This window comes from Mytilus galloprovincialis, chromosome 7 (assembly GCF_965363235.1).
Source record: "Mytilus galloprovincialis chromosome 7, xbMytGall1.hap1.1, whole genome shotgun sequence".
In the NCBI taxonomy this organism is placed as follows: domain Eukaryota; kingdom Metazoa; phylum Mollusca; class Bivalvia; order Mytilida; family Mytilidae; genus Mytilus; species Mytilus galloprovincialis.
Window position 1 is genome coordinate 60,315,907 of NC_134844.1, and position 72,089 is coordinate 60,387,995.

Consider the following 72,089-nt stretch of genomic DNA (forward strand, 5'->3'; position numbering starts at 1 on the left):
AAATTCAGAATAAAACAATACCAATCAAATGAATTTTATACTGCTAACAAAAATAATAGAGCAGTATCTTATGAAAGATTCTGGTCCACACTACATACAATTTTTTCATGATTTATTATCATTTATACTTTAAATTATTCTATAGTGAGCAGTGGTATTTTGAATTTTTACTTTATATATAGACATGCATGCATACTAATGGTAAGATTGAAGCGACTGTGTATAAGTAGTGAGAGAAAGTGTGAGTGTGAGCAGCTTGTTGTTTTTTTTTAGATAACAATATTCTTGTATTATGAATATAAATTTAAAAAAAACAAAATGGATAGTCTTGTATATAACTTTCAATATTTACCCCAAAAACCATAGTCAGGTGGTGATTGTAGGGGCATTGTAAAATCCTGACTTTTGAAAAACAAATAAAAGATAAAATAAAAACAGTATGTGTCTGTACCAGCCGTCGGTGGTTAACATACAATACAGTCCTTCTATATACCGTCGGTCAATACTATTTTTCTCTACCTACCGTCGGTGGTTAACATGCAATGTAGTGCTCCTATATACCGTCTATCAACACTATGTTTCTATACCTACCGTCGGTGGTTAACATGCAATACAGTGCACCTATATACCGTATATCAACAGTATTTTTCTTTACCTACCGTCGGTGGTTAACATGCAATGTAGTGCTCCTATATACCGTCTATCAACACTATGTTTCTATACCTACCGTCGGTGGTTAACATGCAATACAGTGCACCTATATACCGTATATCACCAGACACAAGTTGTTTCCTTTTTCCTTTTTCCTTTTTCGATATTCAAATTTTGAAAAATATTACAAGTCCAAACTGAATTTTTTTTTCCCTCAAAATTTTTTTTCACAAATTTTTTTTCCTCAAATTTTTTTTCCTTAAACATTTTTTTTTTCAAATTTTTTTTTCACAAAATTTTTTTCTCAAATTTTTTTTTTCCTCAAAAATTTTTTCCTCAAAAATATTTTCCTCAAATTTTTTTTCTTCATTTTTTTCGTTTCCTTATTCGTTTTCTATTTCCTTTTTCGATTTTCATTTCCTTATTCGTTTTCTATTTCCTTTTTCGATTTTCATTTCCTTATTCAGTTTCTATATCCTTTTTTGATTTTCGTTTCCTTATTCGGTTTCTTTTTCCTTATTCGGTTTCTATTTCCTTTATTCGATTTTCATTTCCTTATTCGGTTTCTATTTCCTTATTCGATTTTTATTTCCTTATTTGGTTTCTATTTCCTTTTTCGATTTTCATTTCCTTATTCGTTTTCTATTTCCTTTTTTGATTTTGATTTTCTTATTCGGTTTCTATTTCCTTTTTTGATTTTCATTTCCTTATTCGGTTTCTTTTTCCTTATTCTGTTTCTATTTCCTTATTCGATTTTCATTTCCTTATTCGGTTTCTATTTCCTTTTTCGATTTTCATTTCCTTATTCGTTTTCTATTTCCTTTTTCGATTTTCATTTCCTTATTCGGTTTTTATTTCCTTTTTCAATTTTCATTTCCTTATTTGGTTTCTTTTTCCTTATTCGGTTTCTATTTCCTTATTCGATTTTCATTTCTTTATTCAGTTTCTTTTTCCTTATTTGATTTTCATTTCCTTATTCCTTATTCAGTTTCTTTTTCCTTTTTCAATTTTCATTTCCTTATTCAGTTTCTATTTCCTTATTCGATTTTCATTTCCTTATTCAGTTTCCTTTTTCCTTTTTCGATATTACAAGTCCAAGCTTAATTTTTTTCCCTCAAAATTTTTTTTCACAAATTTTTTTTTCCTCCAAATTTTTTTTCCTTGTAAATTTTTTTTTCAAATTTTTTTCACAAAATTTTTTTCCTCAAAATTTTTTTTTCCTCAAATATTTTTTTCCTTTAAAAAAATTTTCTTCAAGTTTTTTTTTTCTCATTTTTTTTCGTTTCCTTAATTGTTTTCTATTTCCTTTTTCAATTTTCATTTCCTTATTCGTTTTCTTTTTCCTTTTTCGATTTTCATTTCCTTATTCGGTTTCTATTTCCTTTTTCGATTTTCATTTCCTTATTCGTTTTCTATTTCCTTTTTCGATTTTCATTACCTTATTCGGTTTCTATTTCCTTTTTTGATTTTCATTTCCTTATTCGGTTTCTTTTTCCTTTTTCGATTTTCATTTCCTTATTCGGTTTCTATTTCCTTTTTTGATTTTCATATTTCCTTTTTTGATTTTAATTTCCTTATTCGGTTTCTATTTCCTTATTCGATTTTCCTTCCCTTATTCGGTTTCTTTTTCCTTATTCGGTTTCTATTTCCTTATTCGATTTTCCTTCCCTTATTCGGTTTCTTTTTCCTTATTCGATTTTCATTTCCTTATTCGGTTTCTTTTTTTTTATTCAGTTTCTATTTCCTTATTCGATTTTCATTTCCTTATTCGGTTTCTTTTCCTTATTCGATTTTCATTTCCTTATTCGGTTTCTTTTCCTTATTCGATTTTCATTTCCTTATTCGGTTTCTTTTTCCTTATTCGATTTTCATTTCCTTATTCGGTTTCTTTTTCTTTATTCAGTTTCTATTTCCTTATTCGATTTTCATTTCCTTATTCGGTTTCTTTTCCTTATTCGATTTTCATTTCCTTATTCGGTTTCTTTTTCTTTATTCAGTTTCTATTTCCTTATTCGATTTTCATTTCCTTATTCGGTTTCTTTTCCTTATTCGATTTTCATTTCCTTATTCGGTTTCTTTTTCCTTTTTCGATTTTCATTTCCTTATTCGGTTTCTATTTCCTTTTTTGATTTTCATATTTCCTTTTTTACGGGTCAAAAACATTAGACCTTCCGCAACTTTGTTCCGTGGGGTATAATTATAAACAAATATATCTTTTTGATGATTAAGTTGGCTTATTGCTTATAGCATCTAAGAAACAAAATTTATTATGAAAATTAAACATTGAACAATGAACCAAGTAATGAGGTCAAGGTGGAATGATACCTGCCAGACAGACATAAACACCTAATAATCATTCCATACACCAAATATAGACCACCTATTCTCTTTAGTTTAAGAAAAAGACCAAAAACCAAAACTGAACAATGAGCAATGAACCATAAAAATGAGCTCAAAGTCAGATGACACATATCAGTTGGTCATAAACACTTTACCAAATATAGTTGACAATTTCCTTATTCGGTTTCTTTTTCCTTATTCTGTTTCTATTTCCTTATTCTGTTTCCTTTTTCCTTATTCGGTTTCTATTTCTTTATTCGAATTTCATTTCCTTATTCGATTTTCATTTCCTTATTCAGTTTCTTTTTCCTTATTCGGTTTCTATTTCCTTATTTGATTTTCATTTCCTTATTTGGTTTCTTTTTCCTTTTTCGATTTTCATTTCCTTATTCAGTTTCTTTTTCCTTATTCGGTTTCTATTTCCTTATTTGGATTTCTATTTCCTTATTCGGTTTGCGGGAGAAAATCGTTTCGTAGTGCCGGGACACTACAACTACCATGGCATGCAGTCGTTTTGTATACTCATTTTTTAATTATATTTGTACAAAACAATTAACAAGGGTTAGTACCGTGTAATTTTCAGTATGTTTTTATCAATTTAATATTGAGTTGATATCAATTACGACACAATTTGTCCACTACGAAACGGTTTTGTAAACTACTAAACTCATCAAAATGTCCACTAAGTAGCATGAGACTAACTCATCAAAATGTCCACTAAGTAGCATGAGACTAACTCATTAAAATGTCCACTAAGTAGCATGAGACTGAGTTGTTTCTTCGTATGTAAAGTACTGTCTAATACCGCAGTCCCACTAGGCCACGATCGCACTACGACCTGTGAAAAAAATGCAAATTTTGATGATCGTAGTACGATCGTGTAGATCGTAGTAAGGTCGTATCACGGTCGTGGTGAGGTCTTCAAGATCGTGATGAGCGTGGACAACTTTGAACATGTTCAAAACAATCGTGTTGCGGTCGTGGCGAAATCATGTCGTAGTAGACTGGTAGAAGCGTAGTGAGAGCGCGCTAAGGTCGCAGTAAGATCGCAAGGTCGCTGTACCATCGTAGCGAGAGCGTAGCGAAAGCGTGATTCTATTCGGAGAGAATGTGCTACGATCTCACAGCGACGTTATTACGACATCACTACGACCATCACGTTCTCACGGCGACTACACCACGTTTACACCACGCTGTTCAAGACCATAGTACGATTCTAGCACGCCCTTGTCGTACTCACCACGCTCTTCTTACGACCTGACTACGTGCATATTACGACCATCATTCTCGTTGTCATTTTCACATAAAATATATTAAATCTCTCCAGATTTTGTTTGTCTGTATGTGATTAGGACTTCTTGTCCATTTTCTCTAACGGCTCAACCATTCTTCTCGTTTCTATTTAGATTAGACCGTTGGTTTTATACTAGTAATTTTTGGGGCCCTTTATAGCTTGCTGTTCGTTGTGAGCCCAAGCTCCGTGTTGGACACCGTACCTTGGCCAATAAAGGTTTACTTTTATAAATTGTTACTTGGATGGAGAGTTGTCTCAAACGCACTCATACCACATATTCCTATATCTATTGACACATCTGTGTCATCTCTGGTATCGTTCACTAAAATATCGTCATTTGAGTTTTATGGACCAGCAATAGGTTGTAACTTGGGTTGGATTGGTCGGTCCGACATCTCTGCTGGATCAGGATTCGTTACTATTGGAGCTCTCTCTGCCTCTACATCAACCCCTACCACCACGTCCACGTGTTCTAGTAAATTTTGGCGGCATGACTGTATTGTTTCCGCGAAATCTACGTATTAATCAGAAATAGAAGGAATGGAACTGTATTGATATGGAACACGATGTTGACGTTATTGCTGAGAACGTAGTAAGATCGCGGTATGAGCGTAGTATAATCGTGGTAAGAACGTGCTATAATCGCAGTAGAAGCGTGGTAAGATCGTGTTGCAATCGGATAACTCGTGGTATGGGCGTAGTGAGAACGCGATGAGCGTAGAAAGATCTTGATAAGCGTAGTGAGGTCGCAGAATAAGCGCGGTGAGAACGTAGTATAATCGTAGCGGGATCGTTGTAGAAGTGTAATGAGGACGTAGTAGCATCGTGAAAGCAACGGAAATTTACATTTTCATGCCGCTCATACCGCGACCTCACCACGATCTGAATTTATTTTAGATCGCGGTGAGCGTGGTGGGATCGTGGTCTAGTGGGACTGGGGCTTAATCTTTATCGTTTAAAAATGGTTCTCCAATTCAGAAAAAAATGAGATCTTTCTAGTATACAATGAAAAACGATATGGAAAGTCTATATGAGACATTAAAATGATATAAGCTGTTTCGTAAGAACAAATGTCCCCTACGAAACAATACATGGTAGATTATGAAATACCAGCCGGTATTCCCGATTTCGGTAGTAATACATGCCCCGTTTTTTTACTTCTTTTACAGAAGCGACAAATAACAACTTCAGTAGCCAGGTCAATAATTTCCTATATATAGATCGGAATTCCTTCTAGATATTAAGACTCTGATTAATATGGTTAGGGACATTATTTCCGGAACTTTATATAAATAAAAAGAGAATAGGATATAGCAATTATCGTTATTAAGTGATGAAAACATCGGGTTACTCAATGAAATATGACTTATAGTGGAGGGGGCATTAAGTTTTGCTAGCCTTGTCCGTGTGTATGTCCGTACGTCAAGAAATTAGTTTTCGTTCTTTTATCTCGAGTTTGCCTCAACAAAATGTTATGAAACTTATACACAATCCGTATTACAACAAAATACATATCACATTTGATTTTGATGGCGTCATTTATACCATTTTAGGGTTATGCGCCTTAACAAATAAAAAAAAAAATACTGAATTTTTCGTTTCCGTTTTCTTACCTAAGTTTGCCCGACACCAAAATCAAGACATATACAAAATAAATTTGCAGCAAAGAAACAGCGTCTAAGACTTTATTGCTGTTCTTCATCTTGACAAAATACAGTGAGATCTTCAACACAGAGAAATCATTCTCGTCTCAATAAAAGTTGCAAGACAGCCCTAGCACCGGTTTGAGCAGAATTGTTTGCTAAAGTCAATATCGTCACAGTTCACAAATCTGTCATAGATTGCCCGACAATTTTACTTATACATTAATATAAAACGAGACACATTTAAAGTGAAATACAGGGTAAGTTACTAGAGGTTGTATATATATATATATAATCCCTCAAAAATGAAGTTTTATATGGTATGTATATATGATTAACCAAGTGTGTTCCGTCCTGCCTGTCGATTTGTCCATAGATCTGTAAAGTACTATTAGTTACATTATGTCACTGAGGTGGTCTTTTTACCGAGCACAGAAAAAAAAATCCATCATACATGTCATTTTTACCGCGCTGAAGTACGTCCATTATTCATTTTTCATTATTCAAAATTTAACAATGAATAATGGAATAGTTCACTATTCACTATTCAATGTAAATGAAATAGTTTAGGTTTCATTATTCAAGTTGGAGCGGTGAATAGTGAAATAAAAATTAAAAAAAAAAATAACTGACACTATAGCTAAGTTCCGTATTTCTAAATTCGTCATTTTGGTGTTATCAAACGAACATTCAAATTATTATAAGAAAAAAATAAAAACACTCTGTAAATCTTTTATTTATTTATTTATTTAGTTCAGGAGGATAAACTAATGGCTTTTCCTTAACTATTTTTAACAGAAATTAAAATTGAGAATGGAAATGGGGAATGTGCCAAAGAGACAACAACCCGACCATAGAAAAAAAAAAACAACAGCAGAAGGTCACCAACAGGTCTTCAATGTAGCGGGAAATTCCCGCACCCGGAGGCGTCCTTCAGCTGGCCCCTAAACAAATATATACTAGTTCAGTGATAATGAACGCCATTCTAATTCCATGTATGGACAACCTTAATACCAAAACATATATATCAAAATACTCTACGTTGTCTTTTTTTATTTCCCCTGGACCTCTGCTATTTTTCATCCTCTGATTAAAGATATAACAAGTTGATTGTGCAGCAATGACCATTAGAGGGGTTACGGTGGACCTAAATACCAAAACACGCGTGAAAAATTAAGAAATAGCCAATTTTGAATAATGAAATGGATATTTTGAATAATGGAATGGACTGCTGTGACCCTTCAGCCCGTTATTGCAGATAAACCTTATACCTCATTCGAAAACTTACTAAGAATGGAACAAAAGGTATATAGTCAATATGTTTCGCAACGCATATTAGAGGAGTACCGACGGACATTTAAGTATGTGCCTGTCCCAAGCCAGGAGCCTGTAATTCAGTGGTTGTCGTTTGTTTATGTGTTACATATTTGTTTTTCGTTCATTTTTTTACATAAATAAGGCCGTTAGTTTTCTCGTTTGAATTGTTTTACATTGTCTAATCGGGGCCTATTATAGCTGACTATGCGGTATGGGCTTTGCTTATTGTTGAAGGCCGTACAGTGACCTATAGTTGTTACTGTCTGTGTCTTTTTGGTCTTTTGTGGATAGTTGTCTCATTGGCAATCATACCGCATCTTCTTTTTTATATATTAATATCGAAATACGCGTGAACATTGAGAACTAGCTTATTTGGAATGATGGAACGGACTGCTGCAACCCGTCAGCTCCTAATTCAGGAAAAAAAATATACACCAAATTAAAGCTTATTGATAGAGGAATACATTGAGAATAAACGATGTGTGCCGCAATGACAATTAGCTGGATTACGGAGGCCTAAATACAAAAATACGCGTGAAAATTAAGAAATAGCAAATTTTTAATAATGAAATGGATATTTTGAATAATGAAATGGACTGCTGTGACCCTTCAGCCCGTAAGTACAAACAAACCTTAGCTTATACCTCACTCGAATGCTTATAAAAGAATGGAACAAAAGGTATATGGTCAATATGTTCCGCAACGCATATTAGAGGAGTACCGACGGACTTAATATCGAAATACGCGTGAACATTGAGAAATAGCTTAATTTCAATAATGGAATAGACTACTGCAAATCGTTTTATGACCCCTTCAAGCTGTCGTTAATTCTCGTTGACCTCGAATTTAAGCCCTTATATAAGTTAAATATTTGTCTTTATGTAGTATAGAATTTTATCAATAAAACGACATCAAAGATTCATCAAAGATATTATTTAATATATGATATATAAAACAAAAACAAATACCGATCACTCCAGTGACATTTGGAAATATAAATAGAAATATTTATGAAAAGCCAAAAAAGGAATGTACAGTGAAAACCTACCGCTTAGGACCGCTTAAATGATGTTGAGACCCCCCCCCCCCCTTCCGGTCTTTCAATGTCCTAAATTTGACGAAATAATAGACTCTGTAATATATAAAACTTATACCAAATGGATGTAGATACACACGTGATTAAAAAGGAACTTGGGTTCTGGGTATTGTATTTATGTTAAAGAGCAACTTTGAACCTCTGTGGTGGCCAGACGGGCCCGGATCTCAGAAAAATATCTAAGTGGGAAATAGCCTAGGTCAATACCTTTGAAACGAGCTAGGTCCGGTTCAGAACTTTGATGTAGGGATATGCCGAGTAGTACCGAATGTGTGGATAATACGGAAAATTACGTTAAGGGTCACCTTTGAACCGAGCTCTGTGGTGGCCAGACGGGCCCGGATCCCCAAGAAATATTTCAGTGGGAAATAGCTTATGTCAATACCTTTGAAAGGGATTGACACAAGCTATTTCCCACTTAAATATTTTTCTGGGATCCGGGACCGTCTGACCACCGTATTGAAATAGAAACCGAATACGGAAACAGAAACCAAATAAGGAAATGAATTTCGAATAAGGAAAAAGAAACCGAATAAGGAAACAGAAATGAAAAAAGGAAATGAAAATCAAATAAGGAAATAGAAACCGAAAAAGGAAATGAAAAAGGAAAAAGAAACCGAATAAGGAAATGAAAATCAAATAAGGAAAAAGAAACCGAATAAGGAAATGAAAATCGAATAAGGGAAAAGAAACCGAATAAGGAAAAAGAAACTGAATAAGGAAATGAAAATTGAATAAGGAAATAGAAACTGAATAAGGAAATGAAAATTGAAAAAGGAAAAAGAAACCGAATAAGGAAATGAAAATCGAATAAGGAAATGAAAATTGAAAAAGGAAAAAGAAACCGAATAAGGAAATGAAAATCGAATAAGGAAAAAGAAACCGAATAAGGAAATGAAAATCGAATAAGGGAATAGAAACCGAATAAGGAAAAAGAAACCGAATAAGGAAATGAAAATTGAAAAAGGAAATAGAAACCGAATAAGGAAATGAAATTCGAAAAAGGAAATAGAAAAGGAATAAGGAAATGAAAATCGAAAAAGGAACTAGAAACCGAAGAAGGAAATGAAAATCGAATAAGGAAATAGAAACCGAATAAGGAAAAAGAAACCGAATAAGGAAATGAAAATCAAGAAAGGAAATAGAAACCGAATAAGGAAATGAAAATCGAAAATCGAAAAATAAAATAGAAAACGAATAAGGAAACGAACAAAATAAGGAAAAAAAAATTTGAGGAAAATATTTTTGAGGAAAAAATTTTTGAGGAAAAAAAAAATTGAGGAAAAAAAAATTTTGACGAAAAATAATTTGTGAAAAAAAATTTTTTAAGGGAAAAAAAATTTAAGGAAAAAAAAATTTGTGAAAAAAAAATTTGAGGGGAAAAAAAAATTCAGTTTGGACTTGTAATATTTTTCAAAATTTGAATATCGAAAAAGGAAAAAGGAAACAACTTGTGTCTGGTCCGTATATCAACAGTATTTTTCTATACCTACCGTCGGTGGTTAACATACAATACAGTACTCCTATAGACCGTCTATCAACACCATTTTTCTATACCTACCGTCGGTGATTAACATGACATACAGTACTCCTATATACCGTATATCAACAGTACCTGTCTATACCTACCATTGGTGGTTTACAAGCAAAACAGTACTCCTATATACCGTATATCAATAGTATTTTTCTATACCTACCGTCGGTGGTTAACATACAATACAGTACTCCTATATATCGTATATCAACAGTATTTTTCTCTACCTACCGTCGGTGGTTAACATACAATACAGTACTCCTATATGCCGTCAATCAACATTATTTTTCTATACCTACCGGCTGTGGTTAACATACAATACAGTCCTCCTATATACCGTCTATCAATACTATTTTTCTCTACCTACCGTCGGTGGTTGACATATAATGCAGTGCACCTATATACCGTATATCAACAGTATTTGTCTATACCTACCGTCTGTGGTTAACTTACAATACAGTACTCCTTTAGACCGTATATCAACACTATTTTTCTATACCTACCGTCGGTGGTAAACATTACATATAATACTCCTATATACCGTATATCAATAGTACCTGTTTATACCTACCATCGGTGGTTATGGTGACTTGAATAACACCGGTATCACTCAGATTACAATTCTACCTTGACAGGTAAGTTTGTATTTAGCCTATAAAATACTTATTTAGCCTTGAGAATTGAAAGGTCAGTTTCCCATTCATACAATAGAGGTTGATAAATTTGGCTTCATGGCATTTACCTTGTCCAAAATTAAGATCACTTTATTGTTATTGTGATATTGTTAAAGTACAAAAGAACCCTATATTCTGACCAATACTTAAAACTTTGTGCATCTTGATTTAATTGTTAAAAATCTGTTAATATTGAATTTTAGGGGTTATTTTAGGCCTTTTAATTGCATATATCTTTACATGGTAGTTTTTTTTTCAGATATAAAAAAAACTATCTGCTTGACTGTTATAGAAATAGACTATGCTTGCAGGGTCTTGTTTTTTGTTTACACCAAATCTGACAGATTATTATTAAGTTGCAAAATATTTTAAATGAGAGCTGAAATTTTTTCCATCTTTAAATGTGCATTGAACAATGTTGAAGGTTAAAATAATCATGATGTGAACAAGAATGAAGAAAACATCTTGGTCCCAAAAAAAAATATCATCAACCAGGATATAATACTCCAAATTTTAATTTATTATACTAATATCAGTTGAAATCTCAAGCCACTATTTTGCATGTTTACAATGTAGGTCATGTCCCAACAGAAAATCAATGAATTTGACAGTACAATGTACTCTTAGCACAAACACATAAGGTCACTGTGAAATAGACATCTAGGGCAAGAAACAGTCAGTTATACCAAACCAGTTTGACTAGATGTCTAGTTTAAAACCAGTTTGACTAGATGTGACCTATATTTTGACAATGTAAATGACATGAGGACCTGCATGGGTTTTTTAATATCTGATTTTTTTTAATTTTTAGGGCATTTTTCTTTTAATAGCCTTAAAAATAACTCTCATTCTGTAAAGCAAATTCTCATGAAAATGATTTTACTATATAGTCTTTCTGTTACAAGATTATTTATCAAATATGCACATTGATCATTATATTATCGGTATTGCATTACAATTACCTAAGTTTCCTTTTTATTTTCCCCATTTATTCTTTATACTTTTGCACCGCATTATTCTCTATTCTTTATTTTGGTGTTCATTTTCTCTATTCTCTATTTTTTGTTGCTATTACATTTATTCTCTATTCTGTAAACCCCATTCTGACCCTTATAGGTAAACTTCTATTGTATGAATGGGATAAACTGACCTTTCAATTCTCAAGGCTAAATAAGTATTTTATAGGCTAAATACAAACTTACCTGTCGAGGTAGAATTGTAATCTGAGTGATACTGGTGTTATTCAAGTCACCATAACAAGCAATACAGTACTCCTATATACCGTATATCAACAGTATTTGTCTATTCCTACCGTCGGTGGTTAACATGCAATATAGTGCTCCTATATACCGTATATCAACATTATTTTTCTATACCTACCGTCGGTGGGTAACATGCAATACAGTGCTCCTATATACCGTCTAGCAACACTATGTGTCTATACCTACCGTCGGTGGTTAACATATAATATAGTACTCCTATATACCGTCTATCAACATTATTTTTCTATACCTACCGTCGGTGGTTAACATGCAATATAGTGCTCCTATATACCGTATATCAACAGTATTTTTCTATACCTACCGTCGGAGGTTAACATGCAATACAGTACTTCTATATACCGTATATCAACAGTAGTTGTCTATACCTACCGTCGGTGGTTAAAATAACACAGTACTCCTATATACCGTATATCAACAGTATTTGTCTATACCTACCGTCGATGGTTAACAAGCAATATAGTACTCCTATATACCGTATAACAACAGTATTTGTCTGTACCTACCGTCGGTGTTTAACATACAATACAGTCCTTCTATATACCGTATATCAACAGTATTTGTCTATACCTACCGTCGGTGGTTAACATACAATACAGTCCTTCTATATACCGTCTATCAATACTATTTTCTCTACCTACCGTCGGTGGTTAACATATAATACAGTGCACCTATATACTGTACCTATTTTTCTATACATACCGTCGGTGGTTAACATGACATATAGTACTCCTATATACCGTATATCAACAGTACCTGTCTATACCTACCATCGGTGGTTAACAAGCAATACAGTACTCCTATACACCGTATATCAACAGTATTTGTCTATACCTACCGTCGGTGGTTAACATATAATACAGTACTCCTATATACCGTATATCAACAGTAGTTTTCTATACCTACCGTCGGTGGTTAACATGCAATACAGTGCACCTATATACCGTATATCAACAGTATTTGTCTATACCTACCGTCGGTGGTTAACATGCAATATAGTCCTCCTATATACCGTCTATCAACATTATTTTTCTATACCTACCGTCGGTGGTTAACATGCAATGTAGTGCTCCTATATACCGTCTATCAACACTATGTTTCTATACCTACCGTCGGTGGTTAATATGCAATACAGTGCACCTATATACCGTCTATCAACATTATTTTTCTATACCTACCGTCGGTGGTTAACATGCAATGTAGTGCTCCTATATACCGTCTATCAACACTATGTTTCTATACCTACCGTCGGTGGTTAACATGCAATACAGTGCACCTATATACCGTATATCAACATTATTTTTCTATAACTACCGTCGGTGGTTAACATACAATGCAGTCCTTCTATATACCGTCTATCAATACTATTTTTCTCTACCTACCGTCGGTGGTTAACATATAATACAGTGCACCTATATACCGTCTATCAACACTATTTTTCTATACCTACCGTCGGTGGTTAACATGACATATAGTACTCCTAAATACCGTATATCAACAGTACCTGTCTATACCTACCATCGGTGGTTAACAAGCAATACAGTACTCCTATATACCGTATATCAACAGTAATTGTCTATACCTACCGTCGGTGGTTCACGTATAATAAAGTGCTCCTATAAACCGTCTATCAACAGTTTTCATCTATACCTACCGTCGATGGTTAATATAACGTATTATATGGTCCGTATTATATAGTGCTCATATATACCGTCTGTCAAAAGTATCTGAATTTACCTACCGTCGATGGTTAACATACAATATAGTGCTCCTATATACCGTCTATTAACAGCATTTCTTTATACCTACCGTCGGTGGTTAACATAGAATTTAGTGCTCCTATATACCGTCTATCAACAGTTTTTTGTCTATACCTACCGTCTGTGGTTAACCTACACTATAGTGCTCCTATTTACCGTCTATCAACCGTATTTGTCTATACCTACCGGCGGTTGTTATCAAAACAAACTATGTTCAATCGGCAGTCCAAAGTTTCGTATCTATATTTCACTCTGAATGACCGATGACATTAATTTGACCAGTAACATTCCCTATTGTATTCATTATTTAGTTTTCTCCCTGAACTTGTCTGAAATATTTGCGGCTGTACTGATGGCAAACAACAATCAATCAATTTCTTAAAGTACTTCTTAATCTAAATAATATATTATTTTTTAATCTAACCTGTAATATATGATCGGTGAATGTACGTATGACAATTACGCCAATTTTGAAAAAGCATATTTTTTTTCATTTGCGCACATTGACATTTTTTAATTTGCGCCAAATTGAATCGAAAGATTAGGTCTGATAAATTTAGATGATAAAATTAAACTTTTTTAACTAAACGCAGCAGTTCAATGAACACAAGCTACAATATAGATAAATGTGTATATAGACACATGTTGAGCTCATGGGTATCATCATTTAATCACAAGGTTGCAGTTCAACAGAAGTGTTGTATGACAATACTCAGTTAAAAAAGATTAGTGCATATGCAAATGTGCTTTTTATGTCAAACTGTTACAATCTTTTTTTATAAAGTGCTACTTCAAGTGTGATGTACACAGTTTTAAAACTTTTGCAATAAACTTATCCTGCTTTCAATCCCCCTCCTCCTCCCCGTCACGTGTGAGCAAGTGGCAGGTGGCAAAAGGCCAGAAGGAATATTTTTGTTATTATATAAATAAATTCTATACATCTTATATGCCTCATGACTTGTGTTTACCTGTTAATTTGTGCAAATGAAGAAAATAAATTTGGCGCAAAGAAATAAAAAAAAAATAGGCGCTAATTAAGTGCAGATTGGCGCAAATGGATAAAGCCGAAGCAAATATAATCTTTTCTAGTATCAGATCAAATTGGTGTTTTCTTTCTTTTTTTCGTTCAGTTTCATCTAGTCCATTTGTTCATTTGACTCTGTCTCCATCACGACTAAAATAAGGATGCATTTTAATTTATGATGTAAAGTCGTTCAGGTTTTTGTTTTATTATATAAAAAAAAAGAAGATATGGCATGATTGCCAATGAGACAACTCTCTAAAAGAGACAAAGTGACACCAGAATTAACTATAAAAAACCCTTTAACAGATCACGGTACACTCACGGTACAGATGTCTGTAAATTCAGAAATTAATGCGAGGTTTTTATTATTGCGACAATAATTAAGACTCGCATTTTGAAATATTGCGTTTGAATTAATCAGAATTTTTCTTAATCGTTGTAATCAAAATCTCATTTCAGGCTATAATGACACTCATCGCAACAAATTTACATTCAAAGACTATGAATTTGATCTATGTTTGACAACAGTTCGTTTAAGTTGCCAAAGATTCTATAATTAGTGTATTATTCTCCCAAGTTCATTTGAAAAGGTATAATTCCTCTATACAAATGGCAAAATCTTCCATAGAATATCCAGTAAGTTGGATAAACGTTTACCAAATCATCCCAATACAGTTTGATTTATATATTCACTTTGCTATTCCGTTCTTGCACAGTGATATAGTTCATTTTGCGTCATCCCATATTCTAACAAAGGGAGATTATCTCAGCATCACCGTTACATTAGTAATAGCTCTCGTACATAAAATAGTTAGCTCGAACTGTACTGAGGAACTGTATGATCCTGTGTGAATCTGATCTTTATATTAAAAGTGCATTAATGGTTCACATATAGGTCTTATTTAAACATTAAACAGTATCAAAACAATTAGTGCATTATAATATAACCAAATAGGCATGCAAAAAAGAATTAATAGGCAAAATATGCTTGTCTACCGTCTAATTCTAATTGCTAATATTTACTGTATTGTACATAGCTCAATTCCATTCCATTCAATTCAATTTTATTTATTTTTTTAATTTTCAGCAGAAAACAGTATTTCTAACAATTAAATTGAATTAATTTGATATGACGTTGACACACGGTAATCACTCTCATGTTTTTATTTACATTGCTGTCAATCATCCGGTAAAGATGAATATTCATTACTACCCTCGGTAGTTAACGTCCCTCGATGGTTAACTTTAAGTGCCTACCGATAAATTCGCTTGGAAACGGTTGAATATCGACGCTTCCTGAACAATATCTGATTGTTGTCGTGATTAAATTATTTGTTTTACAAATTTTAATTAAAGTTTGAATTTCCATCCACGATTCACAAGATCTTGATCAGACTTTTGACAAATTTTTATCGGGGTTGGTCCTGTCAAGGACGGCAGTAAAAATCGTGAATGTGTGACCCCAGCTTAACATGGCAAATTTATCACACTGCGATATTTTTTTTTTTCATTTGCCATCATGAAATTTCCAGGTATAAGTTGTACTGCTTTTCATGATAGATTATGGCTCTCACAACACAGATCATTCATTTAAGAAAGAAAAAGTCTGAGTTATCAATAAAACAGAAAAAAAAACATTTTTGGTTTGCTCACAAATACTAACAAAAGCCATTAATAATGTTAATGGCAATCAAATAAAATAACCCCAAAACGATCTGATAACAAAATAAACGAGGTATTCTAAAATGCCTAAATATTAGGAAAAAAGACAACATATACAAAGTCATGTATGTATTTACCTAAATTACTGAACTTGTGTCCTTATTCTAAGAGAGCCATATCTATTGCACGTAAAAGACACTCTTGTAGGATCGAAAAAGAGCAGGATAATGCCGCTACAAGGCAGCAATCGCACACACAATGTGGAAAGGGATTTATAAAAGTTGCAAAAACTTGTTTCACAATCCACTATCATTAAATATGTAGAAACTAATTTATGATCAACTTTCTCCTTTTTAGAATAAATACGTTCAAAAACTTATTTTCCCGTATGCTCTTTGAACTATATTCACAAATTAGTTGACACGAAACTCTTTTTGTACGAAAATCGGAAATATTGTTAATTGTATATCAACCAAAATATATTTTGGTCCCCTGCGAACAAAGTTTGCCTTTGCGTATGTTCAGATATAAGACAAGTATTAACTCTTGCTCTTGGAATATGGTATTTTAAATAGATTTGAACAAAAATACAGAAAGGAAGACAAACAAGACCAAGTAATTAATGATGTATTACGTCCGTCAAAATATACGATTTTTGTTTAATCTACAAGTTTATTAAAACATTTCAACGAGACATAACAATAAACGATTTTTTTAAAAGTTAAGGTACATTACGTTTAAGTACGTCAAAAACCTAAAATTCTCTAGTAAGCCCAAGTTACTTGCGTCAACGTATGCAAGTTTCGTCGAAAATTAAATTCCCCTTATATTAAATTTAAAACAGCAGTGCATTATCGAATTGGAGGGGTCCTTAAACAAAAGGATGAGAGTCAGATGTAAGGTGTCAGGAATACTATGCAGATTTACAAATCTGGCACTTGCTTACCTGTTAACATTCAAAATAGAACCCAATGTCACTGAAACTCTTCTTGATTGGCTAGACTTGGCAATTTGCATTTCATCCTCACCTTCATTAGAATTAGAATGGAGAATCATTATCGTTAATTTACGAAATGTTTCTTTTATCTTACTGACTGATAATTTCCTTTCTTAGCACAGTGTAGTGATATAAAATATTATCGCTAGAAACTAAGGGCAAACGTGTCCGTTTTCAATGAAATTAACAACGTCGTCATAGATAAAATAGCGATAAACATATTATCATTGGTAATCACAACTTGATTGCTTTTTTCGCCGTACCGGCTCAAGCGACATAATCAATCTCGTTCAGATGACTAACGATAATCTGTAAATATCACTACTACTTCTAATATCTGATTCAACATCAGAAAAAACATTCATATTCATCAAGCCACAATTTACAATCCCAATGCTGTCCTGAATGAGGCTCCCACAGGGTACCCCCCTCAGGTCGCAAGGTCGCTTTTAAATTCGTCGGGAGGTCGTTTTTAAGGGAAAAGTACAAGTCGCAGGTCATTTTTCCAACAAAGAGGTCGGAAGTCGTTTTTATATTTAAAGGATCCATTTAGGTCATTGTTCTGTCGATTCTTGCGACATATATGTTCCTGATTAAACCTTTTAGTTTTAAATTAGATATTTGGACATTTTGATGTGCCCTTTCGGTTGTACTAATGTATTGTTTGAGGCCATCCAAAGATGGTTGTCTGTAAGTGGGAAGTTTCTGCTCTATTAAAGTTCGTGTCGTCAGCTCTAGATTTATTTTTTGTGTGGCATTTAATGATCAATATGTGATGTCTTCGTGTCATTAACCCATATCCGTTCTTTTAATATTGAGACCATAGTTTCAACCAAACATTCAGTATTTCACTAATCCAACACAATATTAATCTTTTATAAAATCATCGGGGATGTAGAGCTGGATTTACAATACTGAGATACTTTGAAATTGAACACGATCTATAGATAGACTGATGGCAACAAGGAAATGTCTTTAGGACAGGGGTGTCCCGCTCGGCGCTTATTTTCATTTTCGATGGAACTCTCCGATTTTTACACAGTTGTTAGTCCATATCATGATAAATTAAGAGTACAGTACAAAATTTTCACGAAGATTCTAATTGTAACTTTTTAGGAAGTCATCTTAAACGCAAAGGTAAACCAAAGTGTAACTTAAGAACAAACGGATGGAGGAACAGACCGAAAAACTATATTTACCGCAACAATGTTGTCAGGCCATAAAACATGAAACTGATCATCAACCTTACTTGGATACATTTGTCTCTTTGGAGCACACACAGAGACGCTTGTAGCTATTGCATTATGCGCTAGTGATGAACAACGACCATAGTGTATTTGAAGCAGTAACCTAGACAAACTCAATTCTTTTTTTTAAGAAACAAAAATGGTCCATAAATGACCTTTTTCTTTTTTAGCCATTTCTTTTTTTTCTTTTTCCTTTTTAACCATGGCGTTGTCAGTTTATTTTTGATCTATGAGTTTGACTGTCCCTTTGGTATCTTTCGCCTCTCCTTTTGACAATTTGATAGCTTATCAGGCTCTAGAAACAAAGAAACGAAGACTTCTAACCGACTTTAGATACAAAAAGGGTCACAAATAATTCAAATTTGATTATTTGAAAACTGCATGTTGATTGAAGATGAAAATCGAACTTAACTTGTACTTTATAGTGCTAAACAATTGGGAATAAATGAAATAAATTTTTGATCCGTTCTCAAGTTTTCATCTGGAAACCACCACGCAGTGGCGGATCCAGAGGGGGGGGGGGGGCGTAGAGGGCGTACGCCCCCCTTTTGTATTTTTCATTTTTTTTTTTTTGTAAAATGATTAATCAGACTAGACTTCGTGAACTTTGCCATTTCCCGTGTATTTAATTTGTATGCGACAATTCTTTACTTATAAAGATATTTTTCGCTGGTATTTACTGATTATGTCAAAGTCATGTGATTCGCTATGGTGGAGTTGACCAATGCGTCAAAAAACCGTCACTCAGTCATTTCGAAATTCAAATTGCAGTAACACATTGCTTAGGCTGAGGATGACCACCATGATACCTTCATGGCGACACAGGATTGGGAAAAAACGTAATGAGTCTAATGACTTCTTTTTCACAATTCAACCAAACAGAAAATAATACTCTATTACATTCTCATGAAAAAAAATAAACAGCAATATTATTTACCTAAGAAAACATGTTTAACCCTAAACGCCCAAGCATATTTTAAAATAACATGATAGCTGAATAATGATCCCCGGTCAGTATAAGCTTTGGATAGATTTAAAGTCTAAGGTACGAACCATTTGATTTGAGGAGGCAGTCTAAGGTATTTCAGAGAAAAAAATCTGACCCTGATTTTTACATTAAAAAAAAATTCTGGCCGTATCTGGATTGAAAACAATAATCTTGTCCACTTTTTTGCTATTAGAAACAAAAATTTCCAACAGAATTATTCAGCATTAAATGAACATGATGAATAAAAAACGGGCGTATTTTTCTTTAGGCCGGGGTTTGCATGCCTGACCGGAATGTATGTTTCGCCGAACTGATATATTGAATATTTTTTTCAAGACCAGACTGCAACCTGCCTGCTGGGTGTGGCCCTTATGTCTCTATTTGTCGACCGTCATTCATAAATTCGTTGTCATTTCAGACTCATCGTAGCCTTTGGTTGATTTGGAACCCCTCACCTCCCTTTATTTTGTTGGGTGAAATATATCAACCAAACATTTGGATACAAATTGCTTGTTTGACTTTTTTTAACTCATGTCGGTCGTATTGTAAATTTCATCGAATTAATAGGCCGGCGTATTTCTTGTTTACAACAAGACATCTGTGAGGTTATGCTAACTTAACATACAACACACGAGAATTTTCCATGTCTATTTTTTACTGACAAGTCCCACATCAAATACATCAGTACATAGCTTTGGATCCATAGTACTATCATATTATGATAGACAATCAATAGGGAGAATACAGCATAAAAAAGGTCAAACCCTAACACTTTACAGCAACTATAGAATATACATGCAAGTGCATTTCACACTTATTTTTTTTTTTTAGCCCCAAAAAGGCTCCGCTCGGCGGTCTTTAAAAACTTTGCCCCCCTTTCCAAATTCCTTAATCCGCCCCTGCCATGGGACGTTCAGACAGATGGAAGTTCGGACGGATACCCCAATCATGTAATAATTTTCTAGTCTGTTCTGCGTGTAGTGGAGTATAATAAAGTAGACTAAAGTGTGACAGATGGCCGGAAAAAAACAGTATGGCTAAACATGGTTGGTGGGATCAACAGTCAGCAGTTTATGTTTAATTGACGAGAACAAAATTAATAGGTAAATGTTTTACTCCATGAATCGTTTAAAAAATAAACTATACATGAACATTATACTTCCATTTTTAGGTTAAATTTTTAAGTAAAATATTGTAAATTAACGGAAAAGACGACAAATTAAAAAGCGAAGTATAACTAGAATTTTATCAGAATTGATATTCAGGCATTATTATTTATAAGAAAACATTTAACATGAGTTTATTCAAACTACTTATTTAACGTATTTGGCATTTACAATCTTGTTAAATACTGACATACAGTCATCGGAGTAAGGGGGAAATAGGCTGAGGCAGAGAACTAGTAACCGCGCGCCGTTTTTTCCCGATCTGTCAGATAACAAAATGGCGATAAAGGACCACAAATCAAATGCGATGCCCAAAATCGCAATGTCGTTTGTAGCGTGGGTGAAGTCGCAGGTCGTTTTTTCCAAAATTTTACAGGTCGCAAGTCGTTTTTAGAAGGCCCTCAGGTCGGAAGTCGCCTCTAAAAAGCCCGGAGGTCGCAGGTCGTTTTTGACCCTGCGGGAGCCTCGCTAATGGCAAGGTATGACATAAAGACTACATGAATGAATTTATTCCCAAAACGAAATGCTTCGATTACATTTTGCTCACCTAATTGCTTGTGTCATTCATAGATTTCTACCTGTACATCTTGCTACACGATAGAAAACCTTTCCCTTTGTTCCAAAACAGAAGCCCATACCTTGATATCTTGAACATTTACTTCAAGGTTTCCATTATAGTTTCTAGTTTTCTCGTTTTTATTGTTTTACATTTGTCATTTCGAGGCTTTTTATAGCTGACTATGTTGTATTGGAGTGCTCCTTGTTGAAGGACGAACAGTGATTTATATTTTTTTAATTTCTGTGTCATTTGATCTCTTGCGGAGAGTTGTTTCATTTACAATCATGCCACATGTTCTTTGTTAAATCTAATAACTGTAAGATGTGAAATATCAGCATTTTCGATATGCTTGAAAGGACTTTCTTAAAGTCATCATCAAAACATTCAACACTCGCCACGACCTATGTAACCTGAAGAAAGATTATACCAGATATTAGAACATGACTCCCCAAGTATGTGCTAAAAACCTGTGGGGCATGGGGAATCTAGTGTACTCAGTTAATACCATCAGAGTGGCCCCGGGATGCAACCTGACAGCGCTAGTTCTTTCAAGGCATCATTATAATATATCTTAATAAACACCGGAAGTAGATTAAAAAAAAAAATATGCCAACCTCCAGTGTATGGCAAAACCCACATTCTGATTTAATTTAATTAGAATATCATAAGATTTCCTATCACCAACTACTACTACTAAATAGTTTATCTTAGTTCTATCTGTCATACAGAATATTGAGCGTAAACATTTAAGCTTAGAGTCGGCTGTTTCATTCGAAACTTTAATCAAGTGAAACTCAGAAACTACAATATGATTTGTTTCCCACACAGATTTGGAGTAATAGTACGTAGACAGATCTAAAACATCTTTATCCCACGCAACTTCTCCACAGATATAAAAAAAAAAATCATGTAGATAGTCGATAAACCGATTTACTTTAATGTTTGAAAGTTCACCAATTGTGGCTTCAAGTTCCTTCAAGGCGTTAGTTAAATCAGATGCATATGGAAAACTCATAATACAAATTGATAATTGTCTCATTGTCACTCATACCAGATCTTCTTAAATCTATTGGAATATTTCAAAAGTCTTAGGCCTATAGTTGGAAACTGACTACGTGATCAGGAATATCAGTTACTTTTGTATCCAAATAGTAATGAATACGACGTTTTATTGTGTTAGTGAATGCTAGGTCAAACGCCAGGATGAGTTTGAATTAAATGGCTTAGCATATGAAAAAAATATTTGGCTAGATCAAAATTTAATGGTGGTGGCGTAGTATTGTTCTATAAAAAGGATCATGTCAATTAATTTATCGAAGTAGTTAAAGATAAAGTTGAAAGTATGCTCTGGTTAAAATTTGACAAACGTACTATGCAAAAGAATAAAAATTTATATGTGTGTTATTTAAATACCACCTGTTACAAAAAGTATAATATAGATGTATTTGATGTTTAAAATGAACAAATTGAATTATTTGCAACATTAGGCACTGTGTTTATCATAGATGACTCGAATGGACGAGTTGAAATAGAACCTGGTTTTATTGTAGAAGACAAACTAGATAAACATTTACTATTGATCGGCTTTAAGATTTATAAGTTATGTTTCTAATGTTAAAATAACAGATAGATTGTCCGAAGACTTAAAAGCCCAAAAATAGGTTGGGCGTCGTATACTTGATTTTATGAATATCTACAGGTTTACAATATCTGTAATGGCAGAATACAATTCAACTTGAAGGTCTGCCTCTCTTTGAAATATAAAGCTTTGCACAAGTTTTGCCACCGGTGGTTTTTAATCTCTATGTCACGCATTCTGAGCCTTGTCGCAGACAGGACAAAAGTAAATGTTTTATTTATCTTCCATTTTATTAATAAACTGTTCACATAGAGGTAGTCTAATTTTTGTTTAGCTTTAAGGTACATCACTATTATTTTAAACCATCCTTGCAATGGTCCTTTACATCCTTCACTACTTTATTAGCCTAAAATAAAAGAAAATTCCATTACAAAAAAAAACACAGAATATACACTATACTGTTAACAAACTAATTGTTTTCCAATTTTTATGAAAAGAAAAAATAACATGCTTTTAACTGGCATAAAGATGACAAACTTTGGTGTTCTTTCATATAAAGTCATTGGTTTTCGCAAACTATTTTTTTCAGGCAGTCACTGCACCATGAAATTGAGGTCAAGGAAAATTGACATATATCAGACGGACACTTGATAGCATAAGGTATCTCTACACAAGGTTATGAAACATAGCCATCGAGGTCTTCTACCTTTTAAAGTATAAAGTTTGTTGTAAACTTTTTGCACCGCCGCCGCTGCAAACTGTGACAAAAGTTGCAGGAGAGACAATAAAACCACTAATATTATAGCATGTGTAGGTCGTGGTGGTCTTAAGAAGTTCTCTGTAAAGACAACTATAATTATCTGAACAAAAATTGTAGGATTCTTATATATCATAAGTAATTACTCAAAATGTTTACCTCTTTGTCAATTTGTTTCCCAGTTCTTTTTAAGTCTTGTTTTAATTGTTCGACTGGTGTTTTTTTCGTCTTTTTGTCGTAGATGTAAGTCTTGGCAAGTATAGCAGATACCGCAACCTAACAATACCAACAGCTACTGCTGGGAAACCCTGTAAAATAAAGCATGTGTTGATTTCTCTCAACCCTCTTGCTGCCGGAGGGACACACGTGTCCACACCGACTGTGCCGGAGGGACACATATGTGATGCCCATGTTTTATGTTATGCAAGCTTCTCCTCATTGCTGTATCTTTTTCAAAAAAAAGATCAAAGATTAAACAGTGTTATTTTTTTTAAAGGGTCCCAAATGTAATGGTCATTATGGCGTGTTGGACATCTAAATTCACAGACGTCGAGCTGTCGTATTTTCTGGCACACGAAATGTAACCTTGAAAAAAAAACTGACAGCAAGAGGGTTAACTACCAGTGGCGGACCCAGAGGGGGGCGTGGAGGGCGTAATCCCCCCCCGCCCCTTTTGCTCGGACTTTTTTTTTAGTAAAATGATTAATCAGACTAGACTTCGTAAACTTTGCCATTTCCCATGTACTCTAGAATTTAATTTTTATGCGACAATTCTTTACATATAAAGATATTTTTCGCTGGAATTTACTGATTACCAAGTCATGTGATTCGTTCTGGTGGAGTTGACCAGTGCGTCGAAAAAAACGTCCCTCAGTCATTTTGAATTTTTTACAGTAACACATTGCTTAGACTAAGGAGGACAATCATGACACCTTCATAGCGACACAGGATTGAAAAAGAACGTATTGACTTCTATTTCACTATTTCACCAAACAGAAAGTAATACTCTATAGACTATTACACTCTCATGAAAAAGGTTCCACAGCATTATTATCTAACTACGAAAACATGTTTAACCCCAAGCGCCCAAGCCTGTTTCAAAATAACAAACTAGTAGCTGAATAATGATCCCCGGTCAGTATAAGCTCTAGATAGCTTTAAAGTCGTAGGTACGAACCATTTGATTTGGGGAGACAGTCTAAGATATTTCAGAGAAACAAATTGACTCTGATTTTTTGCCTTTAACAAAAATTCTGGCCGTATCTGTATTGAAAACAAAAATCGTTTTTGCTATTAGAAACGAAAAATTCCAACAGAATTACTTTGCATTAAATGGACATGATGAATATAAAAATTTTGTGACAGGGATTTTCATGTCTGACGCAGATCTGATATATGGAATACTTTTTTCAAGACCAGACTGCAACTTGCCTGCTTGGTGTGGCCTTGATGTCTCCATTTGTCGGCCGTCATTCATAAATTCGTTGTCATGTCAGACTCATTCTTAGCCTTTGGTTGATTTGGAACCCCTCTTTTCCCTTAGTGTTGTTGGGTGAAACATATCATTCAACCAAACATTTGGATAAAAATTGCTTGTTGGTCTTTTTTAACTCGTGTCGGTCGTATTACACATTCAATCGAATAGCCCGGCGTATATCTTGTTTACAACAAGAAATCTGTGAGGTTATGATAACTTAACTTACAACAAACCGGCGAGAATTTTTCATGTCTATTTTTTACTGACAAATCCCACATCAAATTTATTAGTACATAGTTTTGGATCCATACTATCATTTTATGATAGATAATTAATAGGGAGAATACAGCATCAAAAATGTCCAACCCTACACCTTTACAGTAACTACAAAATATGCATGCCCAACGCCAGGAACCATTAAGTGCAGATTTCACTTATTTTATGTTTTTAGCCCAAAAAAGGGCCCAAAAATTTTTTCTTTAAAATCTTCGGCCCCCTTTCCAAAATCCTCGATCCGCCCCTGACTACTGTGACAATTTAAACACCAAATCTACCTTTATAGTGGACATATCAGTACTCTGGTGTGACAAATTCAATACAATGCATGAATAGCGAAACCAGTTTAAGAGACTACCTAAGGGAGAGCAAAAAAGTGGTTCCATAAGGGAAAGACCATTTAAATTCTAGAAAAATATTCGGATACCCAATAAAAAAAAAATATTCTGATCAAGCAAATGAACAAAAACAATAGTCCGAATGCAAATCCCTCCTAGTATTGAATATAAAAAACTAGAGGCTCTCAAGAGCCTGTGTCGCTCACCTGTTACTGTATTTACTGATGTCGGCCATCTTGGGTGGTAGGCGGGGTCATTAGACACTTTTTAAAAATAGATATCCTAGTAATGATTGTGGCCAAATTTGGTTAAATTTGGCCCATAGTTATAGAAAAGAAGATTTTTGTACAAGTTACAAAAATGACGAAAAGTTGTTCAATATTGACTATAAAGGGCAATTACTCCTTAAGGGGTCCTCTAATAATTTTGATCATGTTGACTTATTTGTAGATCTTACTTTGCTGAACATTATTGCTGTTTACAGTTTATCTTTATCTATAATAGTATTCAAGATAATAACCAAAAACTGCAAAATTTCCTTAAAATTACAAATTTTAGGGCAGCAACCCAACAACGGGTTGTCGGATTCATCTGAAATTTTGAGAGGGGATAGATCTTATTCTGATGGACATTTAAATCTTGAAAGATTTGCCCTAAATGTCTTAGTTTCAAAGATATAAAGCAAAAACTGCATTTTACCACTATGTTCTAATTTTAGCCATGTCGGCCATTTTGTTTGGAAGGCAGGGTCATCGGACACATTTTTTAAACTATATACCATAATGATAATTGTGGCCAAGTTTGGTTAAATTTGGCCCAGTAGTTTCAGAGAAGAAGATTTTTGTACAAGTTACAAAAAATGACGAAAAGTTGTTAAAAATTTACTATAAAGGACAATAACTCCTTAAGGGGTTGACTGACAATTTTGGTCATGTTGACTTATTTGTAGGTCTTACTTTGCTGAACATTATTGCTGTTAACAGTTTATCTCTATCTATAATAGTATTCAAGATAATAACCAAAAGCTGCAAAATTTCCTTAAAATAAGCAATTCAGGGGCAGCAACCCAACAACAGGTTGTCCGATTCGTCTGAAAATTTCAGGGCAGATAGATCTTGACCTGATCAACAATTTTACTCCAGTCAGATTTGCTCTAAATGCTTTGGTTTCAAAGATATAAGCCAAAATATACATTTTACCCCTGTGTTCTATTTTTAGCGATGGCGGCCATCTTGATTGGATGGCCAGGTCATCGGACACATTTTTTAAACTAGATACCCAAGGATGATTGTGGCCAAGTTTGGTTAAATTTGGCCAAGTAGTTTCAGAGGAGAAGATTTTTGTAAAAGTTTACGGACGACGGACGACAAGTGATGAGAAAAGCTCACTTGACCTTTCAGGTCAGGTGAGCTAAAAATAGTCTAAGAAAAGAAAACATACCCCCTTTTGAAGTTAAATGAAAAACATATTTATACTTATATGAGTAATTGTTTGGAGGAGATTAGGGGAGATCATTCGAACCTAGAAAATAAAAAATCTTTACAAATGTACTTACACACTTTAATAAATAACAATTGTATTTATCAGTATAACCTGTAACTTCCGTTATACGGAATCGACAAATTTCTTATAAAAAAAAAAAACAAAAAAAACCCAAACTTTGCACAATATTCAAAATTTGAAATACCTAAAACAGTGATGATTTAAAGATTTTAAATTTATATCTACCTATTCAATCCTTTTTTTAAATCAAAATTGAATTGTACAAAATGTATAATTTTGTACTATTTAATTCTTTAGTATGTTTAGGCCAAATACATCCCTAAAATGCCTGTAATTAACATAACCTCTTCCGTTACTTTTTCATATCATTTTCTACTTTATCCTTTCATATAGTCTACACATATATTAAAATTTTATTGTATTATTTCAAGATTAGTTTAATCAAAGTAGATTGATATGATTCATTTTACATCATAATCATACTGATGAAGGATATCTGTTATACTAAATATTTAACATTTGTCCATTTTATTTTTTTTTTTTATTTTTTTCGTGATGTTGTACCCTTTTAGATTGGTTACATATTATATATTGTAGTGTACTATAGTGTATCATAATTTCATGATCCATCGCCGCGTAAGATTTTATCGTTGGCTATTATTCAGTCATTTAAAATATTTAAATATATACAAAATATAACGATGTATGGCAAGTATGTCAAGTACACTATACTGTATGTCAGCTACTAGTAAGTAATCTTGTTTATAAATAACGAACACATCAACATTATCAATACGAACAGCTGACACAAATAAAACATCATTTATTTGTATGAGTCAGTAGGTGTGTTCATGTAATAAGCCAAAATATAAATACTTCCTACCTCTAGAAATTGGCATGCCAATTTAAATTTTTAGATGTATTGATACACATAAAAAAGAGCAAAATCATATAATTATGCATATCAGAAAGTTTTTGAAACAGACAAAATATGTATAATATATGATATTACATTTAATTTGATATACTGAAAGTTGTGTTTATAACTTACTAACTGCACATCTTCAAAAACAATAATAGTGCATGCATGTGACATAAAATGTATACATGTACTTATTGACTGGGTATGAGTGGAATAGTAAATTTATTGTCCCCGAGGTGCAATTATTGCCCTGAGGCGTAGCCGAGGGCAATAGTTGTATCCGAGGGGACAATAAACTTACTATTCCACGAATATCCAGTCAGTAAGTGTTTTATTATACCGAAAGAGACATCGGACAATAAATGTCGGGGCTAAATCAACTACTAGTATCGTAATATAAAGAGCAGAAACACAATCAGATTGTTTCGTGTTTTTTTCATATATTCTGGATGGTAAGGCTACGTTCTGCACTGTCGTCAATTCTAGATCAGTACAAGAGGTACAACGCGACGATGTATCTCCCGTGGCAATCTATAAATTAGCCAATCCCGTAGCTGCATTTAAGAGACCGCGAAATATGATGACGCTTGCGGTCAAATGGTTTCACCGAGGTCCAATAGTTACAAACTCTATCGTGGAAAGTGTAAATTAGACTTTTCAAATAAGTATAAAACAAAATTTACAAACCCTTTAAGCATCCACTAAGAAAGGCGGTTATATCTATTCAGTTAATGAAATAATAAAACATATATACATTTATATATTATAAAGGATGTACATTTCCCCCGCGTGCGTGCAATGCGGCATATTCTATCTTATCAAAATCATATTATATGACGTATATCTGAAACTGTGCAGTGACGTGTAATATTAGAAATGTCGTCAGATTCAGTCAAATGTCATACATTAATGAGAATGATGAAACAGTAAGTAGAATGAATGAATTGAATGAACTGATGAATGACAAATCAAACATTTTGATTATACATGTAAATACGACGGTGACATATAGTTCAAATCCTTTTTTAATACTTTGTCTGAATTGTCATTAGACGGTCCGAGTTGACTTTATAGACGGTCCGAGTTGTCTTATCAGTCGGTCCGATATGACTCGATCCAAGTCGGGTCGAGTTATCCCACATTCCGTTAGTCCATGCATACTTTGGTAATTTGTGGTTTATAGATATTACGTGTTTTTTTTTAACCGGGAAGCACACCTGTCCAGTACATGTAGATATTCTCAATTTCAAATCGACGAGAATAAAACGTTTTAATATTTATGAATTTGAGCTTTTTAATACAAAATGAACATTAAATCATTTTTTTTTCTTCATTTATTTGCGCAGTTATACAAAAACAAGACAAATAAAAAATAATCAAAAATATCAGATGCAAATTTATTCGAGAAAATTGCACCTACCAATTCTATGCCCATAGCTGTTCTGTTAAGTTTTTAGCTACTCCAGGGAAATAAAATCACTAATATTTCCTTTACTTCGCAAAATAATAACCAGGAGACCTTCACCTCTTTGAAGGTTTTTTTTTCTGTTTTGTAACCAGAAAAAATAAAATACGCAATTTCGAAAATTGACTAATGAAAGAACGATAACTCTTGTTCATTAAGTTGACTGAAAGAAACAGATTACAAAATCATTCTTTGTTAAGAATTTGATTTTTCACTGGAAAAATAAGTTATCATTAAAAACTTACTTTTGACCAACTTTTAATAGCTTACATGTAAGCCACAAACATAACTTGCCACATTCAAAAGGGTCTGGATGGGTATCTTTTAAATTATTTCTTTATTATTTGATTTTTTTTTTTGGTCATGTTTCTCTATTCTTTATAATGTTTTGCTCATTAATCTCAATTCTTTATATGATAGCAACCATTTATTTTCTATTCTTTACTTTTATGCCTTTTTAATAAAAAAATTTTTTACCAAAAAACATACACCCCCCTTTTTGAAGTTAAATGGTTGCTCCCGGCCTTATGGCAGCTATATCAGTACCTTGATTGCAATGTAATAGTTCTTGTGACAGTAGTGACACATACTGAAAGATTCAATGTCTGTGGTAGCTTTCAATGTATCTAACTTTTTAAATGTGTTAATGAACTATTGCATGTTATCGATTCCAAGCACAGTTTTTTTGCTTTGCATTTGCAGTACATCTGTTGGAAAAATATTCAAAAGCTCGTGGAAACAGATCGCCCGCCCCATTGGATCAGCCACCGAAGTGTATTTGATTCCTTGAGATTTTTAGTCCCTTGTGAAATGTTGTTTTGATTTATCATAGTTAGTAGTATGATATGCTGGTCAACGAATGTAAGAATATTGTATTCCTATGATTACTTGTTAAGAAATGGGGTTTGATGATATGCTGTACTAATCATACACCTTCAGTGGCGGATCCAGGGGGGTCCGAGAGTTGGAACCCCCCTTTTTTTAACGATAAATGCATTTGAAATGGGCACATATAGTTATAAACCCCCTTTATCCTGGGTTGGAACCCCCCTTTTTTAAACGGTTGGCTACGCCCATTCACTTTGCATGTAAAACCAATACTAGTATGTATATAATATTGTGTGCTAAAAAGCATGCAGCAATTGCTTTATTAAAGCATTTGTAAACGCATGCTTCAATACTAAATAGGAAGGTATAATAAAGTTCCAGGAACGAAATATTTAGTCAACTAACTAATTTTCCACAGTGACAATGCAAGTCTAATTTTTCTGTACATCTTGAAACAAATGTGAAACAGTGAGTCTACATGCATGCCACAAACGATCTAAAAAAAAAGTTTTTAACCTTTAAGACACATATTTATATTTCCTGTTTTTGATATAATGATCAGGAAGTAGACTCCTAGGCAGGAGTGCAAACTTCTCGGAAATTCATGATACAAATCTTACTTCTTTTTGTAGCAAACTACTTATTTTTGTTCATGAAATTTTTTTAGTTTCCTCATTCAGTTTTGATTTAATTTTTGGTGTTTTAACGCCCCTTTTAATGCTATATCGTGGCGGTCAATTTTTATTGGTGGAGGAACCCGGAGTGCCCGGAGAAAACCACCGACCTTCGATAGGAAAACTGACAATACTAGACAATTATAATTAAGAGTGCATTTCTTTCTAACCAAAATTTTGTAAACGTTGTGTGGCTTTTGATGCTGTTTTCTGAACGCTGCAAGAGTAGAAACAAATACATTGTTTAATCAGTGTTTACTACGAAAAACTGTAGACGCATTTTTAGCGAGTGCATAGTTTGTCAAAGTTTATGTAAACTCTCATGACAGCAGTTTCCATATACTATAGTTAAAAAAACCTTTCATTCTCCCTAAAACAAATTTAGTATCTATTTGATTTCGATTCGATGAATTTGCAACTACCACATACGTACATATAACAAATAATTTTATGTCTTTTATTGAGTTCAAAAAGAGTAATGAATGATATTCTAAATTCGCTTATATATTTGTTTATCTATAAACAGACAAATTCGCCAGCTCTTTCATAAACGAAAGATTGTTCAGTGCGGTGTCACTGCATGGTTAAGTATTCAAATTGACAACCAATTAACCATATACATAGAGTTCTCGTACATTTAATCCTTTTATTAAATATTTATATAACATCACAATGGATACAGATGCTTTAGTTTGTTGACAATACATGAAAATTGGTGTGAATACTGATGGTTTGTAAGGTGAAATTACACGAGTTTTTAGGAGGAAAATAGACTTTCAATTTTGTGTTACATATAAAAAGTATTAAGATACATAAATCTCCTGGTTTGAATCTGAAATTACGATAAATACAAGCTGCATGATTATTTAACATATCTGTAGAGTTTATCACTGCCATCATACAAAATGCTAGACAACATAATTTACGCGATAGACCAAAATGCAGCAATTTTCAAAAGGTATGTAACATATAGGTATAACACGACAAATAAAAATTGTGGGTCGAAAATCTGTCTTTAAAGACATACAAAAACTATTATTTGTACGCTTTTGTTATATATATATGGGGAAGTATATTCTGCTGATGATATAATCTTTTTAATTGAATCTGTTTTTGAAAATGCTAAAAAAAAAGCTTAATTGTTTACTTTTGAATTATCTTTATTGCAGAAATATGGCAGCCCAATATTGCGAACCATGTACTGCACGTGGTAGGACTCGTACAGCATTCAAGTGGTGTTCCGAATGTTCAGAGGCTCATAAAGTTCAAAAAATGTCAATAAGTCACCATTTGGTAGACAGAGATAAAATACCAAAAGCAATAAATAGATCCTATAATTGTTCAGAGCATGACAATTTACCTTTTGACTATTTTTGTGTTGATCATGATGTACTGTGTTGTAAGGAATGTTTGCCAAAAAATCATCTAGCATGTACAAGCGTCACATCGATTGATATTGCTTCAAAGAATTCTAAACACTCACAGTCGTTTCTGGATTCGGAACAACAGTTGCGTTTTATTTTAGAAGCTTTAGAAAAATTGATTAACAATCGTAAGGAAAACTGTAGTGGAATAGAACAAGAAGAACAGATAATTTTGGAACAAATAGCATCAATAAAGCAGAAGGTCATCAGCCGTTTGGAATCTTTAGAAAGGTCGTTAAAACAACAATTAACTGAAAGGAAAGAAAAATACATAACAAGAATACAACGACAAGAGAAGGAGATAGTTGATTTGGTAACATCATGTAAATATGAAAAAGAGGGATTGGAATTTGTAAGAGATCATGGTTCTGAAACAAGCGTTTATTTCAATCCATTCATCTAAACCAGTCTTAGATGAAATTGAAAACAAAGTTAAGCAGCTTACCGAATCGTTTGCAAACACCAGTCTTACGTTCGTAGAAAGAGGTTCGAAGGAAAAAATAGCAGATCTCGGATTAATAGAAATAAAGGAAACACCCTTTTCCTTTCCATTTGTCCCCTACAACCAGTCACAGGTTCCAGTTGTTCTGGAGCGCCAGATCACATCATTAACGTATCTATACGACATCAACATGAAAGGCAAAACGATAAAAGGAGTAACTGGCATCACGGTATCAGATAACAACACATTGGTTTTCTGTGATATGGATACGGAAAAGGTTCATTTCTGTGACGAAAAGGGTGTCTACCAATCATCTATCAGCTCTCCATATCAACCATGGGATATAACAGCAATACCTGGAACAAACACTGCTGTTATATCGAATAGAACAGATCCATATATACAGTTTCTAGACATCGACAGACGTAGAATATCAAATCAGGTAGAAGTGAAAAATTGTACACGTGGTATTGCCGCATCAAAGGAAAACATATTTGTAGCAGTTAAAGGAAAAATACAGGTCTTAGACTTGGTTGGAAATTTTAAGAGATCAATAAGTCTTAAACAAATGCAGTTTGTGATTAGGTATATGTCTATTTGCTCAAATGGGAACATTAGTTATTCAAACAACATTGACGTTCGTTGCATTACATCAGATGGGTGTCCTGTTTTTTCCTATGCTTCATCTGACCTCCGTAATCCACGAAATATGGTATCAGATAATGCTGACAACATATACGTTTTGGGTCGAAATTCAAATAACATTCATAAACTAAAAATTACTGGAACTTTAGTAGACGCTTTATTTGAAGATTATATATACGATCCTCTTGCGTTTTGTGTCAGTAAGGACTTTTCTAAATGTTACATTGCACATAAAGACGGAACAACAATATCCATATTCAAAACATATTAGTTACAGTTTGAGGGAGTTTTGTAAATAACTTTTTAGGTTGCATTTCTGTAAATATTGACAATGCATTTTCCCATAGGAACTCCCTTTACGGTTAAAACTTTAGCACTTTTACTATGAAGTTTTGAAAAAATCACATCATAGAATGGAAAGCTCATATGCACAACCTATAGGGCTGTGCGGCATATTTTCAACGTTTATATGCCCCGAATTTCTACGAGTTTAAACTAACACTAAATTTCATAACTACCACTACCTCGACTGTAGGTTTACCACAGAGATCAATATAAACAATATTCACATGTAAAGTTACAAAACAAAATTTCTTATCTATGAATATTCTAAAAAGAGGCGTGGTTTGAGAAACAGCTGTAAAGTGCAACCTATCAAGTGTTTTGATAAATTGCACGACAAATGTTCGATAAGATTTTACATTGAATCTTATAGGAATAAAGATTTTTATGTATAAAGATATTTCAATGTTATATGTTGAGTTTTAAACATTTTCTAAATAATGTAATATAGATTTAAATTTTATCAATAAAACGACATCAAAACTGTAATTTTATATCTAACATTTCTTGAAAAGAAAAGTAAAACGATAGACTCTGTATATATAAAGATTTTATCAAAAGGATTTCCCAGAATAATGTCATCTTCATTATCAACGGAGGGCTTAAATTTTCACTTTTCAGCTAAAAATTGTCAAAATTTCAGGACAAAGGGCACAGGGCAATTGTGGGAGCCCCCTGATCTCTCAATCTGCTTAATATTAAGCAGACAGTTAGTTAATAGGTAGATACCAATGTGACTAAAAGGAATCTGGATAGACTTCCTGTTTTCTATGTTTATGTAGGGCCAAAAGTGCCAGTTTAATATTTAAAATATATAGCGAAACCCATATGAGACCGCCAAAATGACGATGAGACCCCCTGGTCTTTCAATGTTCATAAAATCGACGATATTCAGAATATATAGTATACGAACTTTTCACCGTTTCGGGCCGTATCCTTATGATGTAGATCTGTCTTTTGCAATCTAGGGGGGGACACATTATTTTACAATTGTTGTCTGATGTGTCATTATTTGCTTTGATTTAGTTATTAGGAAAAATCCGCTTTGAAAAGGCCTCAAATCTGGCGGGAAAATATACAACAGAATGAAATGCACATTACCTATTGAAACCAATCGATCCTTTGATTTTGGACTAAAATTTCAACAATAAGCATAAACATCATGATTTATAGATTTTAAACAAAAAAAAATACATTGAAATATTTAGAAGTGAAATGTGTTTTCCAACAATTGTAAAAGAAATAAGTTTGAGTCGTTCCAAGCTATAGGTAAAAGCGGTCGTCATGAATATTCAAATATAGTTCCGGTTGTACTATTTAAATATTAACGCGGAAAAGTGATAGTAAAGGTAGAGAAACAGATTCCACCATTAAATCATGTGTAATACGATATTTATCCACTTTCGACAGTCAAATTTTTAATATTTAAAACGCTCGACAATCCTCGCGTTTTAGATTTGAATATTAAACTGTCTCGATTGGATAAATATCGTATCACACTCGATACAGTGGTAAAATCTTTTTTTAAATGAGCACGTTTATATTTGATTGCAAATCATCCTACTATAAGAATTACACCATTCACTATTATTCTCTAACGGTTTAGCTGAAGCAAATATAAGAGAATAAAATAACCAACAAATTGTTTTAAAAAATATATAAATAAAATAGTAGCACTGAACGAAAAAGTTACAGACAGATGTAAATAACTTGTCCTAAATTTTTGAAATGAGATAGAAACATGATAGATATAATTGTTAATAAAAAATGAAATAAAGCACATTTGTTTTCAAGTTTTCACAAATTCGAAATATATTTTAAGTAACAATATATGACCAAAACAAACAATGCACATATTTTGAAAATTATCTGTCTTATTAAACATGTTTGATTAATCATGTTTAAAAAAGGACGAAAGATACCAAAGAGACATTCAAACTCATAGATTGAAAAGAAACTGACAATGCATTGGCTACAAAAAAAAAGACCAACAGACAAATAATAAAACACAAGACACAACATAGAAAACTAAAGACTAAGCAACACGAATGCATACTGATAAGATTATAATTTATGTATTACTCTGGTAATCTGTAGGAGTATTTGATTAGTGTACTGATATAAAGTACTTGTCCTTAGACTATATGTTTATAAAATATAAGCAGAACAAGTACAATTAGAAAATGTTTTTGCATTTGTCTACAGCCGTTTTGAAATGATAACTGTTTGCAACAAATTATCTTATTTCTTATCTACTTAAATAAATTTTAAATGCAGCGTTTGAGTTTTCTGCTGTTTACAAAAGAACTACTAGAGATTAAAGCAGTATAAATATCACACTATGAAAACAGTGTTTCATTATTTGACATATTGTTAACACAAATAGACTTCTTGACTTCTATCCAAATGGACGAACGTACTTTTATTTTCTTTGTTGGATGGAGACTTTCTTTAAATATTGCCCTTGAATGTTTATCCATTTTTTTGTATAGTTTTTATCGAAACTGTAAAAATATAAAAATGATCAGCAGAACAATCTTTACAAAATAGGCAAACATGGCCATATCGACAGTTGACTGCCTACAATAAATTATGTGCAATGGTTATCAAAATACCGATGAAAAATGTGTCAACTAAAATTGATATAAAAAAAGCAAGTAATAATGAACTTCAATTCTGATTGGGTTATTTTCACGATATAAAAAAAATTCAAAAGAACCCAACATTTATCAGAAAACAGTGCCCTAGCGCTACTCCCAACGCACCCCAAAAAACCACAACGAAAGTTTGTAATAACATTGGCTGGCAGGTTTTTTTTTACGCGACCAGGTCATAGGTGAAGAAAATTATCATTTTCGCAATTGAAAGTATAATAAATAGAGAAAGAAAGGAATCTCTTTCATTAAAAGATTTCGTATAGATTTTCAAGCGTGGGACTTAAATATCAAACTGTGCGAAACAAAATTATTAATTGATGTATATGAAACAATATCTCAGTTTCCTGTTTTCTGAGATTTTTTTTCCTTCCCTAAACTGGAATAATCTCCTACGTAGGAGTCTTAAACTTCCCGGAAATTAATGATACAAATCTGATTTCTTGGAGGTAACTACTTAATTTTTGTTCATTTAGTATGTGATGTTTCAAGTAGATTTACATTGGACAACATTTGCCATTTTCATTTTTCATAGAAATGAATTAAAATTGATGGATCTGACTAAAAATCATGATTTCTTAACATGACATTTTATCAGTTTCCTAATGTCACAATCAGTTTTGAGGTGTTTCAAATAGAAAATCATTATGATAATAACATGTTTCTCCGTGCATTAGATAGATTTTAAATTCCAAAATTTTCATTAATTTATATTAACAATGATTTTTTTACAACTAATCAGTGGGATTTCCAGTGAACGAAACCAAAAGAAAATTCACTTTTCTCATAATAGAGTCGAGAAAGTCAATAATAAAACAATACCGGTGACGATACTGATCAAAAGTTATTTTTAAATGATATCGTTTCTGCATATTGATTTTAAAAAATTAGAAAAAAAATCTTGTACATTCAAAATCGAAAGTTCTTTCGGGTCACCAGTTTTCAGAGTTTTCCAAAAATTCCTTAGCATGTAACAATTTCCAAAAATATGCTTATTTTTACACTCCTAAGTTATCGAGCACACCTGTTGTGCTTTGTCACATGTACCATTGAGAACTTTTGTCTTTTCTCCAAAATAAACACTCAAAAGTCTGTCTGTGCATGTTAAAGATTACTATTCCCATAAAGTAGGAATCTTTCTATAATTTAGTATACAATTTGAAAAAAAAGGTCGACTCGAATTTTGTACAAGTATTTGTGGTCTTCTCTATCTATCCACATTCGATGTTTACCTCTAGACAAGGTCTGATTGATTTTATTAAAGACTGTAATTAAATTTTAAGAGTGCCAATCTTTGCTGCATATCAATCGATTCCTTGAGATTTTTTCCCCTAACTTTCTCTTATCTAGAGGTTGATATATACGAAAAATTAGCATGTTCCAGAGAAGTATACAGTCAAAAAATAAATTGAAGTTGATACTTCAAAAATGTATTCGCATAGCAACATTTTAAACCAATTTTACATCAAGCTTCTACAGCCTGATGTTCTCGTTGTTTGCTACTTAAAGAGGAAAATGATAACATTGAGAGGAAGTTTTGTTTTGTTTTGTTTTGTTCTTATTTTAATTTAATTCTATTCCTACTATATCTACCAAAACTTTTTTCCGTGAATCTATAATTGATAGCGTCCTTGCTAAAATTGGACAAACGTTGAGAAGATCTTGATTCCAGTGTTTACAGGGGAAATGATATTTTGTCACTAGATTTCTCACAGTGATATAAGTTGCTAGTATAAAAATATGAAGACATGACGTTCACAAAATCACTCATGTAGCTTCCGTTGTAATTCGAATGATCTTTAATAATTTTCTTATAGCTTGACTGGATTGTCGAATACACATATATACAAGTAAAAGATGATTATAGATATGTTTATAACCTGCTATTCTCTACACAATTGAGTAAGATATTTTTCTATGAGCTATTTTTTCAAAATTATTTTTTCATTTAAGTCATTGACATATATCTTAAATCTTTTTACGGATCAAGTTCACATTGGATTGGTAAATTTACTACTTGAAGAGAATACACCATGTACTTTTCACTACAAATCTAGGTCAAGCTAAAAAAACATTGAAATATCAAAACTAGAAAGAAATACAACGGATATTATGATTAGTACGGAATGAAATATATCAAATTTGAAGTTCTTTTCAAAGTTGAAAATATAATTCAATAACAATATAAGAACAAAACAAATAATGTACAGATTGTGAAAGGTTATATGTTGAAATTTATTAATTTGATTAAAATTGTATCCTGATTAGGTTTGAATTTTAATATTTCTATGGTAATATTTAGGAGTGTGAATATGAATTTTAAGCAGAACAAGAAAATATTTTCAGATGTGTTCATAGTCGTTTGAAAATGATAAGCATATGTGACTAAGAGTCCTACTCTTGATCTACTGTAGCATTGGCGGATCCAAAAGGGGGGTCGGGGGTTGGAAACCCCCTTTTTTCGGACGATCAATGCAATTGAATGGGGACATGTAGTTTGAACCCCCTCCCTTTGTCCTGGGTAAGGACCCCCCTCTATTTAAAATGGCTGGATCCGCCCCTGTGTAGCGCTTATTTAAATCAACATTAAGGTTTTCTGCTGTTTGCAAAAGAAATACTAAGAGATGAAGACAGAATGAAATATAACACCATGAAAACAGTTTTTCATTAAATTTGATATATTGTTTACACAAATAGACTACTTCTATTCAAACGTACTTTGTTTCATTTGATGCAGACTTAAATTTCAATGCAATAAAGTTTGTGTTCGTTAAGATTGATTACAAAATGGGAACATATTACGTAGAAAACAAGTCAAGTCATCATTTTGGGTTTTTTCTTAAAATATAATTGTCTTCGTGTTTTTCCATTATTTTGTAGGCTTAACCGAAACTGTAGTAAAAAGAAAAAAATGTAATATTACAAACATGTATCAGAGGTACAATCTCTACAAATGACGAAAACATGACCGAAATCACTTCCATCTGAAAGTTGTTTTTCAGTCTCACGAAAAATTAAACAATTTATCGGAAAAATTTAAGGTTCCGCGCAACCCAGTGTCTCGCCTACATTAGGAAGCTAATAAATGTTTGAGAACTTTAATTAACTGCAGATTGTTTGTAATCTAAACTGGAAGAAAAACTAAGTCATATATAAGTAATATACGGAAATAAAGGAAATAGATTTTTACAGAATTTCCTTTTAGATACTAGCTTTTGATCATAAACAAGCTTCGGTCCAAGTTTGGTAGAAATCTAAGATAGTTTAAGAAAGTTATTAAAATTTAAAAAAACTTTACCACAAACTGAATGTCATGTTAACTGGCAGAAAAAAAACTATGTCTATTTATGAGTGAAATACGGATAAACAGGATTTTTGTTAACAAAATTTATTTCTGGATCATAAACTAGCTTCTGTCCAAGTTTGGTAGAATTCCTGGATAGTTTAAGAAAGTTATTAAAAATTTTAAAACTTTAACCACATAGTGAATGTAATGTTAACTAGCATCAGAAAAAAGTCCATTTATAAGTAAAATACGGATATAAATAAGAAATATTTTTACCAAGTTTATTTCTGGATACTGTTTTATGTCATAAACAAGCTTCTGTCCAAGTTTGGTTGAAATCCAGGATTGTTTAAGAAATTTATTAAAATTTCAAAAACTTCGACACCGACGACGGAATGTAGAATCGATATGTCTCTTTTCGTCGAAGGCTCGACCTATGCCACTCCTTAACACACACAAATAATGTTGACTGGCAGTTGGTTTTCCTAGATCGGGATATAGGGTTAGATGCCCTCTGCCTATTTACGTGAATTTTCGACGATTTTTAGCTGATCAACCCTTGAAAAGTCGCCGCAGGGCAAAATAATATACGAGAAAGATTTAAATATCACCATTCAGAGGGCCTGTGGTATAGAGTAACGACATGACAAATAAAACGAAAAATATTATGATGCGGCCACGCACAGCTCTTTTTGACCTTAAAAAAACACTATTTTTATACGACCGCAAAAAAATTGCGGTTGTATATTGGCATCACTGTGTCGTCGTCGTCGTTGTCGTCGTCGTCGTCCGAAGACAGTTGGTTTCCGTATATTAAGTTTAGTATAAGTTAATAGAAATCTATGAAATTTAAACACAAGTTTTATAACCACAAAAGGAAGGTTGGGATTGTTTTTATTGGTTATGGTCCTAACAGTTTAGGAATGAGGGACCAACAAGAGGCCTAAATAAGCATTTTTCTTTGGGAATTAGGGGTAAAAAAGGGGATAACAATGGTTTCCAGGTTAACGGACAATTACTTTTAATTATCTCCACTGCTTATAAGTTTTAAATTGATAATTATGGTGGAAAACTCCTTTGGAAATTTGAAATTTGAAATGAGGTAATGACATATCTTGAGGGAAAGATTTTTTTGGACGAAACAATGGGGGGGAGGGGGAGGAGGAATAAAACATAATAAGAGCGGGGAAGAACTTTTTTTGGGGGGGGGGGCAATTCTCAACAGCATGGTGTATTGCACAATAGCAAAAAATGGAATATAACTTCAAATTATATAACCTATTTTAAGTTCTTTGACTACAGAGTTATTCTGTGTCAGAAACCTATACTTGTCAAATGTTTTATTGCAATCCAAATTCAGACCTGCATCAAGTGCGAATATTGTGTCCATTTGTGCCCCAAATGTTCAGGGTTGAACCTCTTTTTACGAAACGACACTACAATTAATAATCTGGTGATAATAAACTTTTTTATTCAATATATTTAAAAAATAACATAAATTGAATTGTTTAGTTCCGAACTATTTTTATTGTAGAAATATGGAAGCTAAATTTTGCAAACCGTGTACTGCACGTGGTCGGAATCCTACAGCATTCCAATGGTGTGCCGAATGTGAAAAAGCGCTGTGTTCTGAATGTACACAGGGTTAAAAAAAAAAATGACTCGAAATCACCATTTAGTAGAAATAAGTAAAATACCCCAAAAAATAATAGATCCTATAATTGTTCAGAGCATGAACATTTACCTTTTGACTATTTCTGTGTAGATCATGATGAAATATGTTGTAAGGAATGTATGTCAAAAAACCACAGAGCATGCAAGAACAATACATTCGTTGAACTAGCATCAAAGAATTCTAAACAGTCGCAGTCGTTTATTGATTCAGAAGAACAGCTGAGCCTTATTTTAGAAGCTTTGGAAAATTTGAACAAGGGTTGCAAGGAAAATGATAGTCGAAGAAAACAACAAGACACGCACATTTGGACACAAATATCGACAATAAAAGACCATATCATCAAACAATTGGAATCTTTAGAGGAGTCGCTACTTAAACAACAAAGCGAAACGAAAGACACAAACGTATCCAGATTAAAACAACAAGAGAAAAATATAGTTGACTTGATTAATTCTTTAAAAGCTGAAAAAGAAACATTGGAATTTTCTAGAGATCACGGTTCTGATAAACAAGCGTTTGTTTCTATTCATTCATCCAAACCAATCCTAGATGAGATTGAAAACAAGGTTAAACAGCTTACCGTATCGTTTGCAGACATAAGTCTTACATTCGTCGAAAACGTCTCGAAGGAAAAATTAGCAAATCTCGGGTCAATAGAAATAAAGGAGACACCTTATTCCTTTCCATTTGTTCAATACAAGCAGCGACAGTCACAGGTTCCAGTTGTTCTAAATCGCCAGAAAACCTCCTTCACCCATCTCTACGACATCGACATGAAAGGAGATAAATTGAAAGGAGTAACAGGCATCACGGTATCAAATAATAACACATTGATTTTTTGTGATGAACAATCGAAAGGAGTTTATTTTTGTGATGAAAATGAGTATCAAATTGCAGTCTCGACTCCGTATGATCCATGGGATATAGCAGCAATACCAGGAACAACAACTGCTGTTCTGTCTAGTAGATATGAACCTTTCATACAGTTCATAGATTTGGGAACACGTAGAATTTTCAAGCATATAGAAGTAAAACAAAGTGGAGGTTATGTGATTGCTGCAACAAAGGATAACATATTTGTAGGTACTGAAAAGGAGATACAGGTCTTAGACATATTAAGTGGAAATTTTGAAAGGACAGTTTGTCTGAAGCACGGACAGGGTCCTATTGGAAACATTTCGGTCAGCTCGAATGGGAACATTTGTTATTCAAACAACCATAAAATCTTTTGCACTACATCGGATGGAGAGTTTTTTTTTTCTTATTCGTCACCTTTCCTTCGTGGACCACGTAAAATACATGATGATGGATATGTGTACATCTTAGGACTCTATTCACAAAACATTCAATTACATCTACTGGACGTTTTGTAGAGATAGTTTTGGATGATGTTATGTCCGAACCTCTTAGCTTTTGTTTTAGTAATGACTTTGCTAAGGTTTTCATTGCAAATAATAACGGTCGCAAAATTTCAGTGTTCAAGTTAAATTAACAACTCATACTATCGATTTCAACATTATTTCTAATAAGGAATCAGGAAAATCACAAAATATAGGTTAAAATACTTGTAAATTTTATAAGCAGTATGTTAGTAACATGTCAGGGATTATATTTTATCAACAGCCATTAGAAGAAACCGTTTAACAGCATTTCATGCCTGTCATACAATGCCACGTCCACATGTATTTTTGTCCATCTGATGAGTTAAGCCTTTTTCAACAGATTTTAATAGTTCGTTCTTATGTTGTACTGTTATACCACTGTCCCATGTTAGGGAAGGGTTGGGATCCCGCTAACATGTTTAACCCCACCACATTATTTATGTATGTGTCTGTCCCAAGTCAGGAGCCTGTAATTCAGTGGTTGTCGTTTGTTTATGTGTTACATATTTGTTTTTCGTTCATTTTTCTTTTATATAAATAAGGCCGTTAGTTTTCTCGTTTGAATGGTTTTACATTGTCTTATCGGAGCCTTTTATAGCTGACTATGCGGTATGGGCTTTGCTCATTGTTGAAGGCCGTACGGCGGCATATAGTTGTTAATGTCTGTGTCATTTTGGTCTCTTGTGGACAGTTGTCCCATTGGCAATCATACAACATCTTCTTTTTTATAAAGTAACAATATTTACGTTTGTTGTAAATTTCAAATGATTCTGAAATTCTGAATAATCGATAGGTTAATAAATTGACGTTGTATTACAGAATACTACACTCCGAAATGTCCTGGTGCTATCGATAACATTTTATGTTTTGTAAATAAAGAACCATCAATTATCATTTTAATATAGGAAAAATAGTCCCTATATATTCGAAGAGGTTCTTGAATTTTTTGTGTATGAAGAATTTTTAAATGAGTTCATAGACATATACGGAAATTCAAATATATCAGATTGATACAGCAAAGGATTAGATAATCATGATAATTTTTAAAATACTTTTTAAGTGATAAGCTTTATTATGTGTACAAATAATGAGCTGCAAGAACATGTTCGCGTACAACGGAAATTTCTGCGAATGCGCATGCCCACATTTAAACATCTCCCTTCTCGTTATCGTGTTTTAATAGTTATCAAAGGTACCAGGATTATATTTTAATACGCCAGACAAGTCTAAAAAAGACCCACCAGTGACGCTCATATCAAAATATTTATAAAGCCAAACAAGTACAAAGTTGAAGGGCATTGAGGATCCCAAATTCCTAAAAAGTTGTGCCAAATACATCTAAGGTAATCTATACCTGGGATAAGAAAATCCTTAGTTTTTCGAAAAATTCAAAGTTTTGTAAACAGGAAATTTATAAAAATGACCATATTATTCATGTAAACAGCGAAGTGTTGACTACTGGGCTGGTGATACCCTCGTGGACGAAACGTCCACCAGCAGAGGCATCGACCCAGTGGCGTAAAAATAGTTATCAAAGGTACCAGGATTATAATTTATACGCCAGACGCGCGTTTCGTCTACATAAGACTCATATCATACATCATATGATTGTATATTATTTCCATGCAACGAACCGGTTTACTTGGCAACTATTCGTAACCGATATAAATTACAAATAAATTTACATTTAGTTTCATATTATTTATGTTATATCATATGTCATCATAATTCTATCGCTTTAATAATAAGATATGCGACACGGAAGTCAATTTGAGATCTTCCAAAAATATAATTTGAATTCGAAATCACGAATTTAAATCGTAATCACAAATTGTTTAATTTGTTATGATAGATTAATTCTTTTATAACAGATTTTGTTATTCGTAATTACGAATTAAATTCGTTTTCACTAATTTTTGTAATTTGTGATAACGAATTAAAATCGTAATAACGAATTGTTAATTGGTTATACATTTTACGGATTATATTCGTGTTAACGAATTTTCAGAATTAGTTAACACAGTTTTTTTTTACAGAGGATGACCTTCAGGTCACTCCGATGTATTGTTATCGCTTAAATTTCCGTCATTCATAAATTCTAGTCAAATTAGTTTTGGGTTTTCAACACCAGTGAAAAAAGTGCATTTTCATACCTGCGATTTCTGTTCTCCGGTTGTACGATGTTTCAACAAAATATGGAATCATTTCAGTTGTTGATTTAGTGGTGAAAATTTGACTGAATTATATCTTAATAAATACGATTTTATATGTTTAATTGGTGTTTCAGAAAGAGGTCAGGTGCTCTTGTTCATTCATAAAATTATCGTTCATTCATAAATTTATCGTAAAATAAAAATCACTACACAGGTTATACGTGTAGTGTAAATGACCACCTGTAATCTAAAAATAGCGGTCTCACTAATAACGACACGAAGAACTTTTAGCGACAAGAAGCGTCAAGAACGGACAAGAAGAATAAATTAAGCGACAAGAAGACTATTTAGCGACATGAAAACTTCTCGTACCGCATGAGGATGACACATATCAAATGAACAATTATGTGTGGGACTTAGTTTTACGAAATGATGTCAAAGTAACACTATGAAAATATTTTTAGTAAGCTGAAATATATATTTATTTTTTACATGTTTATGTCTTGTAAGTTATTTTATTTCTGTCCCATTTTTCAACATTAGTGTCTCGAAAGGTGAAATGTTTTAACTGAATGGTTAATTTAAATTAATTATGAAAATTGTTAAAATTAAATAAATAAAAGTAATTATTGCCCAGTTACAAACACTACCAGGGGATAATCCATAATTACCCCCAACTTTAGCCTGGTAAACTTGTTGTCTCCTTGTGAAATATAAAACATATTAAAAATGATTTCCTGCTTAAGTCTTTTATTGATATAAAGTCAAAACCTTCTTGCTTTTCACTAGACAACCATGTCCTGTCAGGTTTAATTCTTATATATGTAGATGAAAAATAAAAGTGTCCCAAAACATTAACAAGGCAGCAATTGCTTTTACAGCCTTTAAGGCTTTGATTTTTTTACAGAAGAGTGTCCACCATGCACTTGCACTGCAATATAATAATAGTAGAATAGAATTATCATATATACAAATAGATGAAAATGATATTTATCGGTCGTCCAACTGTCTATATCAATCTGCTCAGCTCTTAATAAAACTCCATATCACGGCTTTGTGACCTCAAATACGTTGACCTGGCCTTGATAACTTTGACCCGGACATATCAGCGACGTCATAATGTTTGAACCGACGTTGATAAGTTTGACCCGAACTTATCAAGTCAACTTCCTGTTGCTGATGAAACTAAGACAATACTTCCAAAAGACGCAAATGCAGCCCGATAAATCGATTATCAGGTTATCGGCATATTAATATTGTAAAATATCAGCTGCTCGACATAATATGAAGGCTTTTTGATCTCGTTCGCTGCGCTTACTCGACAAAAAGCTTAATATTATGTCTCGCAGCTGATATTTTACGATATCAACATGCAGACAACCTGATAATCGGTACATACATGCAATCGTAATATTAATAATATATATAACAACAAACCAGTGTATTCTCTACGACTATTATTATACAAGTATAATAGTCCAAGGTATACTGATTTCTTGGACTACAATATAATAGTTATTACGGTGAGGTTGAATTTCCTGTCATTTATTCATCATCCAAGCACGAACTTGTATCAGAAAAAAATATCTCTGTAAATTAACCCAAGTTTCAGGTATAGAGATGTGATCTGTTTCTGTGACATGTGCTTTTGACCATCCACAAGAACCTGCGGTCATCCGATGTTCAGTACTTCAGTACTTTGATTTTGGTAATTTGTGATTCATTATTACAGATTTTTAGCTCACCTGACCCACAGGGTTAAGTGAGCTTTTCATTTTTTACTTTGTGGCCGTTGTTATTCATTGCTTTTACAGAAATCTTCTTTACTGAAACATTTTGACCAAAGGGAAACAAACTTGGCATCAATCAATTGAGTTTGAACGCATTTTATTTGCAAAATTAGCCAAGGGAACACAAACTGAAACAACATTAGTGACGTTTTCTCCATGTACATATATAAATAAAAACACAATATCTAGAAGTGTTTGTTGTGTAAACCGGGTGTTCAAAAAGTTAAATCACAAGCTGATATGCAGGTATATAAGCTAATGACTCATTTTTAAATAGATATAAGAAAATGTTGTGTGAGTGCCAATGAGACAACTCTCTGCCCAAGTAACAATTTGTGAAAGTAAACCATTATTGGTCAAAACGCGACCTTCAAGTCTGTATAGAGCGGCGAATATCTTTAAGTGTGTATCGCGCATAGATGAATTGACACTGAGGCAAATAAAGTAGTTTCGCCAACGTGGTTTATTGAAGGGTAAACCTAAGAAAGAAAATCTAAAAACCAATCACATTCAATTATTTTTTTATATGATATAATATAACAGTTATTTGATAATGATGAAAACATAATTCGAGTGCATATAAATCAAAAACAAACACAAGATATAAGGAGACAGAAAATAGAATATAAGTTCACAAGTTTATAGGGCTAGCCTGATACATGAATGTTATATATATTTTAGAAAAACTATCCGACAAAAAAGCTGAAACAAAAGAAAGTAGACAATGTCGCAGTACTTAGAGAGTTTTAAGTTTCAAACGACGTTAACGCCAGTAATTTAGGCTTACAATTTTACGGACTTATAAGACATATTATAAATTGTGGTTGTCTCCCTTCACCGGTTTCAAAATTTCAGATTTCAATCGGATAGTCAAAAATTTGTAATAACATTCATGTATCTAATAACATTCATGTATCTGGCACGGATCATTCGCCTAAATGTCAAATTAAAACAATCTTATGTGTTAAACATAAGGTTTTTCTTTTTACAATCATATTTAGTTGGGAGGGGTCTAGATCAAATTGTAAATAAACAGATAGGACCCTCGAATGTATATGGTGAGACAAATTTTGGAAGAGCATTTACAAAGTCAGAAGGCAGAATAAAAAAATGGCCGTTAAACAATATGATTCGGATTATAGAAAAAATCGTTTTGGCAAGCTAGGACAGAATAGGCTCAATTGAAATTTCTCCAAAAAGTTAGAAATAAAACAAAATTAATGCACCCCTCCCCTAAAAACAAAATGGTTGTTCACTTACCAAAACTTAGATATTTATTTAGCCTTATCACCAGAAAGTCAAATATCGTTAACTATACTCGGTACTTTGCCTACAAACCATGCAAGCTTAGTATCATGTGCTACAGATAAAAAAATACAAATAATTTACTCAGCTCTTGCTCGTGGAATATGGTATTTTAAATAGATTTGAACAAAAATACAGAAAGGAAGACAAAAAAGACCAAGTAATGATGTATTACGTCCGTCAAAATATACGATTTTTGTTTAATCTACAAGTTGATTAAAAAATTTCAACGAGAGATAACAATAAACGATTCTTTGAAATGTTAAGGTACATTACGTTTTAGTACGTCAAAAACCTAAAATTCTCTAGTAAGCCTAAGTTACTTGCGTCAACGTATGCAAGTTTCGTCGAAAATTAAATTCCCCTTATATTAAAACAGCAAGTGCATTGTTGAATTGGAGGGGTCTTCAAACAAAAGGATGAGAGTCAGATGTAAGGTGTCAGGAATACTATGCAGATTTACAAATCTGGCACTTGCTTACCTGTTCACATTCAAAATATAACCCAATGTTACTGAAACTCTTCTTGATTGGCTAGATTTGGCTATTTGCATTTCATCCTCACCTTCATTAGAATAAGAATGGAGAATCATTATCGTTAATTAACGAAATGTTTATTTTATCTTACTGACTGATAATTTCCTCAGTCAGCACAGTGTAGTGATATGAAATATTATCGCTAGAAACTAAGGGCGCTCGTGTCCGTTGTCAATGAAAATAACAACGTCGTCATAAATAAAATAGCGATAATTAAACATATTATCATTGGTAATCACAACTTGATTGCGTTTTTCGCCGTTCCGGCTCAAGCGACAAAATCAATCTCGTTCAGATGACTAACGATAATCTGTAAATATCACTACTACTACTGGTATCTGATTCAACATCAGAAAAACATTCATATTCATCAAGCCACAATTTACAATCCCAATGCTGTTCCCTAATGGCAAGGCATAGGTGTCTCTTTGTGTCGGGATGTATAAGTACCCGGCCACGTCCACTTGTATTTTTGTCCATCTGATGAGTTAAGCCTTTATCAACTGATTTTTATAGTTCGTTCTTATGTTGTACTGTTATACCACTGTCCCACGTTAGGGGAGGGTTGGGATCCCGCTAACATGATAAACCCCGCCACATTATTTATGTCATGCTGTGCCTGTCCCAAGTCAGGAGCCTGTAATTCAGTGGTTGTCGTTTGTTTTTGTGTTACATATTTGTTTTTTGTTCATTTTTTTTACTTAAATAAGGCCGTTAGTTTTCTCGTTTGAATTGTTTTACATTGTCTCATCGGGGCCTTTTATAGCTGAATATGCGGTATGGGCTTTGCTCATTGTTGAAGGCCGTACGGTGACCTATAGTTGTTAATGTCTGTGTCATTTTGGTCTTTTGTGGATAGTTGTCTCATTGGCAATCATACCACATCTTCTTTTTTTATGTAGACCAAGGTATGCCATAAAGACTACATGAATGAATTTATTCCAAAAACGAAATGCTTCGATTACATTTTGCTCACCTAATTTCTTGTGTCATTCATAGATTTCTACCTGTACATCTTGCTACACGATAGAAAACCTTTACCTTTGTTCCAAAACAGAAGCCCATACCTTGATATATTGAACATTTACTTCAAAGTTCCCATTATAGTCTCTAGTTTTCTCGTTTTAATTGTTATACATGTGTCATTTCGAGGCTTTTTATAGCTGACTATGTGGTATTGGAGATGCTTCTTGTTGAAGGACGAACGGTGATCTATATTTTTTAATTTCTGTGTCATTTGGTCTCTTGAGGAGAGTTGTTTCATTTACAATTATGCCACATGTTCTTTGTTAAATCTAATAACTGTAAAATGTGTAATATCAGCATTTTCTTAATGCTTGAAAGGACTTTCTTATAGTCATCATCAAAACATTCAACACTCGACCTATGTAACCTAAAGAAAGATTATACCAGATATCAGAACATGACTACACAAGTATGTGCTAAAAACCTGTGGGTCATGGGAAATCTAGTGCACTCAGTTAATACCACCAGAGAGGCCCCGGGATGCAACCTGACAGCTAGTTCTTTCAAGCCAGCATATCTTAATAAACAACGGAAGTAGATTTAAAAAAAAATATATGCCAACCTCCAGGGTATGGCAAAACCCACATTCTGATTTAATTTAATTAGAATATCATAAGATTTCCCGTCACCAACTACTACTACTAAATAGTTTATCTTAGTTCGATTCTATCTGTCATACAGAATATTAAGCGTAAACATTTAAGCTTAGAGTCGGCTGTTTCATTCGAAACTTTAATCAAGTGAAACTCAGAAACTACAATATGATTTCTATCCCACACAGATTTGGAGTAATAGTACGTAGACAGATCTAAAACGCAACTTCTTCACTTCAGATATAAAAAAAATCATCTAGATAGTCGATAAACCGATTTACTTTAATGTTTGAAAGTTCACCAATTGTGTCTTCAAGTTCCTTCAAGGCGTTAATGAAATCAGATGCATGGACAACTCATAATACAAATGGATAATTGTCTCATTGTCACTCATACCACATCTTCTTAAATCTATTGGAATATTTCAAAAGGCTTAGGCCTATAGTTGGAAACTGACTACGTGATCAGGAATATCAGTTACTTTTGTATCCAAATAGTAATGAATACGACGTTTTATGTGTAAGTGAATGTTGGATCAAACGCCAGAATGAGTTTGAATTAAATGGCTTAGCCTATGAAAAAAATATTTGGCTAGATCAAAATTTAATGGTGGTGGCGTAGTATTGTTCTATAAAAAAGGACCATGTCAATTAATTTATCGAAGTGGTTAAAGATGAAGTTGATAGTATGCTCTGGTTTAAATATGACAAACGTACTATGCCAAACGATAAAAATTTATATATGTGTGTTATTTAAATACCACCTGTTACAAAAAGTATAATATAGATGTATTTGATGTTTAAAATGAACAAATTGAATTATTTGCAACATTAGGCACTGTGTTTATCATAGGTGACTTGAAAGGACGAGTTGAAATAGAACCTGGTTTTATTGTAGAATTCAAACTACAAATGTAGATACACATTTATTATTGACCGGCTATAACATTTATAAGTTATATTTCTAATGTTAAAATAACAGATAGATTGTCCGAAGACTTAAAAGTCCAAAAATAGTTTGGACGTCGTATACTTGATTTTATGAATATCTACAGGTTTACAATATATGTAATGGCAGAATACAATTTAACTTGAAGGTCTGCCTCCCTCTGAAATATAAAGCTTTGTACAAATTTTGCCACTGGTGCATGGTTTTTAATCTCTTTGTCACGTATTCTGAGCCTCGTCGCAGACAGGACAAAAGTAAATGTTTTATTTATCTTCCATTTTATTAATAAACAGTTCACATAGAGATAGTCTAATTTTTGTTTAGCTTTAAGGTACATCACTATTATTTTAAACCATCCTTGCAATGGTCCTTTACATCCTTTACTACTTTGTCAACCTAAAGTAAAAAAAAATGCCATTACAAAAAAAAAAACCACAGAATATACAATATACTGTTAACAAACTAATTGTTTTCCAATTTTTATGAAAAGAAAATACTAACATACTTTTAACTGGCATAAAGATGACAAACTTTGGTGTTCTTTCATATAAAGTCATTGGTTTTCGCAAACTATCTTTTTTAGACAGTCACTGCACCATGAAATTGAGGTCAAGGAAAATGGACATATATCAGACGGACACTTGATAGCATAAGGTTATGAAACATAGCCATCGAGGACTTCTACCTTCTAAAATATAAAGTTTTTTGTAAACTTTTTGCACCGCCGCCGCTGCAAAATGTGACAAAAGTTGCAGGAGAGACAACAAAACCACTAATATTATAGCATGTGTAGGTCGTGGTGGTCTTAAGAAGTTCTCTGTAAAGACAAAAATTGTAGGATTCTTATATATCATAAGTAATTTCTCAAAATGTTTACCTCTTTGTCAATTTGTTTTGCTGTTCTTTTTAAGTCTTTTTTTAAGTCTTGTTTTAATTGTTCGACTGGTGTTTTTTTCGTTTTGTTGTCATAGATGTAAGTCTTGGCAAGTATAGCAGACGCTGCAACCACAACAATACCAACAGCTACTGCTGGGAAACCCTGTAAAATAAAGCATGTGTTGTTTCTCTCAACCCTCTTCCTGCCGGAGGGACACATGTGTCCACACCGACTGTGCCGGAGGGACACATATGTGATGCCCATGTTTTATGTTATGCGAGCTTCTCCTCATTGCTGTATCTTTTTTCAAAAAAAAGATCAAAGATTAAACAGTGTTATTTATTCTTAAAGGGTCCAAAATGTAACGGTCATTATGGCGTGTTGGACATCTAATTCACAGACGTCGAGCTGTCGTATTTTCTGGCACACGAAATGTAACCTTGAAAAAAAACTGACAGCAAGAGGGTTAACTACTGCGACAATTTAAATATCAAATCTACCTTTACAGTGGACATATCAGTACAATGGTGTGACACATTCAGTACAATGCATGAATAGCGAAACCAGTTTAAGAGACCACCTAAGGGAGAGCAAAAAAGTGGTCCCATAAGGGAAAGACCATTTAAATTCTAGAAAAATATTCGGATACCCAATTCGATAAAAAAATAAAAAATCTGATCAAGCAAATGACAACAAAAAAAAATAGTCCGAATGCAAATCCCTCCATACCTAGTATTGAATATAGAAAAAAATGGTCTATGAAAAAAAAATACCCCAGTTTTGAAGTTAAATGAAAAACATATATACTTGTATATATAAGGGAGATTAAGGGGAGATCATTCGAACCTAGAAAATAAAAAAAATTTACAAATGTACTTACACACGTAAATAAATAAGAATTGTATTTATCAGTATAACCCGTAACTTCCGTTATACGGAATCAACAAATTTCTTATAAAAAAAAAAACAACAAAAAAAACCCCAAACTTTGCATAATATTCAAAATTTGAAAGACCTATAAACAGTGATGACTTAAATTTAAAGATTGTTATAGTTTAATCAAAGTAGATTGATATGATTCATTTTACATCATAATCATACTGATGATCAGTTATACTAAATATTTAACATTTGTTCATTTTATTTTTTTTATTTTTTTCGTGATGTTGTACCCTTTTAGACTGGTCACATATTATATATTGTAGTGTACTAGTGTATCATAATTTCATGATCCATCGCCCCGTGAGATTTTATCGTTGGCTATTATTCAGTCATTTAAAATATTTAAATATATACAAAATATAACGATGTATGGCAAGAATGTCAAGTACACTATCATGACTATATTGTATGTCAGCTAAGTAATCTTGTTTATAAATAACGAACACATCAACATTATCAAAACGAACAGCTGACACAAATAAAAATTTCATGTAATAAGCCAAAATATAAATACGTTCCTACCTCTAGAAATGGGCATGCCAATTAAAATTTTTAGATGTATTGACACTCATAAAAAAGAGCAAAATCGAAGATGCATATAATTATGTCAGAAAGTTTTAGAAACAGACAAAATATGTATTATATGATATTACATTTAATTTGATATACCATGTATACTGAAAGTTGTGTTTATAACTTACTAACTGCACATCTTCAAAAACAATAATAGTGCATGCATGTGACATAAAATGTATACTTATTGACTGGGTATGAGTGGAACAGTGAAGGTGCAATTATTGCCCTGAGGCGTTGCCGAGGGCAATAGTTGTATCCGAGGGGACAATAAACTTACTATTCCACGAATATCCAGTCAGTAACGGTGCTTTATTATACCAAAAGAGACATCAGACAATAAATGTCGGGCTAAATCAACTACTAGTATCGTAATATAAACAGCAAAAACACAATCAGATTGTTTCGTGTTTACTTCATATATTCTGGATGGTAAGGCTACGTTCTGCACTGTCGTCAATTCTAGATATAAGAGCAAGGACGTATATTAGTTATACGTCCTTGATAAGATGTAAAACGCGACGATGTAACTCCCGTGGCAATCTATTAATTAGCCAATCCCGTAGCTGCATTTAAAAGATCGCGAAATATGATGACGCTTTCGGTCAAATGGTTTCACCGAGGTCCTATATTTGACAATAGTCAGAAACTATTGACCGGTCCAATAGTTCAACGATTGCAGTTTGAAAAGATAGTGAAAATATTGTGTACTTATTTTATATAGTCAGAAAATGATTACCGAGGTATATTAATAGTTTATAGTTACAAATTCTATCGTGGAAACAGTAAATTAGACTTTTCAAATAAGTAAACAAAATTTACAAACCCTTTAAACATTCACTAAGAAATGCGGTTATATCTATTCAGTTAATGAAATAATAAAACATTATATATATTTATATATTATATAGGATGTACATTTCCCCCGCGTGCGTGCAATGCGGCATATTCTATCTTATCAAAATCATATTATATGACGTATATCTGAAACTGTGCAGTGACGTGTAATATTAGAAATGTCGTCAGATTCAGTCAAATGTCATACATTAATGAGAATGATGAAACAGTAAGTAGAATGAATGAATTGAATGAACTGATGAATGACAAATCAAACATTTTGATTATACATGTAAATACGACGGTGACATATAGTTCAAATCCTCTTTTAATACTTTGTCTGAATTGTCATTAGACGGTCCGACTTGACTTTATAGACGGTCCGAGTTGTCTTATTAGTCGGTCCGATATGACTCGGTCCAAGTCGGGTCGAGTTGTCCCACATTCCGTTAGTTCATGCATATTTTGGTACTTTGTGGTTTATAGATATTACGTGGTTTTTTTTAACCGGGAAGCACACCAGTACATGTAGATATTCTCAATTTCAAATCGGCAAGAATAAAACGTTTTAATACTTACGAATTTGAGCTTTTTAATACAAAATGAACATTAAATCATTTTTTTTCCATTTTATTGCGCAGTTATACAAAAACAAAACAATAATCAAAAATAATCAAAAATATCAGATGCAAATTTATTTGAGAAGATTGCACTTACCAATTCTATGCCCATAGCTGTTCTGTTCAGTTTTTAGCTACTCCAGGGAAATAAAATCACTAATATTTTCTTTACATCGCAAAATAATAACCAGGAGACCTTCACCTCTCTGAAGGTTTTTATCTGTTTTATAACCAGAATAAATACGCAATTTCGAAAATTGACTAATGAAAGAGAGATAACTCTTGCTCATTAAGTTGAACGAAAGAAACATTCTTTGTTGAGAACTTTTCAATGGAAAAAAAGTTATCATAAAAAACTTATTTTTATCAAACTTTTAATAAGTTATGCCGCAAACAAAATTGGCACATTCAAAAGAGTCTGGATGGGCAACTTTATTTCTTTATTATTTGATTTTGTATGTCATGTTTCTTTATTCTTTATAATGTTTTGCTCATTATTCTCATTCTTTATATATTAGCAACCCGTAATTTTCTATTCTTTACTTTTAGTTTTATGCCTGTTTAATAAAACAAATTACAAAAACATACCCCCTTTTTGAAGTTAAATGGTTGCTCCCTTATGGCAGCTATATCAGTACCTCAAGTTGATTGCAATGTAGTTCTTGTGACAGTAGTGACACATACTGAAAGAGTCAATGTCTGTGGTAGCTTTCAGTGTATCTAACATTTTATTTGTGTTAATGAACTATTCCATGTTATCGATTCCAAGCAGTTTGTTTGCTCTGCAAAATTTTCACTACATCTGTTGGAAAAATATTCAAAAGCTCGTTGAAACAGCAAAATAAACCCAGCATTGGAATGTGTTATTTGAGACTGAATAATTGCAGTTACAAATACCATGGACAGTTTATAATAGTACAGGGTGGATCAAGACATTTTTAAAAGAGGGGGTTCCAACTCAGGATAAGGTGGAGTTTCGCCCATATTTCCCTATTCAAAAGCATTGCTCGCCAATAAAAAGGGTTTCCAACCTCAGACCGCCCGCAACCTTGGATCAGCCACCGAAGTGTATTTGATCCCTTGAAATTGTTAGTCCATTGTGAAATGTTGTTTTGATTTATTAGTAGTATGGTATGTTGGTAAAAGAATGTAAGAATACTGTATTCCTATGATTACTTGTAATGGGATGGGGTTTGATGATATGCTATACTAATCATACACCTTCAGTGCCCGATCCAGGGGATCCTAGAGTTGGACCCCCCCCCCTTTTTTTTAACGATAAATGCATTTGAAATGGGTTCATATGGTTGGAAACTCCCTTTATCCTGGATTGGAACCCCTTTTTTAAAAGGTTGGCTCCGCCCCTTCACCTTGTATGTAAAACCAATACTAGTATGTATATAATATTGTGTGCTAAAAAGCATTCAGCAATTGCTTTATTAAAGCATTTGTAAATTTATGCTTCAATACTAAATAGGAAGGTATAATAAGGTTACAGGAACGAAATATTTAGTCATCTAACTATTTTTCCACAGTGACAATGCAAGTCTAATTTTTCTGTACATCTTAAAACAAATGTGAAACAGTGAGTCTACTACATGCATGCCGCAAACGATCTTAACATTTTTTTTTAACCTTAAAGACACATTTTTCGGTTTCCTGTTTTCGATATAATTATCAGGAAATAAACTCCTTGGCAGGAGTGCAAACTTCTCGGAAATTTATGATACAAATCTTACTTCTTTTTGTAGCAAACTACTTATTTTTGTTCATGAAATGTTTTTAGTTTCCTCATTCAGTTTTGAATGTGATTTTCAATTAGATTAAATTTTAACATTTGACAGCATTTGTGATTTCCTTTTTTCTGAGGAATGATAAAAATTTGAATTTTGCCTCAAAATCCGAAATTCTGGACATGAAAATTTGTCCATTTTTGTGTGTTTCAAATAGAGAATCTTTGTATTAATGCTCCGTAAATGAAATAAATATTATAACGCTCAATTTTTCATAGTTTGATTTACATAAACAATGATTTTTGAACCAAAAAATTATCCGCTAGTATCTTTTTGTATATCATATATATTTATGTCATCCCGGTTCACGCATATATAAAAGAAGGTGATATGCTATTTAATTATATAATAGTTCTCTAAACTACCATTTTCTACATAACCCAGTAAAGATATTTATCTACAATTCGAAAGGTTTTTATTTTGGATTTAATCTTTTTTAAGGAGTACGTTTTCATTTGAATGGAAATGTTACTACTTGAAGAGAATACACAATGCATTGTCACTGTCATCTTAGGTCAAGCTAATAAACCATCAGCAAATATAAGAGAAATAAATAATAAAAAAATAAAATAGATAAAAGACAACATTAAACGATTTGGTTCATAGCTAAAATTAATGTGTTATACAGATAAACTCATCATTTATACCAGGAATGAAATTTGTATTCGCGCCAGACGAGCGTTTTGTCAACAAAAGACTCATCAGTGACGCTCGAATCAAAAAAGTTAAAAAGGCAAAATTGAGTACGAAGTTGAGAAGCAAAGTTTGCAGATTCAGCAACGGTAATATAATCTATTCCAGAGATATAAAAGCATTAGTATTTTCAAAATTTATTCTTTTTAAACAGTTAATTTATAATTATGACCATATCACAGAAGGATACGATCAATTAGTCCAGAATGATTTGAAATGAGAAATAAACTCGATAGATATAAATGACTATTTGATTTTGATTTAATTTTTGGTGTTTACGCCCATTTTAAGGCTATATCGTGGCGGCTAATGTTTATTGGTGGAGGAAGCCGGAGTGCCCGGAGAAAACCACCGACCTTCGATAGGAAAACTGACAATCCTAGACAATTAAGAGTGCATTTCTTTCTAACCAAAACTTTGTAAACGTTGTGTGGCTTTTGATGCTGTTTTCTGAACGCTACAAAAGTAGAAACAAATACATTGTTTAATCAGTGTTTACTTCGAAAAACTGTAGACGCATTTTTAGCGAGTGCATAGTTTGTCAAAGTTTATGTAATCTTTGCAAACGTATGATAGAAACAAATGATCAAAACATGTGCGCGCTTAACCGTTTGCATCGTTTGTGTTAGAAACAAATGTACCCTAGACTGGAATTCGAGTGCACCCACACGAGCGGGGTTCGAAGTCACAATCTCCGTGTTGACTGGCTAGTGATTACAGTAGTAAATACTCATACCATGCACTTGGCCACCGATGCCCCCTATATGACTATCAAAACAAATGAAAGGTAGAGAATTACAAGTATCACTATTTCTACTGCGGGAACATTGATAAGTAACACTATAAATAGACAAATGCGTCAGCCTTGAGGCGTCAGCTCTTTTCTTAGCTAAAAATTGTTCAGTGCGGTGTCACTGCATGTAATAGTTATACACCGAAGGATAGGAGTGTCTGGACAAGAAACCAAGTTCAGAAACGTTTTTTTTTAAGTTATTAGATATATGAAGATGTGGTGTGAGTGCCAATGAGACAACCGTCCATCCAAATAACAATTTAAAAAAAGTAAACCATTATAGGTCAATGTACGGCCTTCAACACGGAGCCTTGGCTCACACCGAACAACAAGCTATAAAGGGCCCCAACATTACTAGTGTAAAACCATTCAAACGGGAAAACCAACGGTCTAATATATATAAAACAAGAATGTGTCCTCAGTACACGAATGCCCCACTCGCACTATCATTTTCTATGTTCAGTGGACCGTGAAATTGGGGTAAAATCTCTAAATTTGGCATTACAATTAGAAAGATCATATCATAGGGAACATGTGTACCAAGTTTGAAGTCGATTGGACTTCAACTTCATCAAAAACTACCTCGACCAAAAACTTTAACCTGAAGCGGGACAGACGGACGAACGGACGAACGAACGAACGAACGGACGGACGGACGGACGGACGCACAGACCAGAAAACATAAATCCCCTCTACTATCGTAGGTGGGGCATAATAAAAAACGAGAAACGATAAACATGTATAAATTACATAAACAAACGACAACTACTGTACATCAGATTCCTGACTTAGGACAGGTGCAAACATTTGCAGGAATATTGGGGAACATTGTAGAATTTTATATTGCACGAGCTTGCGAGTGCAATATATGTTCTACGACGGACAATATTCCCCAGTATTCATGCAATAACCCTTTTATTGTATAGCAATATAATATTTGAAAGTAAAAATCGGTTTAAATTAAGATTTTGTCGTTGGTGACGTCATGAATTTTGAAGATTTATTGCACTAGTGCAATATTGGAATTTATTGCACGCTAACTTTTGGTTACTTTCTGTGGGAAATATTAAATTGCTATGCAATTATATATTTTTTTTCTTCATGAAACCCCACTAGTAACCTTTCTTTGGTTATCTTCGTTCAAACTTTGACAAGTCAGTATATTTAACAAATGTCATAGACTGTCAGTTGTTTTGCATATTACCGTTAAATCCATGTGCTAATATGGATCAGCAGGTCAAGTTTGACCGTTCCGTGTATTCTTATTACAAACAAAAAATACATCATGCTCCTTGTATATACAGTTGTCAATATGGACGGGTATGGAACGCCATGACTGTCTTCTGATGTTGATTGTTTAATATGTTCGGTGCTTTATGCATTATGTTCAGTAGTATGTATATTATGTTCAGTAGATATCCTATTATGTTCAGTAGTTATTACATTATGTTCAGTAGTTATTACATTATGTTCAGTAGTTATTACATTATGTTCAGTAGTTTTTACATTATATTCGGTGCTTTGGTTATTATGTTCAGTAGTTTCATTATTATATGCAGTGGTATTTAAATTATGTTCGGTACTTCTGACGTTATATTCAGTACATTTTTCATTATGTTCAGTACTTTCGACATTATGTTCAGTAGATTCAATATTATTTGCAGTACATTATGTAATACCTTCAGTAGTCCCGCTTTCTTTATATTCAGTACATTATTCATTATGTTCAGTAAAAGCATCTGTATTATATTCGGTTCGTTCAACTTTATGTTCAGTGGTTTTATCATTATGATGATGTAGTAAAAGTCGGGAAGTCAATAACGGAAATTGTCGGAAAAAAACGAAGGCGGATAATTTGGACGGACGTTTTATTCATGAACACCTTTACGTGATTGAATTAAAATGGAAGAAATGGAAGCAGTTTTAAATCGGTGTGGTTTACGTCTCCAAGTTGGCATTTTTCACAAGAAAAAAATAACTCCTGACTCAATTTGTAAGTTGTTGCTACAAGATTTCGCATATTTAGGTATGACGGACAGGAGAAAAATAATGGAATTAAGAATAGCTTGTGTTCATTTCAGCAGCAATATTTTGAATGAGTAATAACAAGTTTTTCATTCCCAAAGGAGCACTGGAATCCCTGCTTGAAATCGATTTAACTGTTTTAAAAATATTCCCTGTGGACTACCCCCCCCCCTTTTTTGGTGTTCTCTATTTTCAACCCTCGAATTAAGCTTTTCAATCTAATTAAAATTAAAACCTTGCTTTCTAACCAATCTGTTCATGCACCGGACCGGCAACTTTCTTTATTTAATACGAAAATCTAAAGTGCCGTTATACACATGCATGCATGTTGTTTGCTTGGAGTATACGCCCGCAAAGAAAGAAATAGCCTAAGTCCGAAGGCACAAATAAGAAAAAGAAAGTTTTATGGCAAAGGGTGCCGGGGTAAATCTCTGTTTTCAAAATATACATGAAATATTTGCCACTGCCCCTTTTTTGTTCTATGAATTCTAATCCTGAGTTTTCTATCTGTTACATGCCAAGAAATCCGAGCAAAAAATTCCGGTCGACCTCCTACAGCACCCCTTAGTATTTAAAGATTTGATTTCATTCAACAAATTAATTTAGGACCTCCATGTACGTGTCATTTAGAACACAGCTATATACCGAATGGTCAATATTAATCTTCCATGTAATTTGCTCTATGTGATGTTTGCAGAATTTCAACGGAGGTAATTTCTTAGCATGATCAATTGTGTGTTTACCCTCCCCTTTTCTCCTTTGATATAAAGCGTTCCAATGAATAAAAAATAGAAAGAGACAATTACGCAAGAGACTTCTATTTTTTTTACCGGTTAAAGGTGATGGGTGCTTTGCGGCTCCTCATTTCTTACCCATGAAAACTTAAAATCTTTTGTATTCCCCTCTAAATTTAAGCCAATTAAGAAAAATTATCCCCTTCTACAGTAATCCGAAAAAATTAAAGGCGACAATAAAAATACATGTAAATCTTGGAAATAATCAAAATGTTTCTGTGTCTTTGGTTTTGGTTTGTTCTTCAAAATACCACTTAAGGCCAGTGTCTTGCCTGAATAAGAGAAGCTTGCTAGTGAAGACGTGCCCTTACTCTAAGATCGATTATGAATAATAAGAATTCATGAACTTCAAGAAATCTGACGTACCCATAATTGACAATCCTGACACGAAATTATCAATTAGCATTTATCCGTTTCAGATCCGTTCATCATCCATTTTATCCGTTATACGTCCGGTAGAAGTCCGTTTCACATTCGTTCAACATCAATTTTATCCGTTAAACCACAAGCACGATATTGCGTCTCAAATGGTAACGTCAATTTCTTACGGTTTACGGCGATTAATGATTATTTGGGATAAGTTTTTTTTATTTCGCTTGCAATTTTTGTTTTGCATATCAATATGAATACTTCTTAATGATTAGTTGTACTGAATATGCATGAAATATTTCCCACTGAAAGTAACGTAAGCAACAAACAACAAAATATACCGTATTTGGGTAATGCATAAATCTATATGAAATGAGAAGATATATACGGTATGATGAGTGCCAATGAGACAACTCTCTACCAGAGACCAATTGACATAAAACGTAATAAAATGCAGTTTCCCCATTTAGATCCGAAAAGGAGGAAGATATATATTTTGCTTTACCATAAAAAGTTTGTCGGGAATTACAAGTTAAACGGCCGGGTCTTGCTTATAAAATTCAATTTACTAATAGCGGTACAATTAGATTAAGAAATGAAACGATTGTCAGAAGTAAAAGGTTAATTATAATGCATCTCATATATTTATTTACAAGCTTATGTTCTTATCCCAAGCATACAAACTTAGCCGTATTTGACACAACCTTTTTCAACTTTTGATCTTCAGTGCTGTACAACTTTGTACTTTTTTTCGCTTTCGACCTTTTATATCTGGGCGTCACTGGTGAGTCTTGTGTGGATGAGGCGCGTTTTTGGCGTATTAAATTTTAAACCTGATGCTTTTTGTTATTCATTAATCATGTGTTTCTTTGTCTAATACGTTTTCCTATTTATTTGTATTGTAGTCCTGTAATATTATGTTGTCATTTCTATGTTATATTTAACATTGCCATTAAAGTGCGAGGTTTGGCATGCCACAAAACCAGGTTCAACCCACCATTTTTTCCTTTAAAAATGTCCTGTACCAAGTCAGGAATATGGCCATTGTTATATTATAGTTCGTTTCTGTGTGTGTTACAATTTAACGTTGCGTCGTTTGTTTTCTCTTATTTTTGAGTGTAAATTGACATTGCGATAAGACGTGTCACGGTACTTGTCTATCCCAAATTCATGTATTTGGTTTTGATGTTATATTTGTTATTCTCGTGGGATTTTTGTCTGATGCTTGGTCCGTTTCTGTGTGTGTTAGTTACATTGTAGTGTTGTGTCGTTGTTCTCCTCTTATATTTATGCGTTTCCGTCAGTTTTAGTTTGTTACCCCGATTTTGTTTTTTGTCCATGGATTTATGAGTTTGAACAGCGGTATACTACTGTTGCCTTTATTTGTATGATGTGGAGAGGTATATAGCCAATGGCACGCTTTAGGCCCAATTTCATTTTCACAAATTCTAAAATATGAATCTTATTGCAGAGAAATAAAAAAAAAATCGAAGTTTTACGCTTCCCAAATTTGAAAATTTGAGAAAGAGGTTTTTTTTTTATCCTCTCATGATACTAACTTTTCACAATTTAAGAACCTCATCTAAACGAACAACCCCAGTCATCGGATTTTTTTTTATACTTTGTGGTCTTATTGACAGTATCTGACCATCAAGAAAATTCTGTCTGAGAAAAAATACAGATGATCCACCATAAATAGCGCACCCCGAATAGACAACGTTGAAAACGTATGAAAATCGTCCAGTGGACAAACTTGCAAGACATTTAATTTCTTTGACTACGCAAATTATTAAAAACTATGTAGCTGTTTTGCAAAGTTAAAGCACAATTACGGAAAAGCACTATGTAGCATGCAACTAATCTAATTTTTCAATGAATAGCGTCGCAATTGCCAATTTATTTGTAAAAAGCGGCAAAATCTGACATTGGACATCTTGCAAGACATTTGCCAGAAGCCGTTGCATTTTTATATGAAGTCTGAGTGCTGCAAAAATTCGATTCTGTTATGGTCTATGTATGAACTTTTGTGAGCATAATTTACACAAACGAAATATCGTATAATCTTATATTTTAAAACCTATAAATTTTGATAACTTAACATTTTCCAAAATCTGACCATAATGACCACTATTTGTTTTTACCAAAAAATAGCGTTGATCGTAACAGGAACGCATATTCAGTAATATTGTAATACTTTATATACAAAGCATATCATTCATTCGAATTTTCGTTGATATAACACTGTTTTGAAGAACACAAACACCCCTGCTAAAGTTATTATGCGTATAGTCTGTTACGTCTGACACGCATATTTTTGACGTTTTGTCAATACGATGTCCTTATTTTAGACTATAGTAAAGTATGATAAAACAATTTGCACTTTTTTCGAAATAGTATTTACCTGTCTAGTCTATGGATATAAGTTTTATATATCTTAACTGTTATGATTTTATAGAAAAGCTTTTATTAGTGTGGACTTGTTGAATACATGTCTGGACTGAATAAAAGCTGCTTGATTGTGAAGACGTGCCCTTACTCTAAGATCGATTATGAATATTAAGAATTCATGAATCTTAAGAAAGGCTAATTGGCATTTCAGACGCGAAATTTTCAATTGGCATTTATCCGTTTAAGATCGGTTCATCATCCGTTTAATCCGTTATACGTCCGGTAGAAGTCCGTTTCACATTCGTTCAACATCCGTTTTATCCGTTAGAAGTCCGTTGGTGAATTTATCTGCCAGACCTCAAACGGATGTATAACGGACACGTTACGAATACAAAACGGAAGTGAAACGGACGAGTACCGTACAAAACAGACGCCTACCGGACGTTCAACGGACATTTCATCCAATGGACGTCAGTTCAAAGTTTTGAACATGCTCAAAATTTTCCACCAGACAGAACGGACGTCGACGGATTAAACGTACGTTAAACTGACATGCAACGGATATGGACGGACGTCTAACAGATAAAAACGGACGTCTAGCGGACATGAACGGATTAAAAAAAGTTATCCGTTAGGCATTTGTGCGAGCTATCTTAGTCAAAATATTGCTGCTGAAATGAACACAAGCTATTCTTAATTCCAATTTTTTTCTCCTTTCGTTCATACATGTACCTAATATGCGAAATCTTGTAGCGACAACTAACAAATAAAGTCAGGAGTTATTTTTCCTGGTGAAAAATGCCAACTTGGAGACGTAAACCACACCGATTTAAAACTGCTTCCATTTCTTTCATTTTCATTTAATCCTGGTAAAGGTGTTCATGAATTAAACGTCCGTCAAAAATATCCGCGTTCGTTTTTTTTCCGACAATTTCCGTTATTGACTTCCCGACTTTTACTACATAATCATAATGATACAACCACTTTTACTACATCATCATAATGATACAACCACTGAACATAAAGTTTAACGAACCGAATATAATACAGATGCTTTTACTGAACATAATGAATAATCTACTGAATATAAAGAAAGCGGGACTGCTGAAGGTATTACATAATGTACTGCAAATAATATTGAATCTACTGAACATAATGTCGAAAGTACTGAACATAATGAAAAATGTACTGAATATAACGTCAGATGTACCGAACATAATTAAAATACCACTGCATATAATAATGAAACTACTGAACATAATAACTAAAGCACCGAATATAATGTAAAAACTACTAAACATAATGTAATAACTACTGAACATAATGTAATAACTACTGAATATAATAGGATATCTACTGAACATAAGATACATACTACTGAACATAATGCATAAAGCACAAAACATATTAAACAATCAACATCAGAAGACAGTCATGGCGTTTCATAGACGGGTATAAGTTGGACGACATTATGTGGCAAGCGTTGGATTTGGTAGGAGAAATTTAAGATAAAGGCAATATTATAACCCAGAAAACTTACCTGTTTCAGTTTAATAAAGGAAATCATAACTGAATTTTTTATATCTTACGATTTTATCAAAAAACAAAAGCCCCCCCCCCCTTTTCTTCTCGAGAATAAACAAACATTCATATTCGAACATACTAAGGGATAAGTGTGTCTGCATTAAAACCCGACTACCAGACGCGCTCAGCATACAATATTAAATATAGAGGAACTCCCTTTTTAGGGAATCCAGCCGGGGGTTCCCAACTCAAGAACAAGGGATGTCCAATCATTCAAATGCATTGATCTTTTAAATTAAAGTCGGGTCCAACCCGCGTCCAACCCGCGGAACTTCCGACCACGGAACGGCCACTGGGTAACGATAGGGGGCGGAACGTCCTCCATTTTGTTTTATAAAATATCAATACTTTAGAATAGGGACATATGAATGGAATAAAAAATACATTCAAGCAAAGAAGTATTTACAGGAATATTTTTGTATTCAATTGAAATTTCCTAAAATGTGTGTGTTTTATATCTTGAAACAATTTGTAGTGAACTCTATTAATAATTTCTTATGTTCATATGCTATTTAGAAAATAATCAATTTCTATTGTTACGAATAACAATGGACTTTGTTTGAAGGATGTAGAACAAAACTTTAGAGTTTGTCATTGCCATCCTACAAAATGCTAGACAACATAATATACGCGATAGTCAAAGATGCCGTAATTTTCAGAGGTATGTAACATACAGATATAACACGACAAATAAAAATGGTGGATCGAAATCGCCTTTAAAGACATGCAATAACTATTATTTGTACTTTTTTGTTATATATATATATATATTTCTCTAATTCTATGGAAATATATCCCTTTCCGAACCCATTGTATTAAAAAAAAATTTCGGTTAACAAAAAAAGAAAATGTAGTTTTTAATCATTAGAAAAACAGATAAACAGATACTTACATAGTTACTCGTGGATTGTCGGATTTCTCCAATCTCGATAGCTAAATTATAAATTTTAACTATCTCGATTGGATAAATCCGAGAATCCACTCGTATCAATGTAAGAATCTATCTATATATATATCAATATATATGGGCACATATATCCTGCTGATGATATAATCTTTTTGATTGAATCTGTTTTTGAAAATGGTAAAAAAATATAGCATAATTTTTCACTTTTGAATTATTTCTATTGCAGAAATATGGCGGCCAACTATTGCGAACCGTGTACTGCACGTGGTAGGACTCCTACAGCATTTGAGTGGTGTACAGAATGTGAAGAAGCTCTGTGTTCCGAATGTTCAGAGGCTCATAAAGTTCAAAAAATGTCACGAAATCACCATTTGGTAGACATAGATAAAATACCAAAAACAATAAATAGATCCTATAATTGTTCAGAGCATGAAAATTTACCTTTTGACTATTTTTGTGTTGATCATGATGTAATATGTTGTAAGGAATGTTTGCCAAAAAATCATCTTGCATGTACGAGCGTCACATCGATTGATATGACTTCAAAGAATTCTAAACAATCACAGTCGTTTCTGGATTCGGAACAACAGTTGCGTTTTATTTTAGAAGCTTTAGAAAAACTGATTAACAATCGCAAGGAAAACTGTAGTCGAATAGAACAAGAAGAAAAGATAATCTTGGAACAAATAGCATCAATTAAACCGAATGTCATCAGCCTTTTGGAATCTTTAGAAGGGTCGTTAAAACAACAGTTAACTGAAAGGAAAGAAAAATACGTAACAAGAATACAACGACAGGAGAAGGAAATGGTTGATTTGGTAACATCATGTAAATCTGAAAAAGAGGGATTGGAATTTGTAAGAGATCATGGTTCTGAAAAACAAGCGTTTATTTCAATCCATTCATCTAAACCAGTCTTAGATCAGATTGAAAACAAAGTTAAGCAGCTACCCGAAACCTTTGTAGACGCCAGTTTATGGTTTGTCGAAAGCACCGCAAAGAAAAAAATAGCAGATCTCGGATCAATAGAAATTACGGAAACACCTTTGTCTTTTTCATTTACCCCTTATAAGCAGCAACAGTCACAGGCACCAATCATTTCGAAGCGCAAGAAATGCCCCTTCATTCATCTCTATGACATCGACATGGAGGATAAAGAGTTAGTCGGAGTCACAAGCATCACAATATCCGCGGCAAACACATTGCTTTTCTGTGATGTATCTACTAAAAATATATATTTTTGTATGGCAAACGATGCATACCAATCTTTTATGAGCTCTCCCTATTCACCCTGGGATATACAAATAATACCAGAAACAACTACTGCAGTTATGTCTAGTAAATATAAACCGTGCATAATGTTCATTGACATGGTAGAACGTATTTTCTCAAAGACGATTGAAGTGAAAAGTAGCGAAGGAGGTGGGATTGCAGCTACGAAGGATAACATTTTTGTAGGTACTATAGGACGCATACAGATCCTCGACAAAAGCGGAAATTTTAAAGAAGCAATTCGCGTACAGCATCATCATCGGCATGGTGGAATTAAATATATTTCCGTTTGCTCAAACGGTAATATTTGTTATTCAATCGGCCATGAAGTTCATTGTATAACACCGGTTGGCTATCCAGTTTTTACTTATGCCTCTGCCGAATTACGGTATGCACGTAATATAGCAACAGACAATGTTGGGGACATTTATGTCTTGGGAAGTGAATCACATAACATTCATAAACTTACATCAACTGGGACTGTAGTAGACATATTGTATCCAGATAATCTTTCTGACCCTCTTGCATTTTGTTTTAGCAACGACTGGTCTAAGGTTTACATTGCAGATAAAGATGGAGAAATAATGTCTGTATTCAAGACAAATATGTAACGTTTTAAACTTTGAACATTAGGTTTCTAAATAAGTCAATGTATAGAATATTATTTTTCCAAAAGCAAAGATAGACCGATGGAGTTATTCTTAAAAAGAACAATAAACAACTCAATCTAATTGATTGTGAGTTTCTTTTTTTTATCTAATTTTTACATGTTTTTTGTGCTTTTTTTGGTTGAAGTATCGCATAGACCCCCCTCAAAATATGCATGTGAAAAGAAGTTTCTTTAATTCCAGTGATATAAGATATGTTCGGATGCACGTTATCGTCATGACAATAAATTCAATTCAATTCAATATTTTATTTAAGTCTCATCTCTCAATAATATATAATACAACATTACATTAAAAGTAAAAATATATAAATATAAAAAGAGAGCCATTCTGTACAGAATTACAAGAGACTATAACATTAAAAATTATATAAAGAATGCATCTATTATAAAACATATTGACATTAACATTATTTACAGTATAAAACATTTCTACGCCTATTTAAAATAAGATTACAGGCTTTGGCACAGCTACGAATCATACAAATATCTGTAAATAAAAACACTAATTTCTGTTTATCTTCAAAAGACATAAAATCACTATTAAAATGTGTTGCTTCATCAAATAATTTTTTTTCTAAAATCGTCATATAAAGGACAAGATGAAATAATATGGGCTTCATCTTCTAAAATATTCATACAATTATAACAGACTCGATCTTTTAAAAATTAATTTTTCAAATATCCCCGTTTCTATTCTTAGTGGTGCTACACCATATCGAAATTTGGCAAAAGAGCTCCTTTGCGAAAATGGCATTGGAATTTTACAATAAGTTTCCGTTTCAAAACTGTTCTTAAAAAGATTATATGAACGAAGTTTGTTACCACCTTTACCAGATAAAGCTTCTCTGATTGTAAATTGCCTTGCCACTGTTTGACATATTTACTTAACATTTTAGACATAACAGTATTGACAACTGAGGTACTATCAACATAATCTGTAATGATACACAAATGTTCTGCATTATACATCTTATACTCAGAAAATATTTTCCTTACATAAAAAATCCAGTTTTTTATGCATTTATTTTTTTTACTCATAATGTCTGCCAACATGAATTTTTTTCTGTTTAAACGTTAAGAACTCATATTGTTCAAACCGCACCATAGTCGAATTAGGCATTGCCATTGTTTTTGAAAGATAGGTATCCACCCCATATCCCCTGCAACTGCAGCATTTGGAGTATATTTACCCACTCCAAGAAAAAATCTGTAAGCTCTATTATGGATGGTATTTATAAAAGAAAAATTTTCGCAACCCAAAATACCAGCACCATATTCAACAATTGGAAGCACCAAACTCTCATATAATTTAGAAAAGACATCATGAGTAACACCAACTAAGATTTTGTACTTAGCTATAACAAGGCCAAGTGCTCTATTTGCAGAAGCTGCAACAGCTTTAGTAGTTGCATTATAATCTAAAAATTCACTTAAAACAAAACCTAAATATGTATAAGTAGTAGAATATTCAATGATATCATTCCCACATTTAAATTCAACATGTGACTTACAAACAGAAGTTGTTCTAAAATGCACAATATTACACTTTTTGGAATTAATGGTCATACAATTATCTCCACACCATATATCTAATGAATTTAACAGAATTTGTAGTTCTTTTTCATCGTTTGCAAGTAAAACCACATCATCAGCATAAAGCAAAATACAAACTGTTTCATCATCAATATCAATACCACACTCATATGATTTCAAGAATGAAACTAATATATAAATTAAATAACAAGGGAGATAGTGGACATCCTTGTTTAAGACCACTATTAACATTAAACCATTCTGATAAATGGCCGTTTAATCGTACTGAACATAATACATTTGAATAAATAAAATGAATAGCAGCAATAAACGCACAAAAAGTAGATTTACGAAGCTTCTTTCTGACTTCAATTATGTTTGTAAGAAAAGACAATTGGTCTATAGTGCTTCGATGAAAAGGTTTATAAAATAACTAACCAATCATTCGTTTCTTTTGATTCATTTATGTCGTGGTTAGTAATTTTCACTAATTAACAAAAAAACTATAGTTTGTTGATAATTTAGTATGCAGCTATGCCAAAGTTTGCATACACACTGGGATAAATGTGATATCTGTAACTGCAGTTACGTATATCCAAAGATGGCGGACGATGTTTCTGGTCAATTTTTCTTTTGTCAATTTTATAATAATAATGTACTATTTTTCGGTATTTCATGTCTTTTTTTGTATTACTAAATTTGAAACTGAAATACTGAGTGTTTTTTTCATAATTCAACTGCTAATTTGAGAAAAATGCCATCTGAAATATCGTGATGTTATGGTTAATTTAATAAATTGTCAATGATATACGTAACTTGAAGTATTGATATTCTTAACTAATTTTATTTCTAAACAATTCAATCATGTTCGAAATGAAATAAATGTCTCTGGTTGTTAAAAGTGTAATAAATATAAATCAGAATTGTTCTTCGAAGTCTCAAAATTAGTATGTGAAAATATTGACCAGGCTACCAATTCTGAATTTCTATATTGTCAGCAGCATGCATAGTGAGCTAGAGGACGGATATTTAGTAGCTTATTACAGTAAAGTATAGGTAAAATTGAGAATGGACAGTCTTTTAGCAAATGAAAAAGAATCTAACTCTCAAACTTATAAAACGAATTGATTCAACGCAAGGTCTTTCGTTGAATATTTCAATTCTTGGTTCATCTATACCCACGGATTCATGAAAAAGGGTCGTTGGTTAATGTCTGCAATACTTGTTTTTCGTTATATTTTTGGTCAAGTCAGGCCTTTTGTTTACACTTTTGAATTCTTTCACATTTTGTCATGTTTTGACCTGTTATGCATGGTATAGCCGACTATGTGGTATACGATTTTCTCGTTATTGAAGACCTTCGGTAACCTTTAGTTGATTTCATCCACGTCATTTGGAAACTGCTAGATATTGTCTCATTGTCAATCATGCCACATCTCCTCATTTTTATATATGTAGTATTTTCTACAGTACAAAATCAGTACTGAAACAATACTTACGAAATCAGTATTGAATTTAAAGAATAAGTTACGGTAATATTAGTTATGGTACTTACAAACACCAGAATACAATCATTTCGAGAGTTTGAACACTAAACAATACGCAGTTGATATTCAGTTTATCGATCACTGTGTCTGTTTAAATCATGTTAATAAGGTAACCTAATAAGAGGATACCGTCGCCTGTAAATATGATGTGTCAATTTTCTGTGAAATATTGCATTCATTTGATGTTCGCTTCTCATGTTTTGACTTTTAACCAGATATTTGGAATCCCTTAGTTTTGTCTATGTAATGTTATTACAAAATCGCTTATACTCGCTTTTATCATAATTTTGATATTTAAAGTTTCAAAAGAAATTATTGAACATCTCAAAAATTCCTTCTTATTTTTCAATAGTTTCTGAAAGAAAACGTTAAATGTATGAACAAACTATTTCTCGCCAAATTTCTAGTTGCTTATATTTAAAAAAAAAAAAGGACACCTTTAGAAACCTTGTTATTTATGAATATCTTTATTTTACCTTACAGTTTTTCCACCAAAAAAACAAAATGTCAATAACGCATCCTGTAACTGGACTTTGTTTCAGAAGAAAGACTGAAAATTGACATAACCATTCTAGAACAACATGAACAAGAAAAAAAAGTATAGCAAACATTGAGAATGT

At 33.0% G+C, this 72,089-nt stretch overlaps 1 long non-coding RNA gene across 1 annotated transcript; it reads right to left on the minus strand.

The window, feature by feature from the left end:
- Positions 1 to 22,907: 22,907 nt before the first annotated feature.
- On the minus strand, positions 22,908 to 29,575 carry LOC143081838 (uncharacterized). The gene is made up of 3 exons (XR_012980114.1): positions 29,505 to 29,575; positions 23,728 to 23,876; positions 22,908 to 23,217 (listed from the first exon to the last, which is right to left on the minus strand). It is a non-coding gene; the product is annotated as an uncharacterized LOC143081838 (long non-coding RNA).
- Positions 29,576 to 72,089: the final 42,514 nt, after the last annotated feature.